Here is a 61,457-nt window from a genome sequence, read left to right on the forward strand (position 1 = left end):
TAAGAGTTATTTCTCTACAACCTCGGCTAGTTGATAGATGTTGACATAAAATTCGATGGTTGCTGCGGCCTGGGACAAATGACCTTTGAAGGCAACATTGGTCTGCTCAAAAAGTTGGCAGCACTTGATGAACCCATTTTTTTATTATTGGCTTCTATAGAACCTCTAATTGAATCTTCGAAAAAGTTCTCATTAGCTCCAGGAAAATGCCTAAGTTCACCTGAAGAAAGGAGATAGTGGACTCAGTAGCAGAAGAACCCTTAATTATCTCCGAAAGAAGTCAGCTACGTCTAGAGGCTCAGTCTCACTACCAGAAGAAAGCACTGGTGTAGATATACCAAATAAGCAGCTATGCCTCGTAGATGTCCATCTCTTCTTCTGACAATGGGAGTGTGGAGGAGCTACTCGTGGAAGGTAGTGTTGAAAAGATTGGTGCAATAGAAGCAGAGGAAGATGCCTCAGCAACATCAATAGTCCTAACCATCAGCAGGTCCAAGGAAAGGGGACTAGAGCAAGGTATTGGTGGAAGTGTCAATGGGCTACCAATGCCATCCCTAGAGGTACTAACTGCAAATGAAGAAGGAGTGGTAGCAGGGGTGCTCTCAAAAGGTAAAGGGGTGACCAGAACTCTGGAAGGTGTGCAAGCAAGCAAAGGTGAGGTGATGGTCGCCAGGGGCCAGTTAAGAAACTCGATAGGATTAGGAGAGGGGGAGGAAAGGATGATTAGTGGCAGATCAAGCCTTAAAGGAATTAAGGAAGAGGCCATAGGGAGTGTAGAAGCAGGGGTTGGAAATATCATTTGCAGAGGCTTTACACTCATTGGAAAATTGAAGTTTACTTCTCCTTTTCCTTTTACGGCCTTCTTCAAATCTGTAGGACGCAATAATGATCTTTCAGTTCTTTGTGGAGATAAAGGAGAAGGCAGTGAAGAAGGTATATATAGGCTAGTTGTTGTTGTATATCAAAAGAAAAGAGATATAAAGACAATGCCAAAAGAATATATCAAAACCAGAGGTATTGTAACAAGACAAGAAGAATTACCAAAAGCTGCAGTAGTAGTAGCTACAGAACTGCGAAAAGTATGATATTCGACAGCTTTATACTTTCTTGTAGCCTCCTGTTGTGCTGCCTCGATAGCAGCAGCCTCTTCTTTTAGAATCTTTTGCTGCCTCTTCTTCTTAGATCATTGGAATACAATGACCTCCTTGGCTTGTTCCTTCTCTACTGCCTTGACAGTGGCTTCATGAGCAAAGTCCATGATAAGCTGGGTAGTAGGAGAAGCTGGTTTTTTCTTTCTTTTTAAAGGAGCCTCATCTTCTTCTTCCTCTGAGGGGACTCTAGGTGCCTCTTCTACAAATTTAAGCTTGATTTGCTCCTTTCTTTTCTGTTGTTTTCCCTTCAGTGCTTCCAGGGTTTGTGCTCTCCGAGGTGAGGCTTATTGTGAGGCTCCTATAGCAATAAAAAGAAGCACTGAGTAGAAGAACAGTGCAAAAAAAGGAAAAGAAAAGACTAGAGAAAGGGCTGAGCATGTACTTTTTTTGATAGCAGCCCTAGCAATTCTAAGTAAAGAGGCTGCAGTAAGAGTGGAGGTAATAGTAATGCCAGCCTCCTTGGATTTTGCTTGCCCACCCTGGGATGGCAGATCTAACTCCTTTAGTAAGTCCAAAATAGGGGTGGCAAGTTGCACCTCCATGTTGGCAGACCACTAGTTTTTAAAGCTCGTCATAGCTTTTCTATAGCCAGTAAAAGGCACAAATTTGAAGCTGGAGGAATCTTTTATGAACTTGGCTACTGCTTCATCCAGCCTGGATTTTGGTACCTTCAAGTTTCTGATGTCAAGGTTAGAATTGGAGAGGCTATAGAGAGGGATGAAAATCCCCTGGCTAAGCTTGATTTGCCTTGCAAATTGAGAGGGGCAGTAGGCCTTAGAAATGCATTTGTAAGCCCTGGGATTTAGGATGCCAATGAAAAGCTCCCTAGGCAACAGAATAGAGGCCTACATCTCCTTGTGAGCAGGCTTGGAACAAGTAGTATCAGCCAAGAAGGCCCCAGGCTGGCCCCATAGTAGCACCGGACGGGTGGAAGAAGGAAAGACAAGCGGATGTTGGTAGGTGATGGAAGAAAGAGAAATAATAAACAAAATAGGAGGGATATAGGGAAACTCTGGCATATTTCTCTCCATAAGTGGTGGATTCCTATACCAAAAATCTTAAACTACGAGAGTGAAGGTCAGTGAAGTAGGCAAAAAGCCAAAGTTTGAGGATCCAAATGGGGCTCCCCTAATTAGGCTCTTTTGGGAGGAAGTAAAAAAAGGAATTTACAAAGCCAATAGAGGATAAAAGAAAAAAGCTCACAGTCGGTCGCAGGACCTTCATTTTTATTCTCAAAGGCTACAAAATCACCATAGGAAGAATTAGAAGAAGGAAAAGAGAAAAAGACCTTAAGGTCTAGATAATTAAGACCAAAGGGAACACCAGCAGGTGAGAGCCCTAAAAGGTGGCACATGTCAAGAATGATGGGGGCCATCATACTACACCGAAATTGGAAAAAGTTGAAGGCAAGGTTCCAAAAATAGAGAGCAGCTGGGATAAGAAAAGGGTCATCAGGAATTACAAACCTAGAAAGACGAAAGGCATCAAGAATACAGAGGTCCTCTAAGTCTTTCTCTCGGGCTCCAACAACTTTGTCGTACTCCAGCTTCCCCAATTGAAGCTCCCTTCGTAGAGGAGGTAGTGGTCCTCCAAATGTGGGTAAAAGAGAGGAAGTGTAGCAGGAGCTTCCATAAAAATGGGGCCAAGAACATATTCCCCTCGAGCGTAGTGGCAAGGGACATATTCTTCCATCAATCACACTTCGGCCTTCTGATGCTTTGTATTTGGCTATCTCATCTTTAATTCATCTCTTCAAGGCCACTGAGTGGCGTAAGTGTTCAATGACTAGTATTTTCGCAGAAGAAGAAACAGCCATTGATGAGGGATTGAAAGGAGAGTGAGGAGAATGAGAAGAGAAGGGTAAGGAGTTGAAGTTAGCAACAATTGGAGTAAGAGTAAAGGCTAGACAAGCAAATAGGTAAGAGCGCGAGAAATTGGGGCTTTATACCTTTTTGTCCAAAATTACCCATTTAACCTAACTGGTTAAATAGGCCGAAGTTATTTGAAATTTTTATTTGACCCATGTGGGATTAAGGTTTTTCTTTTAAAAGTCCTAAAATTACATTTTTGACCTCCTATCAAGAAAATTTCCTTCAAAGCGGCATCTTGTTACCTTACAAGGAAAGAAAATATGCTTCGAAGTGTTTAACTTGGCTTCGAAATGAGTGGTTGGCTTCGCGGCCAGTATTTTGCTAGAGTGTTGAAGCTTACACCTTAATTTGGGTAGAGTTAGGACCTGTTTAACAATTCGAAGGTCTTGAAAGGGCATTCATAGGCTTTCTATCAAGAATATTTCCTTTGAATGAGTATTTTATTGCCTTTCGAGGAAAGTAAGTGTGCTTTTTGAGTGCTTGGCTTGGCTTCGAAGTAAATGGGTACTGTGAGACCAGTATATGCTGAATTGGTACTAAAGTTTTAAAGATTAAAAGACTTGCATATTGGTAGAAGTGAAACCCATGTTTCTATCTTCAAAAGTGTGAAAGTACATTCTTGGACTTTCTACTAAGCAGAACCATTCAAAGGAAGTTGTTATCACTTTGTGAGGAAAACTATGCTTCGCAAACTATGCTCTCATAATTAGCAAATATTAGCAAATACAAGGTCATGGAATTTTGTCCAGCAAAATTCAATAAATACATGTTATTTTTTCTAACCTTTCATCTATCTTATCTAAATTTGGCTTGTCTAATTGGTGAGCCCTTATTTGGTAGAAAAGCTATTGGGCCCTCATTTCAAATTCTGTTTGCTTCAAGGCTTTCTCCACTTCATCCATCTCATCCATCCCATACATATCATCTATATCGGTATCTTCTCCATACTCTAAATCATGGTTCTTGAAATCTTCATACTCTTCAAGAAGATTCTCTGCTTCATATTGGGTTTAAATGCGAACGGCAGAGATCTCCTCCAATGATTCGTTGGTAGCTGAGGCATTTTTGTGCCAGTTAAACAGTAGGGTGAGCTGGTCCAAGAAAGTGTGGAGTTCTGCTTGGGCCATTGGGTTGAGGGTGTGGCTTTGAGAAACAATGTCACAAACCACAGAAAGTTCTTGTAAGGGATGTCATCCTAAAAAACTTCGAAAGATAGGTGGGAAAAGGCAGTAAGCAGGGCCTGGGCTTTGTACTACAGACAAGCAGTTGAAGGAGCTGGAGCTTGATACGGGGCGAAATGCTAACCTTCGAAGAGGGTAAGTTTTAATTCCTGAATCCAGTTAGGATTAGGAGAAATGAGAGGAGTAGTTGGGACCCCTCCAAAGGAAGGATTAGGAGAAATGAGAGGAGTAGTTGGGACCCCTCCAAAGGAAGGTGGAAACTGGGGTTCCTTCACACACTCTAGCCAGTCAGAAGAGCAAAGTTTTGCTTTCTTAGCCAAAAGTGAGGGGCTCAGCCCCAAAGCTTCGATTAGGTGAGGGATCTTCCGCACTATTTTGGTTGGCAGGGTAGAGGTATACCATGCTAAAAGCAAGTTGTCTTCGAGGCAACGAAGGAGTTCAAATGGTACATAAGGATATACCACAAAGCTGCGCGAAGAAGGAGGAACCGAAGTAGGGTCATCAAATTCAACAAGTCTGTGATGAATTCGCTCCGTTGTTTGAGGTTGGGTTGGTATTGGCCAAGTATTCCAACCAGTGGTTCTGGTAGAAGAGGAGGCATCCTCATCCCACACAGAGAGCTTTGAAGCAGATGAAGAGTTTTCAAGATCCATTTGAGCGAGTTTTTGTTCTAAAGGTACATATTCTGCAAAAGCCTCTATAACTTGCATAAATGGAGGAGGGTAGATATGGTTAATAAATGTATGGGAGTTCTTTCGAGGTTGGCCATCATTGTCCGAAACCTCTTTGTATGCTTGATTAATGAAGGAAAACGTTTGATTGGCCATCAAAGATGTATTAATCCCTTCGCTTGCACAGATAATGAAAGTAAGATACAAGCGCGAAAGGAAGTTCAATGTTTTAAACATTACTTAGAAATGGTTATATTTCCAGAACAATGGATTGCCATACACGTCTTAGAACATAGGTAGTAATGCATCGATCCACTAATATTACCAGGTTCTGATTATATTAGTGCGGGGGGTAATGTTGGCGTTATATTTTGTACAAACCAATCACAGCCTGACACGTGGTCCATAAAGGGTAATTTCAGAATCAGTGGAGATCTCCAGTCATCAACAAACACGTGGTAACTTATATCAAAGGTGATGGATCTGCAAGGCATGGGAACAGTCAAGATACATAAGGTGTCGTGGCCAAACGGTTGCTTACAATTTAAATTCAAATTCAGAAGGGAAGCCCAACTGTAAGAGTGGTATAGCGAAAGCAAACTGTTCAAAGCCATGCCCAGTGATCATGGAGATCACTTCAACAGTTATCACCTACTTCGGCAATTATCTGCCACTTCGACAGTTATCCTCAGAGCCTATAAATAGAGGAGGGTGCTGATAATGAAGGGACCCAGAACCAGATCCAAAAATCAGTCTATTTACTTTACATTTTCCAGTCTTTTACTTTCTTGTACTGTACTTCAAATTCCTTTGAGTAATTCTAAATTAGTCTGTTGTTGTAATTCCCTTCAAAGCTGTGAAAGTGAGATTGTACAATTGTAAACTCTTGTTTACTTAATGAAATTTTATTTCTAATACTTGTTTCTCCCTCTTTCTTTTATTTTATGATTAGTTTTCTGAATTTTCTCCTAAAAACAAGTCACCAGTAAAAGTCCTCTTCATTGAGGCTAAAAAAACTTCGAAGTAATCGTCTGATTAATTGGTTGGCATTTAAATACTTCTGTAAGGATTCATTGATCCTTACTGGCACACTCAAAATTACATTTCTAACATTTGAAAGCCAAAACAACCAACAACTACACTAATCATTTTAAAAATAGATGTCAACCATAATTAAATCAAATTTACAAATATTGTATTACCCGATGTATCAATTGTAATGTTTTTTAAATAATCACATTATTGTATTTTGCACGTAATCTTTACATGCATTTGGCTTACATTTGGAGAGTTTAACTGTACCCAAAGTGATTAAGATATGTTTTGCAATTTAAATTCAATTTAATATAAATTTGATTTCTCATGCATGCAATCATTGTAATATCTTTATATATATATATATATATATATATATATATATATATTATAAAGAGCTTATTTTAAATTGCATAATGCATTTAGAGTTATTATTTTTCATAAAACTTTTGAAAAGCATACCAAAAAAAAAAAATTGTATTTATAATGACCAAAAAAAATTAAAAGAAAAATGCTTGGGAGCACTAATTAGTGCTCCCACTAATTAGGTGGCAGTGGGTCCCGCCATTAATGATGTGATGTTTTAGTCTTGGAGTTGTATTTTTTTTTTTTTAATGCATTAGTGCTATTAGTGATGATGTTTTTAGTGGGATGAATCATTGTTGAAATTAAAATAGTATGCTTAGGCTTTATGTACATAAAATTTCTAATGGTAAAAAACAAATGCTTTGAGGGTGATTTTTTTTAAAACAATATTTTTAAATAAAATTGTGGTTTGTTTTTTGCCCTCAGTTTTAGAAAAACTTTTCCAATACTAGAAAGTGTCTTATTTAAAAATAGAGAAAATTTCATTTTACCCTCCAAATTAGAATAACGTTAAGTTTCATGAAAGACATCATAAAAAATTTTATGAAATAATTTAGCATGCTAGGTAATAAAACAAGAAAAATGACTTCCTTAAATGTAAGTATGTTTTAATTTTTGAAGTCTTCTTTTGTAAATAGTATAGACTTAATTTTGTCTTATAGTGTTCTACGATTGATAGGTTGTAGTGTATGTGATTGCACAAGATACAATAAAATACCACAAACTAATCCAAGGGTGGAGAATCGTCATAAAACTTTTTATGATATTTCTTTCATGAACTATATACCTCAATGATCAATTTAACTCCATATTTCTTAAAATTTTAATTTTACACCTAAACTAATTGATTTTAGATCAATTTTACCCCTGCCGTTAACTGCCATTTCTAATCAAATAGAAATTGCTGATGTGGCATCGAAATTTCATTTGAAATTTTATTTTTCCCTCCAAACTATCTCAAAAATAGTAATTAGACCCATAAACTTCATATTGTTTAGGGGGCTTATTTATATTTTGGGAATAGTTTTGGAGGGTAAATGAAATTTCAAATGAAGATGGTAGTTGATGGCAGAAGTAAAATTGATCCAAATTTGAATAGTTTAGGTGTAAAACTGAAATTATAAAAAGTATAAGGGTTAAATTGATCATCAATATACAATTTGGGGGTGAAATAAAATTTCTTCTTAAAAAATATGAGTAACGTATCTATGTATAAGGTCATAATTTGTGCATCATGATCCTCTATGGAGATACCTCCCTCTCCCTATGGTCTGGAGATGTGAGAAGATGGTGCCACCTCATTAATAAGGTATCTTGCGATTGAGATTGCACACCCAAATTGCATAAGACGGCCGGCCGGTTAGATGACCTCCCGAACGACTGGAGTCACCTTTGTCAACCACGACTATCACCCCTTATCTACCGATGTGTCAACTAATAATCGCCCGGACGACTGGAGTCACCCTTGTCAACCACAGCTATTACCCTTGTTTACTAGATAACTAACAGAACGACCACTCGGATGATTGGTCGTGTGACGCCCCAAAAATCGGGAACATCATATAATATATTAACAAATAAATACAGGGCTTATCTAAGGTTACAAGAGTAGGAAATGTCACTAATGAGTCCTTTAGCTAATAAGCAAGCAAGATCCCAAGAAGATCGGAGGAGTCAATATAGCCTCCCTTCTAAGTCCAACCACCTTAGATAGTAAAACTACCTTTTTGACAGATCTTGACAAGGTATTAACAAAAGACCTACATGAGTCGACGAGAAAATAAGGAACAGGTAATATAAAAATTATGTACAGATATATAATAATTATAAAATAATGTTTAAGTACAACAAGCGATTAATCACTTACAATCTCAAAATGTGTTTACAAAACTAGTTCTTAACTCTCATAGGATAGCCATACGTCTTCAAATACTTCAGTTTTGCCTTCGACCGATCTAATATTCTTCAATACCTGGCATGAAACGCCATGAGCTTTGAATGCCTAGTAAACGCACACATACCCTGTCCCTTTTTCCCAATCCAATATACCATCACAATTATAACAAGCAAGTAATGAAGCATGATAACCAGTCAATAATAAAATATTACAAGGTTAGGTGTTAGTGATCTAGAAATCCCCTAAAGAGATTTTATCCTCCCAACCGTAAGAATTGGACACCAGACTATTCGGAACTCTCCCTTTTGCTGCTTTGTTGCAAAACTTACCTCGGATGCCTACCAACGGTTATATACCGCGTAGCGCCAACTACAGGGCCTCAAAAGGGACAACGAAAAAAAAAGATTTTATCACCCTGAATCCAACCTTATCCTTCCAAAAAAAGTTTTATCCTCCTGAATGTCCCATCTAAACCCAACCTTATCTCACCAATCAAACCATCGCAAAGAATCCAAATACGTCTGTTCCATTCTAGGGTTTACGTGATAACTGTTTGTGTAAGACTTAACCTTCAATTAGGGAGCATATCCCATCAATCCATACATAACACATTATCATATCTTCATTATTCAAGTGATCTAAAACCCAATACCACCCCACTTAAGTTTCCCATTGAGCTAAATGTCTTAAAATAAAGTAAGAACAACTTAACAAGATAATAGTATCCACATAAGCATGAACATCATCAATTGAAAAAGATAAGGAACATAACCATAACACATGGAATATCATACCAATACATGATCATGTACAAATAAGCATATTCATTAACACAAGAGCATAAAACACTCATGCAAAACTAAATTTTCAGATTCAATACCATTTAAAGATTAAAATCAAAAGGGCTATTTCAGAATTTTTTTTTTCTGAACTCGACCTTCATATGGTTCATAGAGAATTTAATCTAGTTTTCAGAATATGTTCACGAAATGGAATAGCTTTCTAGATTTTTAGTTGTTTAAGAAACACTCCATCGCTGTCCAGATTCGTCGACCATTACGAAAATTGAATTTTCTCACACACCGCTTACTCTTTTTCGATGAAACCAAATTTCCTTGAAAGATAACTCCTTAAGGAAGATTTTGATGTAAAACCAAGGTCTAAAAGATTTTTTAAAATTTTTCTAGAATTTTTGAAATTTGGCTGTAAAGTAGATTTTTCATGCACAATATTCAAAATAAGAAGATTTGTGAGAAAAGAGGCCAATTAAGGGAAATTTTTCACATATTTTGTGATGAAAACTAAATAATGTATCAATAACTCAGATTTTTAGAGTGATGGTATGCCTTTGGAAATAATGTGAGATATGGGAAGAAAAATGTAGTTTTGAATCTGTTAAGAGAAAATATGAGTAGAAGAAGGATCAAGCGCAATTAATCAACTTTGAACAAAATGAACACCATTACAATACATCTGAAAATATTATTTCAAGACTCTAATAACATGTATTTGAAAAATAAAAATAAAAGAGAGAGTTGTGTTGTGGCTTACTTGAGGCTTGGTTGGTTAGCTAGCAAGACCTTTCCTTTCTTTCCTTTCTTCTACCAAGCTCACCCTCTTCCCCTCAGCCGAATGAAGTGTGTGTGTATGTGTGTTCTCATATGTAAAATGCTAAGGGTGAGGTTTCTTTTATAAGAAAATTGGTGCAAAAGGTCTAAAGTGGCCATTGGTTAGAATTGGATTGGATATTTTAGATTTACTTGGAATCTAATGAAATGGTGAATGATTAGAGGCCTTAATTATACAATTAATCAAGATCTAGTTAGGATTTGGTTAGGAGTGGACTTAAGGTGGAGGCATGGTTCCATGTTTTAGGGGTACTTGCCAACACTTTTCCTTGATTTCATGGATATGGTTTGAAAAAGTTGTAAAATTTTCTATTCCCTATGGTGACTGGCCATGTGCGTTGATTTGAGGAAATTAATTAATTTTTTTTCTTGTTTACAATTGTTGAAAATTGCAAAATATAGTGTATAATATAGGCTTAAAGGTACAAGTGTATATATATATATTAGTACTAGTTTGAGGTCAATTAGCGATTTAGTAAAAATGTGAGGGCTTTGGGTTTAATTCATGTATTGAAACATTTATTTAAGTGCAATATTTAATTTAATTAGGATCTGGAACTTCAATTCGGTTAAAGTTTCTTTATTTGGAATTAAACAGCGAGTCTTGGCAAATATAGTTAGGGAATTAATTCAATTATTATTAGGGCTTTGCAATGATCCCTGAGTGCCCGAGTTCAATTAAGGTTTGCAAGTTTTCGGTTGGCGTCTACAGCTAAAATTGAAAATACATAAAGAATCGAGGGTCTACATTGAAATAGTTCAAAAGTAAGGGTCTAAATAAAATTACAAAGGTCAAGGGCCTCATAGTTGAATAATTAACGTTAGTGTGTAAAAACAATTACTAAGCTATAGGGGTCGATTTGGTTTTGTATAGGTTTATTGGTGATGCGTCTTCGATTTTAGGGTTAAATTTGTGAATAAACGAAGAACTAAGGGCTTTATTATAATAACTCAAAATTTAGGAATTTAATATGATTTACAAAAGTTAGGGGTTTAACAGGTCGAACAACCAGCATGCACATCTCTAGACCATATGGAGATGAAGATATCTCCATATAAGATCCTGATCCCCAATTTGGCATGACTCATTTATAACATAATGCTAAATTATTACAATTAGGATATATTAAATCAAAATAATTATATAAACATTAATTCTACGTGGAATTATTTGTTGCAATTATTTGAAATATAACAATATAGCCCAATGTTTAATGTACAAAATATACATATTAGAAAATATTCGGATTACCACAATTAAATGGAACATAATGGCAATCCCATGTTTCATGTAAAAGAATCATTTGTACCTAGTTTTGTTTGTTTTATTTTACCACTCAAATTATATCTTGATAATCAATTTAAGCCCTCTACATTTTATAATTTCAATTTTATAGCTAAACTATTTGATTTTTGATCAATTTTCCCCTTGCTATTAACTATCGTTTATAATCAAACGGAAGTTGTTGATATGTACCGAAATTTTGGCTGAAATTTTATTTTGCCCCCCAAACTATCTCAAAAATAATATCAATTAGACCCCCAAACTTTATATTGTTTAGGGGTCTAATTGATATTTTAGGAATAATTTAGGAGGTAAAATGAAATCTCAAATGAAGATGGCTGCAAGTATCATCTAATTATAGACAGTAGCGAACGACAGGGGTGAAATTGATCCAAATTAAATAATTTAAGTATAAAATTAAAATTATAAAATGTATAAGGGTTTATTTGATCATCAATATATAGCTTGGGAGGCAAAATCTTGGGCAGCTGAGTCAAGCCATGTGATAGCAAAGTCCTGGCTTGGGTGACATTTTTTGAATTAAAGTATGAATGACTGTGGAAATGGTCTGGTGCACAAGATGATGGAGCATTTATTAGCAGTAAAGAGGTAATGAGCAAGTTTAAAGGAGCTTTTGTGTTGGAAGAGGCTCTTGCATCTCAGTCAATTGAAGAGAACCAAGTCCTTATTAGTAATGTGAGGAGTGTCATTGATGGTCCTTCCGAAGAACAAACAGATCAAGCAAGAGTGGAGATCTACAAGACACCTTCAAATGTTAGTGTGGTTCCACCAACTGGAACTATCAATCCTCAACATGTGCCATCGACTGGAGTGGCAAACCAACAATATCTTGGAGGGCCAATGTCCTTCTATATGAATCCAATTACTCAAGAGAGAATGAAGTAGGTATTTCAAACACCTAATTTTAAAATACAAGAAAATTTACCAAGCATAAGACATATGGAAGAAATTAGGCCTCATGTGTATGCTAAAAACTTTATGGAGATCGAACATTTAGGGAGAATAGAAACCTATTTAATACAGATTTTAATGATAATCAAAATCAAAAGCCTAGAGATAACCCCATTTATGAAAACTGGAACCGAGTGTATGGAAATCAAAATGTCAAATTTGGGAAAAATCCTAACTTTGGGTTTGGAAATAATAGGTATAGAGGGGAAATTGATAATTATCCAAAAAGACAAAGAATGAATGCTGGTTTTTATTAGGAAAATCAAAGGCCAAAAATGTATTTTGAACCATTTGGTGTGGGTCAAAGGCCAAGGAGGTCAGGACCGCCAATGAATAAGAGTGTAAAATCAGCCCACCCTGAAGCTTGACCGCGGCCCACCCCAACCCAGCTAGGCTTGCCCAAGCCCAAGCCTGAGTCCAGCCCATGACCCTAGGCCATGTGTTTTAGGGCCCAAACTGAAGACCGGCCCACCAGCCTGCTCCAAGACCCACCCCACCTGAGAACCCGGATCCTCGGCCACCCTTCCCTGCCGCCCTCCAAAACGACGTCGTTTTGGAGGTTTTTTTTTTTCTTTTTTTTCTTTTTCTTTTCTTCTTCTTCTTTCTTTCTCTTTCAGTTGTTGAGGCCGTCTGCGCTGACCAGGCATCATAGACGAGTTTGAAGGCTTCGTCGGTGTAGGGAAGGTGATTTCGCTAAGGGTTGAGAAGGATCGCGAGTCACCGATGAGGTCACGGGCGGCGAGCAGCTTCTCGGCGATGAGGAGCCACCACTCCGCCTCTGCTCTGCTGCTACTAATCACGGCCGGCGAGGAGCTTCTCGGCGATGAGAGAAGAGAAAGAAAAAAGAAGAAGAAAAGAAAAAAAAAAAAAAAAAAACCTCCAAAATGACGTCGTTTTTTAGGGCGGCAAGGGAAGGCGGCCGAGGATCCGGATTCCCCCACCTGAAACCCAATGTCATTTTTGAACTAGTTTGGTGGAAAAAAATAAAAAATAAATAAATGATCAAACCCGACCCGCCCATCTCGCCTGAGTGCCCGGCTTGGGCTTGGGCCGAGATTTTGCACGAGTGAGCCAATCCGACTTGGCCTGATTTTTGGCGAGAGCCCTTTAGGCCCGAAGGTGGGCCAAGCCATTTTTACACCCTTGGGCTGGATATGTCCTTTGTTCATCAAAATTTGAAGGGCTTTAGATGGGGTCATATGCAAGGGATGGAAGGTTAGATTTTTGAAATGGTCTGGGTTGGTTCTTGAGGTGTTGACGAAAGGTTTATGCTGGGCTCCTAAGGTATTCACTTCTACTGATTTGAGATTGTCATAAGAATTGACACTAGAAGTGGTGAATGGCTTTTGGGATGAGCCTGATTCTCTTTTGTCGAGCAAACCTTGACTTGTGCCATCTTCGATTTGGTTACCCATGTCAAATAAATTTTTGAAGTTGGATAGAGGTATGCAAAGCATATACTTGAGCAAATGTGGTTGTAAATTCCTAACCACTGTTCCAACTTGTTCTCTTTCGTCAGGACGATTGGTCATCCTAGCAGCTTTAGCCCTCCATCTTATCACAAAGTCACTGAAGCTCTCTTATGGCTCTTGTCGGGTCATCTCTAATTCTCACATTGGCACTTCCAATTGAGTGTTATAGGAATATTGGGTGACAAAACCCTTAGCCAGTTCTTCCCATTTCCGCTTGACTTCGTCTTCTGATTTAGTATACTAATTAGCAAGAGCCCCAGTTAAGGTCCACAATGAAATAATCTAAGTTCAGGTGAGCCCCATAGGCCTAAGGATATCAAGAAACAGTCGAACATGAACCATAGGATTCCCAATTCCATTGAACCTGTCAATGTGCGACATTTTGAATTTTTATGGGAGACGGACTGCAACATCAGAATTATCATCAATCTCAGGGATAAGTCGAGCTTGTTGGTCTTCTTGATCACTTTCTCCAATTTGGCTATTTTGCCATTAGTCAAGTTATGTTCTGGGACCTCAAGCTTAACACAATCTTTCTTGGGATGGCCAAGTAAAGGCGACCAAGTTTGGAGTTCGTCCGCATGACCATTATAAGGTGGTTCTTCTTGTCTTGGTAGGGCTTGTGGTAAAGGTGGAAGTAGAGGTGGAGCTGTGGGCAGACCTTGAGCTTGCAACTGATTAACTGTGTTGGTAAGGTTCTCAATAGACCTTTGAAGCGCAACAATCAACTCTATCATTTCTAGATTTTAGGCTATTAGACTTGGCGGATCTGGAGTTGGAAATTGAGATGGACCGAACTTTATGAACTGAGTCAGCTAGGCTTTGCACTATGACTGATTCTCTTTGGGCTAGATCTTGGACTTGGGTCCACTCAACTTGGTGAATCTTTTTCTTTCTCGGTGCACTGGCTACTAAACTCCTAGCAAATGAAAGGCTTCCATCAAATGGTTGTTTATTGTTCAAACTTACCGTATGGAACAAAGTGGTATGCAGGATTATCCAATTAGGTAATAGTTTCACAATAAGAAATTTTGAGAAATTTTTAGAATTCTTACCAAAGTGGTCAACCAAACAATTGCCTTTCCATTCATTATTGCTTACCCACGCAAATATCCCATTTTATTCAAAAGTACATGATCAAATTACAACTTTCATTTATTTTTTTGCAATTTTTTTTCAATTTTTTTTTTCTTTTAAAATATTTTTGAGGAGTTCAAATTTTATTTCAAGGAATCACCTCTTAGCCTTATTCAAAATGGAAGACTTGGTCACCAATTACTTGTCTAACATTTTTCCAATAAAATTAAGATTCCTCCAAAGTCAACAGTCCATAGATTTTTATTCAATTAAAAACACTTTCCATAATTTCGAAACCCTACCCAAATTTTATTTCAAAAATTTTCAAGGAATTTCGGATTTTATTCCAAAAAATTAATCGGACAATCCTCTTCTAATCAAATATCTTTTAGGGAGAACTCAAAATTTTATTCAAAGTGGAAGACTTGGTCATCACTTCCTTATCTAGAGATATAATGTCCAATTCATCATAATTTACAAGGTTTATGCTCAAAAGTGAAGAATCAAAACAAATCCATGCATGCATACCCAAATTGATCACAATTCCTACAATCTTTGCCCAATTCACATACTTAACTGCACATTCTTCTTGAAGTCACATTTAGATGACTTAAGTTCATGAATTTTGAGTTCAATCACTTACTTAAACCCTTCTATTCTCCCAATTCTAGCTAGAACTTGAGTTAATCTTCACAATCTTCCAATCCTTTGAGCCAATCTTTAAGTTTTCCTTCCCTTTCTCTTGAATTCTCACTTCCCTCTCTCTCTAGAGTGTATTACTTCAGAATTTTGAGCTCAAGAATGAGCTTAATCACAATTAGAACACATATGTGACGCCCCAAATTTTTGGAACATCAAGAGAAATTAATAAACAAAATGACTTAATACACCAAAAAATTGACATCTTAATAGGACATTCCAATTCTTGTACATAACCAAAGGTTTAAATAACATTAAATAAAAACTTTAAATTATCCAAATACAACATCAAATGAAATTATAAAGTCCTTAATAGCTAATACTTAAGATAATAAAAGTTATTCGACTCTAGTCATGGTTTCAAGTCAGTCAAGACTCTACATTAGCGTCAACTCCATTTCAGTTTCAATTATTTCCTCGCCAAAACCTGGCGTAAAACGCTAAGGCAACAAAAATATATGCCATGAGTTTTGCAACACAGTAAGAAAACATAACTAACCTATCATTCTTTTTAAGAGAAAAATAACGAGATTATAAACATAAGATAACAATATAATTGTAAACATAAATTACAACCATTAAAATAATTTTAATAAGTTAGGTGACACTCGAAATCTCACCAAAGAGATTTAACTTACTAACTACTAATCATAACAACGGTTAATTTGAAACCCTCCCTGGTCAAATATTCAAGTGTTACCAACCGTAACTACCAGGGATGCCCACGTCCGGAGTTATATACCCAAGTAGTGGCATCTGTGGTTTGCCACAAGGAAACAGTCTGCCAGGAGTACGTAACCTCCCTATCTGGCACCTGCACATCCACCCTTATTTCAAAACCGAATACCGAAAATGGTTCAAATAAGTCCCGTGCCATCTTAGGGTTTCGCGACACGATTTACGTGAGAATTCTCAAAACCAGGGCTCACCCTGAACAACCAGTATTAACCATCAACTCTTAATTTCATACACTCTTTAAAATCAGGACTCACCCTGAACAACTGGTATTAACCATCAACCGTTAATTTTGTACACTTCATTGATCATTTTAATTAATTTTCATACTAATCACTAATAATTACAAATTAGATCACAATCGATATTATACCATTTCAATATAATTTTTAATAGAAAATATCAACACATACGTTCTACAACAATCCATCAATATGTATAAATTATTGTGAACAGTTTAATCAAGTCATGGTGTGATATAATAATTTTAAATACTAAAATAAATCACAACACACATGCATGGACTACTAATTTGCAAGATTCAATTAAATAGACTAGCACAATATTGATTTTTAGTCCTAATAAATGGTTGAAGTAGTAATCTTGATTCTTTATCATTCTACCCAGAATTTTCAGAACATAATTTTCATAGTTAAAACTACAAATAAATTATTTATATAACTCTAAAATTCATGTAACTCTATGGGATATTCAACAAACATGTTATGCTCATTTTTCAAAAAGAATTTCCCAAAAATAAGTTATAAATAATTCGGTAAAATTTCAAGAAATTTCATGACCCAGATTTGTTACATTTTCTTAAAATAATTCCACACTTAAATTTATAAATCAATTCTATAATCTAAAAATTTATTATGAAACTAGACTTTTTTTATTTAGAAAATACCAGATTTGGTTTAATATAGGATTTTTAATGATTTTTCCAATATCCCGTAAAATCTGTCTACAGTTTCAGATCTAATTAAAATTTTGTATAAGCTTTTACAAAACTAGAATAATTGTTTAAAAAAATTCCTCGATGAACTAGTCATTATTCTTAACAACTTTGTAGAAGAAATCATCTCAAAATTTTGAGCATAAAATTGTCTAAAAATTTGTACAAGTTTCTGACAGATTTAAGAGTCATATAATCAAACCAAATAAAATCTTCAATCATCTTTTTAATGGCACAAACTACACATGCAATTCTAATTCCAAAATTATACCATGATTTTAAGGCTACTAATATAAAAGTAACCTTCAAATATTTAATATATAAATCACAAATTTACATAAGTATAAACAAGATTTTATCTAAATTTTTAGCTATTTTAACATATGAACACAAATCTAAAAATTTAACAATTAAAAAGAATGAGAGGGTTAAGAGAGTTTTCGTACTATGTTAGGTTGCTAACGACTTATCATCTAAATTTGATTTATGATTCTGATCGTAAGATATGGCCATCCTGGCTCCATGACTGTCTTGCTGAAATTTCACATCAATCGGACACGATCACACCACTGATCTTCCATTGGATTCTCTTAAAACTTTTAGTTGTCAATCATCATCTTAGACTCAGAATTTGCAAGATCTAACCCCAAAAATGGATTCTACACATCGAAAAACCTAATGGTGGCCATCCCTGAAGTCATAGAACCACTCGATTAACCCAAATGTATTAGGATGCACCATAGCACCACGAGCCAAGAAACGCTGGACAAAATTCAGTTCATCTTCTCCCCCAACAGCCACAGCTTGCCTGAACAGAGACCCAGAAATTTAGTTTCAATGCCACCCATTCAAATACTTGTATTTTCTTCATCGTAACTCCGTTTTACCTTATCTTTATGTCATTAGATTTACCTCACGGCCTAGTTTTTGGTTCACTACTCACACGCCTCATTCCGTCTCTTTTTGCATGCCATCAGATCTCTAAAATTTGACCAAAAATTAGATTTTTTTCCCCCGTCTCGGACTTTTCTCCAAACCATCTTTCGGATTCCATAACTTTTTTAATTCTTAACGGTTTTACTTCATTCTTTCGTCAATCTCTTTAACTTACTTCGTACTTCATCTTACATGACCTATTTTTCTCACTTCTTCCCGGAATAGATGGTTTTGGCATGCCAAAAGTAAGCCGAAAACCAACTTTTAAAATTCAAAATAAACTTATCTAACTTTGTTTCTTTCTCCTCCACCTTCCTTCTTCTTCTCTTCCTTCACCTACAACACGTTGTGAATGGTGGTTCTGGATGATAATGAAATTAGGTGATGGTGGTGGTGGTGGTAGTTCGACGGTGTGACGGTGGTGGAGAAGTTCACGGGTTAGTGGTTCGAGTGGTGATAGTATGGGTTAAGGCCGTGGCTATGAAGGTCAGCAGGAGGAGGAAGAACAGAGATAAAGGAGAAAGAGAGTTTTGAGAATGAGAGGTGGAGAGGCAGAGAGAGAACCGAGAGAGAGAGAGAGAGAGAGAGAGAGATGAAACGGACACACACACACACACAGATGAAACTAGAACAGAAGCAAAAAATGCAGAAATGTGAGGAAAAGTTAGGCTCAATTTATAGAAAAAATGAGGAAGAGTAAAAGAAAATGAAAAGAAATTAAAAGAATGGAATAAAAGAAAATGGAACATTTGGTAGTACTGCATGTCTACCACATTTTCTTTTGATACAGAAAATGACTGCACGTGGAAGGTAGGGAAGCGAGAAAACAAGGGGAGCAAACCCATGGTTTTTTATTGGATTTTAGTATCGAAAATATTACGTTCTAGTGTAATTTGATTATAAAAAAATATAGAGAAAAATATAATAAAAATATCGTAATGTTTAGAAATTAATATTCAGTAATAATATAAAGTCAAAAATATTTTATTTTATTTTATTTTATTTTGAATAAATTTTCAATATAAAAATATACAGACTATTAAATTCAAAATATTGTGAATAATTATTTAAGAAAATTTAAAAATATATATATATATATATATATATTATTATATAAAAATACGGGAGTTTCACAGTAAATTACCAATAGGTCCTAATAGTTGGACTTAATTCCCATCAAGTCTTATTGAAAATAAGTCTTGGTAAAATTGTCGCTAAAAATATTTTTTTTGTGACAATTTTGTATATATGTCGTTAAAAATTAACAATCAGTGACTTTTTTTATCATGATTTTTATAAATTGTCGTTAAAATTTACAATTAGTGACTTTTTTATGACAATTTTTCTCATAGGATCTATTAAACAATAAGTCCACTTATTAGGACCTACACGTAAGTACCCCTATGTATATATGCTTGACTAATCAAAATGGCTAATCAAGGTTTAGTGTTAATTAACTAGGTTCACTTAAATTGAATTAATCTAATTAATTTGATCCGAATTAATTTTTAATCAAATTTTACTGTAAGCTCTTGAAATTACGCTAATTACAATGGTACAGTCAATTTTGGTTTTTACCGTCTCTATGGTCCTCAATTTTAGGTTATTGCAAAATATAGAACAAATATCTCTACGACAAACGGATGTAAATTCAAACACACATATATAACTACATGATTAGCATCCAAAATCACATTAAGCAAATAATTACAAAGATAATTAAAAAATAACAGCATATCACAAAACAGGGTTGTCACAACATTGTGGTTGCCTAAGACCCACACTGGAGGTGCAAAGCAAAGACAAACAGAAAAACTACCGAAAGAGCTAAAAAAAAAAAAAAAAGCAATCTGACACACACCAAACAAAAAGAAACAAAGGAAAGACCCAGACCCACCACCACCTCAAAAATAGATAATGGATACAAAGTGAAACAACACATAAATCAAAGGGACTGAACCACACGAACACTCCACGAAACAACCAGCATCACATAGACCACTTCTCATCAAAATAAAAACAAGCTCCTGAAGAGAAACACCAGCTCTCGTTGAAAACTCTACATCGGCTAAAATCAACCTACAGTTGTCTCAAGTTCAAGTCTTGAAGAACTAAAACAAAAAAAAATAAATAAATAAATGGTTTTAGAGACAAAAATTTAGGAAAAAATTACTTTTTACGAACCAAATATTTTTGTTGCTAAAAGTGTTGTTATTATATTTTTAATAGTGAAAATTAGGCATTAGTGATGAATTATTATCCTTTTGAGATCAAAATTTGTCACAAAATTAATCCTTTTGAGACCAAATTATTTTGTCCGCAAAAGTATATTTATTAGTGACATTTTAAAAATTTTGTTGCTAAAAGTCTTATTTTTTATTTTTTGGGATGACGTTTTAGTGATTATCCTCACGACGATAAAAATTAATTCTTAAATATTTTTTGCAACAAAATTTTTACTTTTAAGAACCAAAAAATTTAATTTCTAAAACTTTTATATGTTAGTAGCGAATATTCATATTCTTAATAGATTATTGTTGCCTTCCCCAATTAATCCTTAGTAGACTGTTGCCTTCTTATTGGATCTCAAGCCAATCATTATTTTTACACCTAAAAATCAAAACATTAACAGGTGTTCATGAGTTACAAGAATAAGGAGGGGTTGTGAAAGTGGTGGGAAGGGGGGTAGCTTGGTGTTAAAGGGAGCGGGGATTGCGTAGAAGGTGGTAGACAATAGTATGAGAGGCAGATGATTGCAATACAACACATACTAGAGGATGTAGATCACAAGGGTGGTGGGAGGGAGTGAAAGGAGAACGACTTGGTGGCTACAAGGAGTGGGAGGTGGCGGACAATGGGAGGGGCAATAAACGAATTAAGATTAGGGTTTTGACATAAAGATTAAACGAAGAAGATGAATTGAAGGGAAATAATGTATTTTTTCATTTCAATTTGAGTTTAACTCTATTTTTTTTCCTAGAAAATTCTCAAAATGAGCACATTTACATCAATTTTCATCAATTTAGACACATACACACACACAAAAAAAAAAAAAAGGTAACATTTGCTAATCAGACAATCCTCTTCTAATTAATCAAACAATCCTCTTCTAATCAAATATCTTTTAGGGGGACTTAAAATTTTATTCAAAGTGGAAGACTTCGTCATCACTTCCTTATCTAGCACTTTTTTACAAAATTTAAATTCCCTCCATAGTTAGTAACACAGATTTTCATCCAATCAAAAAAAAATTATAATTTCCAAATTTCTACTCAGATTTTTTTTCTCTCAAAATTCTCTCCCAAGGAGTCTCGGATTTTATTCCAAGTATTCAATCAAATGATTATCTCATAGTCAAATATCTTTTAGGTGAATTGAAATTTTATTCAAAATGGAAGACTTGGTTACCATTCCCTTATCTATCATTTTTTCATAAAATCGAAATTCCCCCAAAGTCAATAAGTTAAAGGTTTCCATTCAATCAAACACCTTCCATAATTTCTAAGACTCTATCTAAGATGGTGATATTTTTTTTTAGAATTTGTTCCTTCATCATATATTTTCTCGGGAATTTTTTTTAAAATTTCACATTGGAAAGGCAATCATTTCTTAATTGATCATCAAGGTAGGAATTTGAATTCAAAACTCAAATCTTTTAAATTGGGAAACTATTATCCAATTTCATCACCGATTTATGGAATCACAATCACTGCTTAATTGAACCCCAAAATCAAATCACTACTCAAATGGTCCCAAATTTCTAGAATCACAATCAATGCCCCAAATAACCTCGGATTTTATAATCAAACCACGGTCATTTTTACCACTAATTTTTAGAATGAAATCACTTCATTTCCATTCTTGACAAGATACCATATAAGCGCATGATTTGCATTCATTCCTATTTGGGTTAGGGTTTCCCTATCTTAGATTGGAAAAAGAATCTATGGATTCACTAAATCATACAATAAAAGCAACAATACAATCCTAAAAATTTAAGTTTTTTGTCCTATTTTTGGAAGATGCTAAAGCTTTCCATATGCAAGAGTAGGTTTAGTCAACAGGGTATATCAACTATGACTATCAATATACCCTTCATGCAACCTTGGAGTGCAATGTGATAATCAAACGATACTAATAAAAAATTCCTTGATTTTTTTTTTTTCTTTCTTTCTTCTTCCTCCTTAGCTTATTTTTAATTTTATTTTTATTTATACTCTAGCTCACTCTTGTAGCCATCTGTTATATGCAAAGAATGAGAGAGTTGAACTCCATTATATAGAGGGTTTGGGGGGACAAAAGGGACAAATGGCCATACCTAAGCCATGCTTGATTTTCCATCCATTAATGAATCAATCCATCCATCCAAGGTTGTACCATATGGCTGGCCAAGTCATGCTTCAAGGTACAAAAATATATTTTGTATATATTATATATATGGACATCGTGTCGTTTTGGGTAATAGACCCGTTTTCACCCCAAATGTCTTGTCAACTTGCTTTAACAAACTTAGAGTCGTCACTTAATTTTATGGAGAATTAAGAAACATTTAACAATGAAAACTAAGTTAAGGACCAATCCGTCATAATCAAAGAATTCTGGGTTCGGAAACTTAGGTACAAAAGGAGAAGGTCATTGAAGGATAGCACCCCTTTTTGCTCAATCTAAATATTGGCCTTCACTAACTTTCTATTTTATGACTGTAGTGATTAATTATTTCAAGCAATCCGTTATTAGACCATAAAACCTTTACTAATCCTAAAACTAAGATTTAAATAAAATAAATATCAATTATTTTAAATTCAAAGGATAAAGCCGTGTCTTCTAAAAAAAATAGGTTCATAATAAATCATGGCCATAAACTGGAATTCAAATAAACAATATTTATTTAAAATAAAAAATAAAAATAAAAACATACAAAACATCCAATTTCGCACCAAAAAGCACATAGACTTGCTTTATTGAGAACACAATACAACAAACAAGCATATGCTATGAAAATTTAGGAAACTTATCCGGATACCCACTCAAGCATCTTACGTGCAAAGACATAAAATAAACATGATCCTAATATGCAATTAGACGTGCAAAATGCAAACCTAAGCCCGGTTTAATGGCTACTAACATGATTTCATACATAAAGGAGCAACTAATATATAAATAATGCAAACTATGACACATTGATGCTTTAAATTGGGCTACATGTGAGATGATTACATGATTAATTTAACCCTAAGCATGTTGTTTTATTAAACTAAACAAAACATGCAAAACAAAGAGAAAATTGACAAAATAGCTAACCTACATGATGATTATAGCATAATAACACCCTAACTATGATTATATACTGAAAATATAAATTGGCTAATCATGAAGAGAGGGGGGTGGACACCGGTGACCCGGAAGAGAAGACCAAGATTCCAACAGATCCACTACAGGGGTGCAGGATTCATCACGGTTTTTGTAGATAATCTACCGGAATCTATGGTGCCACGAAGTCTATTCAATCTGTTTAGTAACTATGGTGTGGTAAAAGACGTATTCATCCCAAATAAGAGGAGGAAAGCTACTGGTTCAAGATTTGGCTTTGTTCGGTATGACTGTAGTACAGCAGCAAGGGTAGCAGTCCAGAAAGCGGATGGAATATGGTGTGATGATAAGAGTCTGAAAGTGAGATTGGCAGAGTTTGGAAGCGATGATCAGTATCCGAAGAAGGCAGAGGTTAGAAAAGGGAAGAGCGTACAGGCAGAGCTTTGGACGCACGGTAAAGCAACAACAGGGTCCAATGGTCAAAGATCTTACGCTGAGGTAGTACAAGGTACACGTAAGGAGAATACTGTGATAACCATAGATGTACAGGAAGTTGGAAATGGATGGCTTTATGAAAGTTTAGTTATTACGCTCAAATCCTTCTTCTCTTTTAAGGCTTTCAAAGAAGAATGTAGCACAAGAGGCTTGAAGGAGGTTTGTATAAAGGATGTTGGTGGTCGTTTAGCTCTTTTATCTTTCAAGTCAGTGGCACATCTGAAGGATTGGAAGGGTAGATTAGAGGAGTGGATATATGAGTGGTGTGACTCTATGGACGAATGGGAGAAGGGTAAAACCTTTCAACAAGAAAGGTGTGTTTGGCTGGTTTGTCAAGGCATTCCTCTTAATCTCTGGAATGTTGGCACCTTCAAGGTGGTGGGTAACATTTGGGGAGAAGTCGTTCAACTGGATGAAGCCACGAGTTCAAAGACTTCTTTTTTGGGAGGATAAGTGGTTAACTAATCTATGCCTTAAGGAGGAATTTCCCAGACTATATAGGCTGTCAGTGGAAAAGGGCTGTTCACTTTCGCAGATGTATCATAATAGAGGGTCGGCACTTGAGTGGAAATTTCTGTTTAGTAGATCTCTGTTTGCTTGGGAGGAGGAGGAGGAGGTCGCTCGGTTGCAAGGGGTTCTAAGGGGCACACTTGTTCTTACAGACCAAGCAAAGGACTCTTGTTTATGGATGGCAAATCCTTCAGGATCCTACTCAGTGGGTGTGGCTTGGAAGAGGTGGATGTTGTCAAAAGGTCTAGTCGTAAGTGTCACCGATATGTTGTGGAAGAACTCTGCTCCACCTAAGGTAAAATTCTGCAGCTGGTTAGCTTGGAAAGAAAGACTTAAAACTTCTGTGCTTTTGAAAAGGATTGGTGTGTTGAATCCTGAAGCAAACACAGTGTGCTTGCTGTGTAAAACAGAGGAGGAGTCTTTGAATCATCTGTTGCTGTCGTGTCCTGTGGTTTGGAAATTATGGTCAGCCATGGTTAAATGGTGGAATCTGGTCTGGGTGGTTCCAGGTTCAGTAGAGGGTTTGCTGCATTGGTGGACTGGATATAAATTTAAGAAGGAGATCCAACCATTGTGGAAAGTTGTCCCCGTAGCAGTTGTGTGGTCAATCTGGAAAGCTAGGAACGATTGTCTTTTTCACCAAAAGAGTGTTGAAGGTTTTGATTTGGCTGGGTTGGTGAAAGTGAGGATAGCTTTATGGTGCAAGCATAGCTGTGGAGGTTTGCAGTACTCTGTCGAGGACATAATGTTTAATCTCGACAGCATCAAAGTCTGAGTGTGGTTCGCAGGTTTGCAGGTTCTGTGTTTGCTGGTTCTGTGTTTGCTGGTTTGCAGAATTCTGCAATACTGTGTTTTTCCGGTTCCTATGCGCTCCAGTTTTGCAGGTTTTGTTGTGTCGCAGCAATGTCGCTAAGTGCTGGATTGTTATGCTCTGAATTTCGGAGGATTGTATTTCAACAGATCACTGGTTGTGGGCTGCAGTGTAGTTTTGTTATGCTTGTATTTCAACAGGTAGCTCATTGCTGGACTGCTTCTACAGATTGTGGGTCTCAGAAGTCTGAAGTTGGAGTCTGCTACTGGGTAGCTCATTGCTGGACTGCTTCTGTTATGGTCTGCTTAGCTGTGTACTTGCTGGGTGCTTCTGTCTTCTTTCAAGTTTCTTGTTGGGTGTTTCATTGGGACGAATGTCAATGTGGTAGGGCCAATGGGTTGCATGCACATGGGTTGATTGGTAATGGGTTGAAAGCCTATTAGGATCCTACCTGGCTTTTGGTGGCAGCATTTTTTGTCTTTGAAGTAGCACCTTTTGTTTTTCTTTTGTTGGTTCCTCACCAACTGGCGCTTAGAGCTTCGTGTTAGCTCTAAGCTCCTCTTTATTGATGTATCCAATCATACTTTGTTTGTGTCATCAATAAAGATTTATTTGCCGATCAAAAAAAATATACTGAAAATATAAGATTAAAGCTACTAAAATTAAAAGAAATAGAGGACTTACTCGCCGGTTTGCAACAAATCGAAGAACAAACAAGAAAGAGGCGAGAAAAGAAGTTTTACTTGCTTGAAAGCTTCCCTAAGGTTCTAACCTCACTTTGATTCACGCTCTTCAAACCTATTATATACTGAACATATAAGATTAAAAACTACTAAAATTAAAAGAAATAAAGTACTTACTTGCCAGTTTGCAACAAATCAAAGAACAAGCAAGAAAGAGGCAAGAAAAGAGAAGTTTTGCTTGCTTGAAAGCTTCCCTGAGGTTCTAACCTCACTTTGATTCAAGCTCTTCAAACCTCGGATACACTTTGACGTATTAAAGTTGCTATAGGGTTTAGGTTTTTTAGAATTAAGGTTGAGAGTGAGAGGAAGGTAAGTGTTTTCACTCAAAAATTCACCAAACTTTCATAAAAGTCCAACCGCTTGAAAGACAGGGTAGGGGCTATATTTATAGACTTAGGGGATGCTTGGGGAACACCCTAGGTCATCCTAGGGTTCCCCCATCGCATTCTTCTTGCGCCTCCTAAAGAAATCGCACTAAGATATCAAAATTTTGGGCGTCTGTTGGATGTGTGCACGCACAAGGCATGTGCACATGCATGAAAATGCATTTGTGGCTGCCTCTACAAGGATGTGTGCACGCATAAGGCATGTGCTAGCGCACATCCTTGATAATGTTTTGTATTGTGAGCATATCTTTCTCATCTGACATCGGATTGAGGTGAATCAAGTGGAACTAGAAAGATAATTCAAAGAGCTACAATTTTGTGTGAAACAGAAATTTCCAGATTCTAACTCTTTCTAGGTGAAAACAGGTCCTTAATACAAACCAACACACGATAATTTTCGTAAAAAATAGTTTTTTGGCAAAATGGTAATACAACTCCAACAACTTCAAGCATCTCCAATATTGAAATTACGATACCTTTCATCATCGGAAAAACATTTCAAGCGCCTAAGTCTTAATGGTCCGTCAAAATGGGGTGTCTAAAATATATATCATATTTAGTACAATCTCTATAATGACAAAGAAAAATAAAATTTTTATGCTATTTAATAATTCTAGGGTTGAAAATAAACCAAAATAATAAAAGGGGCTAGTTCAAAGTAATAAAATTAAATTTGATATTTTTAATGAAAAATTAATTGAAAGAATTTATTCGGTTCCTATTGGATCAAATTGCAATGTTTGGCGAAACTCAGGGCTAAAATAGAATTAATAAGAAAATTAGGGTTTTAAATAAATTTCTAAAAATTAGGGTCTCTACACAATTAAGACTAATATCATTCCCACATTTACTGGCCATGTGCCGGAAGGAGCAAATTAGCACCTATTATATTTCCACATCTATACGTATCTCAACGGAATTACACAGGCAAACAAATATCATAATCATATTTCATAATTTTGGGTTTCATCAAGCCATCTCCACAATTTACTAGATGCTAACCAGAAAGACACTGAAACCTATTTAGCCCAACAATACACACGCTTTACTGGGCGCCAACTAGAAGAGAACATAACCTATCTCAAGGCCCACGCTTTACCGAGTTCTAGCCAAAAGAAAATGAAACCACCATTAGCTCAACAATACCCACAATTTACTAGGCGCTAAAAGGAAGAAAACTAGAACCTATCTCAATACGCCACGCTTTACCTTGTGCTAACCGAAAGGAAATGCAACATCTATATAGCACTTTCATTTTGGATAACAATATATAGAACAAACACCTTCCACATAACAAGTACATCTCAACTTACTTCCATTCATACACATTCAACTGTTCAAGTACACAATTTCGTAATTTAAGCATCTCTATTATCACATTAGATCTCCATCTCATTACTCAATTACAAATGGAATTTCAATTTACCCTAAGTTAACATATTCTCTACAACAATACCACTTTTCCTGATCGACAATAAAAATTATCCTTATCTAATATTCCAATTAAGCAAAGTTTGAGCATAACTAGTAACAATGTATATAATCATACTTAATGAATTTAGTAATGTATATAGTGTAACATTTCCTTCAATTTATCAATAATCTCAATCCAGTTGTTTAAAATACATGCCCTTAATCTTTAACCTTTTCTTTAATTAATAGTATTCAATTAAACTTTTCCAAAATGGTAAAAACTCCCAATTTCTCCAAATCACAGAATGTCAAGAGAGGGTTTTCTTTGAATAATTAGGACTTTTCCATCTCAAGATTTTTCCGAACACTCCAATACCTTCCAAACTCAAGTTAGATAGAGAAAATGCTAAGAAATACCTAACACAATGTGGAAGGATAAAATATTGGCCCAAGCCCAAATCAATTGGGTGGTCGGCCCAAAATGAAGGAGAGGCCAAAATGAGCTTTCTAAAGAGCCTATTAGAAGTGACTAGTAACAAGCTGGTGTGTGCCTATGAGCGTAAGGGATAGTTAAGCATGTGAATATCATTCTAGAAGAAGAATCCACAGAATGAAAGAAGAGCATCATATTAAGTTTCATCCAATGATGGAAATATCAGACAACAAATACAGAAGTATAGGTCAAGCCTACTAGACAATAAGTCCATCCTATCAACTTGATCCGACGAATATAGTGCTTGGTAAGTGGGCCACTAACATCTGACATAATCTAAGTCATCCATAGGAGGATGATCCAACGATCAAAGGCAAAAGTAACTTGGCCACTTGCCCAACCAGAGCCAGGTACAGGCAAAACCCTCTGATCAAACATTGATGCAACGGATGGGATTCAAGTCAGGAATCCTATAAAAGGTAAAGCGGGTGAAGCAAAGAGGATAGACCAAAGGTAATCCAAGAACCCTCTTTTAAATACAAATCATCTATGGCTAAACAATATTATGAATTGATCGTTGCAGGTTCTCCCAATCTATCCTGGTCGTGGGTGATCACAAACGTTTTGGTTTCTCTTGGTAAAGCAAAGGAGGGGCACATCATCTCACTTTCCCTGTGGAGAAGAATTCTACCTTCCACACACAACACTACCCCTAACTTTTTATAAAACATGTTTTGAAAATTCTACAACATTTCTAAAATTTATGTAATAAAAATACAACATATCTATCTATAACATTATATTGGAGAGAATTAAGAGAATCCCTACCTCTCGGAGAGAAAAGGAGAACCAAGAAGAAAAATCCCAAATTATGAACTCGCCAAAATTTCGATTCGATTGGTCAAAAGATAGCCCTCAAGACGCTCATCGTTTTAGTATAAAGAACTAATATCAAAAACTTGTTAAATTTGTTTGGATTGAAAATTTTGTGAGTTTGGTAGATGTTTTTAGAGAGAAGGGAAAGAAAAGAGAGCTTAGAGAGAGAAAGAGCAAAGAGAAATAAGGGAAAAGAGAAAGGGATCAGTAGAAAAGGGTGTTGGGCATGAAAAACCAAGCAAAAATAAGAAAAGCCGCACCTGCAAACGCCTCTCGCCGCACGTGCGGAACCCCTCCACTACAGGTGCAGTTTACAGTAGTCTAAAACTCACATGTTTCTTTACTTGTCATACGTGCAAGCCCCAAGCCTAGAACCCATTCTTCCTTTACACAAATCCACACATGCGGGCCCACCAACTGTACATGCGGCAGCACCTGCTCAAGCCCAGTACTTCTCGAGGAATTCCACGTTTCTGTTTTTTGTCGTTATGCCCAAAACTTGAAAATTTCCAACTCGTAAAATAATAGGAAAAGCTAGAGACGACGTAGTGCACAAACATTAACACGTCACACACTATATAAGGTCCCGAAGGTAAGTCAATAAGTCCAAAAAGTACCCTCAAGTTGGGCCAACAGCCCAGTACATCACACAAGTTGCGAGGCAAGTTCGGTCCAAGCACATAAACACTCGTCATATTACTATCACACAAACTCTTGAGTTGTTACACATTGACCTTATAGGACCACCTAGGATAAAAGAATCTTGGTGGGATAAAATGCATTCTAGTGGTAGTCAATGACTACTCTAGGTACACATTGGTGTTGGAAATGGTTATAAAATTCTGGATAAAATCAGAATTTTTTCTTAAGTTCGGTCTATTTTTTAGGTGGGCCCCGAGTGTTGATTTACTCGGGTCAAAGTGGTAACGCGTTCTATGCCGCGTTGTGATTCACGTGGTATATTTGGTTGATCAAAACCATTACCGAGTGAATGGGAAATTGAAGCCAAAGTGTGCTCCATGGAAATGGAGTTTTGGTGGAAATTTCTTAAGGTTGTAAATTGGTTTGTCCCACATTGATTTGGTGGGAAGTTTTGAAAGGGTTTATAAGGCTTAGGGTGAGATACTTGGGGTGTGCCCCAAGGGGTACCCAAGTGTTTTAGAGGGAGAGGTTATGGGCTAGACCCATTGGACCTAAAAATCACCACGCGCCGCCGTCCGTCCGGTCAGGCGGGCTAGGCTTGGGCGCGGGTGTGTGGTGTGTCTTCTAATCTTTTTGGGCCAAAAACATTTGAATTTTATTTTATTTTTTATTAAAATAAAATTCAGAATTCAATAAACTGGTTTGGATTTATTGTTTATCCAAACAGGGCCCTTCCCGTTTTCAAACAGAATTAAACTGTTTTGGATTTAGTGCTCATCCAAACAGAGCCCTTCCCGTTTTCAAACAGAATTAAACAGTTTTGGATTTATTGTTCATCCAAACAGAGCCCTTCCCGTTTCTATCTGTTTGAATAAACAGATTCAAATCTGTTTAAATTTGAATCTAACAGGTTTCATACCTGTTCAATTCAAAACGAAAAGCCACCTGAACATCTATAAATAGACTAGCCTCCCATTTGGATTTTACTCAGATTTTTCGTACTCCAGCCTCTGCTAATTATATTCTTCATCTTGCTGCATTTTATTTCCGAAAGAAAGAGTGTAAACACTTAGTGTGTTCGTAAGGCAAACAATTTGTAGTGCTGCTATTGTTTGTGGTAAGATCATTTCATCCTGGGAGATAGACGTCCAAATTCTGAAAGTACCGTGGAGAGGACGAATCTGTCTTAAGGACACAGTGTTAAACACTGGACTTGATCAGAAAAGTTATTCAAATAAATTAACCAAGTAAGTTGTTTAATTTTATTCTGTTTTTATTTGTTTATTTAATCAGATTTTAATTTTGTTTTTGTAACAAAATAAAATCTGTAGTTTTATTTATTTATTTTTATTTCGAGTTTGATTTTTGTAATCAAACATTTTCTCTCATTTTATCTATTTCTTTTATTCTTGTTGTTGTTTTGTACACAACAGAATTTAATCTATTTAAATACAGTGAAGATTGTCCAACAATTGGTTGACTATTTGAGGGAGAAATCTGATCCAACTAGGTGTTTCAAGACCATCAACCAAACAATCCAAAATGAAAAAAGGTTCTCAATCACAAGGGTAAAAAGTGATCATGGCAAAGAATTTGAGAACTCTAAAATTGCCACCAAAAATTATGATGAGATCAAGCACGAGTTTTCATCATCATGAACACCACAACAGAATGGGGTTATTGAAGGAAAGAATAGAACGTTATAAGATATGATTAGGGTCATACTCCATTCAAAGCGAGTTGCAAAATATTTGTGAGATGATGTGATGTTTTGGGTTTCCGAAACCTTATTTCAAAGAATATTTCTTTGGGTTAGGGTTACTAGCATTTTTATGCGTAGGTTGGCATGAAATTTAGACTTAGTGGTCTGTTTGTTTTCTCTTCTTGAGGTTATAAGGAATTTATTGAACCTTATTTGTCATCTTGGCTATTTCCTATTTAAGTTTTGTGTACAGAAACATGGAATTCAAACTTAGAACTGGAATATCAACCCGGGTTGTTCTGTACATGCAGTGGGTTGGGAGTACACGTGCCAAAATGAGTAGATTCAATAGAGTTCTAGAGCAATAGCTCCACACGTGCAGTAGAGAGGAATTTAGCAAGGGTTTAGGCTTTGTATCTTTCCAAAGGTATAGCCAATGGGTTCTGCATGTGCGGCGATATGGGAAAAGCAGAATATGTGGCCTCTTCTTAGCCTTTCCTTCTCTTTCTTTTCCTTATCTTTCACATGCTAGCTCTCTCTCCCTCTTATTTGTATCTCTTTTGTCTCTTTACATCACTCACTCTTTTTCTAATTTCTCTATCTATATATCAAATATTTGATTCAAGAACAAAGGAATCTTGGGCGTGATTTTGCATTTGGTCCAAGAAGGAAGGTTGTAAAACTCGTTGAGGCCAACAATCTACTGGTTTGGAATTTTTTTTTCCTACAAGTTTTATCACTTAGAATTTTCATTTTCTTCTCCTTTTACTTCTCTCTTTTATATGTTATTATGCATCTATTTGTTAGATTTTCTTATGTACATTGTAGTCCATCATGTTAGGGTTTGGTTTTGGAAACACTCAACGTGTTTATATGATATAATGGTTTAGTTCTATAATTGGTGGTACATTGGAGTATGTTTTAGCTGTAATTTGTGTTTGAAACATTTTGGTGAAACCCCCAAAAATTTTAAAAATAATAATTACAGTTTCGTTGGAAATTTTGAAGTATATCGTTGTTGTTGAGATTGTTGTTGAACACATACTTGTGTCATGAAAATGTTATGTGACAACCCCATTACGTAATAAGCTTTTATTTATTTAATTCTGAATGTTAATTATGTGTTTATGTGATTTTGTATGAATATTTGTTCGTTGTTGGAATATCTGTTATGATTTCTATTTTGAATTCGAAATTGAAGGCCTTAATGGCTTCAAAAACCAAAATTGGTAAGTTTAATTAGAATGGCATAATTTTTAGAGCCTATTGAAAAGTTTGATTAAAATTTGATTCAGTTCAGAAAAATTAAGTTTTAATTAAATAATCTTATGTCTTAATTAGTGCTTAAACCTAATTAGCACCCTAATCTAATCCACATGTATATGTATGTTAAGTTAGAGGCTAAACACATTTTTGAGAGCTCAAAATCTGCTGGAAGAGAGCATTTTGGGAGAGCGAGTGAGTCATTCTAGAGAGAGATAAGCTAGTGACTCGAAGATTAGGCAAAGAGATTGAAGAATTGTGAAGTAGAACTCAAATTCTTGCTAAATTGAGCCCAATTGAAGACTTTAGTTATGTGATTAACCCTTAATTCATGAGTTAAGGTCACCAACTATGTGAATTCAAGAAGATTACGTGATTAAATGTAAGGATTGAGCTAGGATTGTTGGAATGAAGCTAACTCATACATGCATGCATGATTTTGAAGATTCTACTATTTTTTAGCATGATTTTATTACCTATACTTGAATTGAGACTTGAACCTTACATGCATTCATAAATTATGATGTTTTGGAACTCAATTCCATGTTTTGGAAGCTGTAAGAAAAGAATTTAAGCCAAGATCATACATGCATGAAGTTTTAAACTTCAATTTTGCAAAATCATAAAGTTTTTTAGCTATGGGTTTAGAATTGGCTTTATACTTAAGTTTTAGAAGAGTTTTCATGGTTTGAGATGCATTATGCATGAATCGACACTTTGAACTTATGTTTTGGAAAACCCAGGATTCGGCCTCATCGCTTGAGCAAATAAGTTACCGCTTGAGCTCACATTTCATGCATCTAGTATTTTTGCAGAGATATTGCATAATGGCTCGAATGACCAAGCGTTTGCTCAAGTGACCTTAGTACATTTACATATTGGCTCTAGAGACCATCGAGCCTAGATTTTGAGCATCCAAAAGTTTTGTAGACCGCTCAAGCGACCAAGTATCCGCTCGAGCGACCACAGTTTGTTTTGCACCTTGGCTCAAGCGAACATCGAGCCTAGATTCAGACCATCTAGTACTTTTGTAAACCATGTGGTCCGCTTGAGCGACCTATGTTGTGCTTGAGCGAAGTGATCTGTTTCAGCATATTTTGAAAAATCATATTATGTCCATATTTGCATCCTTTATACAACTGAAAAATCATAAAATTAGAACTCATTCATAAACCTCTTTACTCTGATATTATTCACCAGCCGTTAGCTCACTCAATTTTATATATGTATGTAGGTGAGCAGCAGGATGTCCAACCCTAGTGAACCAGTCAACTTTACCCAATCTTTGAAGTCTATCAAGGAGCACCTCACAAGAGAGGCTTTTGTTTTCTTTTGTTGGCTGTGTTTGACCATAGTTATACTTAATTTTTTGAATATGTAAAATGATGACTTGTAAATGGTCTTGGACATGTATTATCTATTTGTATATGTATGGATGTGAATTATTAACATGTAAGATGTTTTTGTTTACGCCATGTATGCACAGCTCATTGGACAAAATTTATTATTCTGCTTCCGCTTCTAGTCCAATATAAGTAAATATGTTTTGAATTCTGTCTGAGGTCGTAGGTAATCCCATGGCTACTAGCCAGTTATGATCCAAGCCTCTGGGGGACGGGTTTGGATCATGACACGTTGTTTATCACTCTTAATGAGGAATTAATGAAAACATTAATATAGTCAATTTGGGGTTGAATCGGTCCACCAATGCGCAATGTAGGCTAGATTGATCGTATGTTTTAATTCAAGGCCGACCAACCCTTCAAGATTGACCTTAATTGTTTAAGTTGTGGTTCCTTATGGGACAGTTAAAATTTGAACCTTTTGATATTCAAACTTGATTTAGAAAAAGGTTCAAAACACTTTTAAAGATTGAATATGTGTTTAAAAAAGTGTTTGACTTATCAAAATTCAAAAGGTCAAATCAAGTTTGAAGCAAGAAACTAACTCAATTTTTGAGATAGAATGAGCTATTGAATTGGTGATAAATCCATACGATGTCTCGCTCAAGTTTGTTCTTTTGAATTATTGCTATATACTATTGTTATAGGGCGATAATGCAACATGGGATTAAGTATTATAACCGATCAAAAGAAGGTATCTATAGATGCTCCTCTTTGACTAAGCTCGTGTAATATGCGTCAATATAAGTGAATGTCAAAGTCAAAAGACAAAGTATTTTGGAAAGACTATAACTCTTGATCCAAAAATTAAGAAAATCATGAAGTCCATTCAAAAGGGTGGTCATACTCAAACTTCTATCGAGTTACCTACACACCTATTTGCAATGGATTAGACCATCGTATTTAGCAAGCTCGCTTAGGGTTCGACAAGGAATAACATTTTTGGGTTAATTGCAACAAGACCTCCTCAACTGTTAGTGAATATCAACTTACTTCATTTATTAATGAACCCATACATTTTGACTCCTTCAACTATAAAATATATCACTTTTATCCCCTCTCAACCACCTTTAGAAAAGAGAAATTTGTACAGTTTTTTATAAATGAGGAATGAATATGTTCTAGTTCATAGATGAGATAAGTAATGTAATATTCACCAATAATTGATGGGGTCTTGGTGTAATTAAAATTTATTTATTTGTTTTCATGGACTCAAGTTTGTCTTATGTTTGGAGCAAGTCCTTCGTTATAGTTGGTGCAAGTCCTGCATGTATGTTATACCCCAAAAATTTCACTTATAATTCAATTTTTTAAATTCTCCAACTTGTATACAAGGGGAAAAAATCATTTCACCCCCCTAATTGAAGGCAAATGTTAGTTTTTTTTGGGGGGGTCTAAATTGATGAAAATTGATGTAAATGTGCTCATTTTGAGAATTTTCTAGAAAAAAAAAATAGAGTTAAACTCAAATTGAAATGAGAAAATACATTATTACCCTTCAATTCATCTTCTTCATTTAATCTTTATGTCAAAACCCTAATCTTAATTCATTTATTGTCCCTCCCATTGTCCGCCACCTCCCACATGTATGTAGGTGAGCAAAGGGATGTCCAACCCCAGCCTTAGTGAAAGTGTGCAAGAGTACCAAGTTTTTGAAGTCAACCAAGGTTGTCTTATGTATGAGGCTTTTGATTTTCCTTTTTGTTTTCTTTTGTGGTCATGTGTGATCATGTTGTATATAACCTTGGGTTTTTGTTAAGGTTGTTTTGAATGATCCTTGGCTTATCATATGACAATTTCTGAATGAGTCTGGACATGTATAATTTATCATCATATGATGTGTGAGTTATTATATATGTGTGTGTGTGTGTGTGTGTGTGTGTGTGTGTGTGTGAGAAAGGTTTTTATTTTGCCACATATGCACAACTCACTAGACAATCTTTGTGTTTTTGCTTCTGCTTCTGGTCCCCTAGTGATAAATATGTTTGATTTTCTAACTAAGGTCGTAGGTAATCTCATGATTACTAGCCGGTTATGATCCTAACTTCTAGGGGCAGGTTCAGGTCATGACATGTTTGGTGGGTTTTTTACATTATTGAAGACAGTTTGTATCCTATCTCATGCAACACTTTATTGAGAGAATTGGAATACTATTGGGCCAGTGGAGGTGGTAAGTCAGAATGGTAATTATTACATATTTTGGTTCGCCAGTGAGGAAGATTTTGCGGCGGAAGGAGCTCTTTTGATTGTGGAGTACTGGCGACTGAATCTAATTCTTGATCGTCTACATGTGACCAACTCTACGGTTTAGGTTCGGCTTAATGGGCTTCCGCTAGAATGTTTTACTATTGAAGTTGGCTTCCAACTTGGTCGAGCGCTTGGAGAAGTGTTAAGGGTGGACTATGATGATGCCTCTCCTCACAATCTTTGTTTCCGCCAAATTAGAGTATGGACACCTGTGGATCAGCTGATTATGAGTGGTTTTTTCCTTCAGTGTTAGGATGGCCATGATCGATGGATAGAGTGTATGTAGGAATGCATTTTTAAAATCTGTCACAACTGTGGTATGATTGGTCATACATGTAATCAATGTGATGTCCCTGTAGAGCTGGCACAAGCAGCTATTGATCAGCATTTATCTGAGATTAGTGAGCTTTTACAGTTGTTGATTCTTACACAAGAAAGAGCACCTTTGTGCATGGCAAATGTGAGGACATTTGCTCATCAAAATGATAAGAGGAATTCGGACGTGGTAGGAAGGGATAGGGAGATACAATCAAATCCTATAGGGATGACGGAGGTTAATCTCTCTGTCAGTGCAATGGATGATCATGTTATGGTTCACAATATGGAAGAAACTCAAGGAAATGAAGATACAGTGGTTCTTTGGGTATTCCTTTACATGATCAATGAAATAGTATGGATGAATTTGTTTCTGTTTGGGAAAGGAGTTGGGACATTGGTCTTCATCATACTGAATTGCTTGAGAGACTTAATCGCGAATAGGTTTTGCATGATGGAATAGTTGCCCCAGAGGTTACGCCGGTGAACTCGGAGGCGGTAGGATTTTCGGATAATGCAGGATAGGATAATAGTTTCGTACAACGTTTTCTCATGCAACTAGATCAATCAGCTTTGGAAGGGAATGACGAGTTGTTGACATTGGACCAACCTGATTCAAGGTGAAATCACTGGGCATCAGTGCTTAAGGATAATGGTATTAATGCTAGTAGTTGGCTACAAACTAATGGAATTAATTTAGATAATGTCGTGAGTGCAGGCGGCGGAGTTAGTTTGATGAATTTTTTATTTGACCTCCAAATTAATAATTCAATCGATGATATAGATACTGATGGACAAGTGGAGTGGTGATGTAGTAGAATATAGTTAGGTTAAGTGTATTAAATAGCCTATTAGTTGTAGTCTATAAATAGGAGATGTAATAACCATTTATACTTAGTTTTTGAATAAATAATATACATTGTGATTGGAGTAAAACTTACTTTCTCTCTCTGGCCCTTAGGGTTTTACCCCTAATTGTGGGATTTGTCTTCTCTCTCTCAATTTGATTCTTGATTTGCATTTGGAGTTCATCATTTGGTATCAGAGCCGTTGATTCTGTGCCTAAACTCTTTCAAGTCTAAGTTTAGTTCTCGAAATCTAATCTCTATTTGTAGCAGAGTTGTATTTTACAAATAGTCCTTGGTGATCATACATTGATCCAGGAAACCCTAGACTTGGATTTGTCTTCACAATCTTAAATCACACCTCTTCATCAAGTTGTGGAAGTGAGATTCAATTTCGCACTGACTCTGGCCAGCCAAAATCGAGTTCATCGATGCCTAAGATTCATTTAATCTTTGACTTAGAACACTGACCTGGTTCAAACAATCGCAATCTGACCTGTGTATTTGAATGGAAGCTTAGTTTGAAGCTTTAATCTAATTTGTGTCTGTCAAGAAACCAAGGACTTCATCGCGAAACTGACCCGATTCAACAATCAACCCGAATTCAAGCTTCTGGGACTCGCGATTACAAACTGGACTCCTTCGCGATCTGACCTTGAGTTCTCTCTTGTGACTCACTATTCTTTGAGTCGACTTCGATGAGAACTTTGGATTTCGAGTTCCAAAGGTTGCGGCCTCTAAGTTTGAACGAATTGCAGATCGACTTCGCTAACTGAATTGAAATCAGACTCATATTTGCTATCTTGAAGCGAAATCAGACTCGACTTGAAGCTTCAATTGCAATTTGAAGACCCATCGAGTTCGCATTTGCAATTTGAATTGCAATTGTGACATAGTTTCCGGATTCGAGTTCGCATTCGCAGGGGGTTCTTGAATCCCTTTCATGAGTCAAGTTCGTAGGACATTCCTGGTCTTGCAATTTCAGTTTGTCTCTATAGTTTGCATCGAGTTCGCACAAGTGTTCTCAGTTCGCAAAAGTGTTCTCAGTTCGCAAAAGTGTTCTTAGTTCACAAACCTTGCCTTATCCTAATCTGCGTCCTTGTCTGGTGGTGTTGACATTACAGTTCTTGGTTTCTTCTAGCATCGTGAAAGGGTTTCGAGATTTCAGTGTGAATCTTCGCTGAAGACTTGGTTCTGAATCTTCGCAAGTCTTGATCAAAGAAGACCTTCGTACCACTTGGTTCTTCGACCTTCGGCTCTCTTGACGGTTTCAACATGGATTTGGCTTTACGAATCCGGTTCTTGGCTTGGTTGAACATAGTGAAGTCTGTAGTTGTAGATTGGACACACTCAATCCGACATCAGGACTTGCGGGTTATCTTTGTAGGGTGAATCATTGTGTTCTTGGTGAATCGATTTTTGATCGGATAATGGCTAAGAGAGGAGGCAATAGAGATAAAAATAGGAGACTGTGGTAGAGCATTCGCTGCGAATTTTAGTGAAGAAACCGAGATGAATTTCTCAATTGGAAGGATCAATGATGTTTTCCAAACCAAACTCATAATCAAAGAGATGAGATAAAGCAAATGAGCAGCAAATTATGCCTTGCAAGAGGTACAATGCTATTTTCGAAAGCTTCAAAGAGTTTATTTGAAGTTGCAAGTGTTTTATGCTTCTACATGCCTTTTTTGGACATTGGCTTAAGTTGAGTATGATGATGGAAGTGATGCTAACTTTCCTTGCTCATTTTTAGAGAACTTTGTGGAGGAAAATTGGCATGGACTTCAGTTTTAGTACTACATTCCATCCGTAAACGATGGTCAAACGGAGGTCATGAACCATACCTTTGGCAACTTGTTGCGGTGCCTTGTGGGGGATCACCCCAGGAGTTGGGATGGCATCCTTCCTTTGGCTAAATTTGCTTACAATTCATCTATCAACTGCACCGTAAATACTTCTCTCTTTGAAGTAGTTTATGGGACAAGGCCTTCAAGTGTGGTGGATTTGGTGCCTTCGCCACTCTCAAGGAGAAGAAGTGTTAAGGCAGAGGAAATGACCACATTTATGAAAAGCATTCATTCTCAAGTGAGGGCCCAAATGGAAAGGTCTAATACGAAGTATAAGGCGGATGGTGATGTGCATAGACGAAGAGTGGTGTTTGAAGTAGAGGATCTTGTGTGGGTGGTATTGAGCAAAGAGAGATATCCCTATGGCACCTACACTAAGTTGAGTGACAAGAAGGTGGGACCTTGTGAGGTGTTGAGCAAGATTAATGACAATGCTTATAAAGTCAAGCTACCGCCTCATTTAGGCATCTTCAATACCTTTAACGTCCAATACCTTGTACCCTACTTTCCGGATGCCTCTTCCATTGATGATACCTCTACCTTTATAGACTAGTTCCTTGAAAAGTTACCATCTTGTACTTTGGTTTTTGTGTCTTTCATTTCTAGTATTGGTTGTATTTTGTTGTCTTCACTTGAGGACAAGTCTTTTCTTAAGAGGGGGAGTATGATGTAGTGTCATGTGCATAGCATGTGTTAGATAGTGTATCCTATAAATAGATGAGTATCACATCATTTGTAACTAACTTGGATATATTGAAATGAATTGAGAATTTCTCTCTAATATCTTTCTCTAAGTTCCTCTCTCTCTAGTTCTTGATTGACCCTTTCATCATTTACGATGGAAGTGATGCTAACTTTTCGGTTGTGTCCAAGGGACAAAAGGAATAATGCATTGTACTATTCTCACTCTTGATTAGCTTCAAATACATGGTTCTTAAATAGTGAATGCATAGTCAATCCCTTTATCTTTTGTCTTATTCTTCACCGTGGCTTTGGAAACTATCCTTTTGCTAGTCTGTTGGTCTCATTCCAATTGAATGAGTATGTCTCTGCACCAGTGTGCCAATTAGAGACGAAGGCTCAAGAAAATGGAGGTTTGTTAAGCTTTAGCAAGAGTGTATGGAGGGCATGATAGGGGGTTATCAGTCTGCACCTATGGTTGTTTAGCTAAGGATGTAGTTACCTGTATTCAAGGAATGATGAATTGAGAGAGCTATGTTTGTGTTGAGCATGGAGATGCAGCGCCTATTCCTCGCCTCAGATTCAATGCATGGGGTTAGATTGAGCACACTCCGTCACTACTTAAACTTGAGGACGAGTTTCTTAAAAGAGGAAGAGTCTGATGTAGTAGAATATAGTTAGGTTAAGTGTATTGAATAGCCTATTAATTGTAGTCTATAAATAGAAGATGTAATATCCATTTGTACTTAGTTTTTGAATAAAGAATATACATTGTGATTGGAGTAGAACTTGGTTTCTCTCTCTGGCCCCTAGGGGTTTTACCCCTAATTGGGGCATTTGTCTTCTCTCTCTCAATTTGATTCTTGATTTGTATTTGGAGTTCATCAATTGGGTTCTAAACATAGAGGTGCAGAATGGGCTTTTGCTTGGGACTAACTATCAACAAGATATGGAGTCTCAATTAATGGATTTGGACCTCAGTCTGGGAAGGTTGAATGGGTCTATAGTGATTCATGATTCTACCAATTTACAGCGGCCCATTGTGTAGAAATTAAGCCCAAAAAGACCTAATGACAAGAGTAAATCCCAAGCAACTGAAATACAAGGGATTGAAGAATCATTTGATGATGATAGGCTGCCCTTGTCATTGTTTGATACTCATTTTAGGGCTACACAACAAGGGGAGGGCAGTTCACAGCAATTGAGGTCTTTAGAAAGGTCTTGGGTGTGCAGGTGCTAAAGAAAGGAAAAGGTTTAGGAAGGGGTTTTATGAGGGTGTTGACAAGTTTACAAATTAGGGAAAATAGCGAGCCAAGGAAAAAGTATTGCTCTGAGAGCATCTCCAATGCGTGAGGCAAATGGAGAGAATTAGGCATTTTGCCTATTGAAGCTGCATTTCTAGGGCTGCAACGCATAAGGCAAATGGTGAGGCATTTTGCCCATTCTCGTTTTGGCTCTCCACAAGTAGCCAGCCTCCATTGCTAGGCAAAGTGTGTTCCCCCCAGGTGACTCTCTTGCTCTTTCTCTTTCTTTCTCCCTTTCCTGCTCTTCTCCGTCAACGATCTCTCTCAACCCACCTCCTGCACTACGAAACCCTTTTCCTTCTGCTTGATCTCGTTGCGATTCAGGAAGATTCAAGAGGTCTGGGCATTGAATTTCAAGGTCCGAACACTTTGAACCCTAAATCAATACCTTTGCTTCACCTTGATTTCTTTCTTTGTTTCCTGGTATGTTTGTCCTCAATTGCGTTTTGTTTGATTTTTCATTCTCTTCCTCTTACTATAATGATTGTACAAAGCACATGAAAGTTTGTTGATGATTGTTTTTAATTGTTCTGAATTTGTTCTAAATTTATAATTTATTCTGAATTTACTATTCTGAATTTATTCTGAATTCATTCTCTCCCTCGTCATTTGTTTTGAATTTATAATTGTTTTTACTTCAAGATTTTGATCAATTATAACTGAAGGAAAATTCAAGTTTTGTTCTGGAATTTTTGAGAGAGAGAGAGAGAAAGAATGGATTTATGGGTTGTTGCAGCAGCAGCTGGAGCAGACTTAATAGAATGGATTTTGATCAATAGTCCATGCTTGATGAATCTAATTATGCATAAATAGAATTAATATGCAGACTTAATAAGCTCAATCAATATGTGCACAAGCATGGGTTAATATGCAGACTTAATATCATATGGGTTGTTCTATTTTATTTTATTTTTCCCTTTTAGTTTCAATATTGTGTTGTATCAATTGCAGCTTTAGCTATTTATGCATTGTGTGTGTATATATGTGTGTGTGTGTGTGTGTATGCATGTTGTATACATGAGTGGATCTTATTTTGTTCTCGGTAATGACAAATGAATTTCATGGGTCTAATCTGTGGAATTGTTTCATATTGTGGATGGATATGGGATTATTTTCTTGAATGATGTGGAAAATGAGCATTAATCTAGATGTTTGTGGTTTTTTGTGTTTGAGGTCAGTTGATTGGGTGTAAATGATTTTTCTCTTTTGTGTTTGTTGTTCCTTGTTATTATGGCACAATTTGATTACATGAGATGTATTCTGTTCCAAATTGATATGCAATTTAGATTGAATGTACATGTACCAAACATATCCCCTTGGTTGTTTTTGGGTTGTAAACATTGTTTTGTGTCAAAGCTTAGATAGTCACAATTTACTCTTTTGGGTTGTAAACATTGTTTTTGGGTTGTAAACGTTCTGTTGCAAAATTTTGTTTCATATTTAAAGGAAAAAAAAGGTTTATAGATTATTGTACATTCTTAGATTATAGTTATTACACTTTAAGAAAATTTTGCATTGTTTGATCATAAAAATAAGCACCCAAAAATATATTTTTTTCACTATTAATTCAGCAAAATCTTCTAATGGGAAATTGTGAGTATGAAGTGCACCAACTAGAAAAACATTTCACAGGTGCTGTAGTTAACACTTGCTCATTATAACAGTTATTGAAAATGCCTTAATTCATTTCGTGACTTTATTTTTTTTGCTTAGGGATTATACTCTATTATTTCTACTATGAAAATGAAAGATTATGAATCTCAGAATAATAAATGCTTGTGGAAAGACCAGCAGGAAGGAAGGCCGCAAAGAAAAAAAAAGCTAAAGATCTTGGAAATAATGTTACAGAGTTGCCTTTTGTGAAGCTCTTAGAAGAGATAAAGGTAAAGAATGACATAACAAATGAGAAGAAAATAGAGATATTTGAGAAATCTTATCTTCAAGAGGAACGGAGGATTGAAATGAGGAAAGGAGAGAGAAACGAAGGCTTGCATTGGAGAAACGGAGAGAAGAAGAGAGAATCATGTCAATGGATACAAGTATGATGCCTCCATTGCAAGCACAATATATTCGCCAACGTCAGATGCAAATCCTTGAAAAAAGGAATTAATTGTTTCTATTTAGCTTTGAAATTATGTTTTTATTTAATTTAAGTTTGACTGTGTTTTATTTTGGGGTTTGCTGGCACATTTATTTTTGATCTGCAAAATTTTAGTGCTTTGACTTGGATTTAGAGTTGGGTTTGTTTCAAATTTTGCTGGTTGAAATCTGAAATGGAGAAAGACTTGTTGGGTTTGAATTCTTGTTGGAATTTAGTGCTTTGACTTGGATTTAGTGCTATTAATTTTGCTTGATGTGTTGTATATTGTGCTAGAGTTGTGGACTGGGTATTCTTTAAATTTAAAGCATGTGCTCTTCTAAGTTAGTTTAGACTTGCTGTGTTTGTTGAGGCTGAGGCCAATTTGTGGTAGGAAAATAAAATTGAAAAAATAAATGGGGTATTGTAAATCAATATTCTAATTAACAAGTGTTTCTACAGAAAATTTATATAGCTAATTATGGTTACTTCAATTTTTGTTCTTTATATTTTGGATGTCCATTCAAGTCCTGGATTTCAAAATTAATGAGAGATGTAAAGAAAGATTAAGAATTCTCCATATTCAACTTAATGGGATCTTTCATTCACTTATTCTTTTGTTCTTTTTATGGCCAATAATAAGTTTGATTGTATTCCAAAAATAAGTTAGGGATTTATTGACAGAAAAAATTTATTCTAAGTATCACTAAAGATCATAGATTAAAAATAAATCACTAGTGATATATTATTGAAAGCACATAAAGTAGTACAAATATTTTTGAAAACACACCCACTAAAGCATATAAGCTAGTACAAAAATCAATAAGAACCAACTAGTACTTCTCACAAGGAGTCTCCATGTAGTGTCCACAAGTGTTCAACCAAGTCCTGTTTGAGTTTGGAGTGAGTTCCTCTATCTCTGATGCGATGATGGTTTTGAATGAATTCACAAAGTTCTGGTGTATGCTCATGAGACATTGGTGGAAGACTTTCACTAGTTGTATCATAATTAAAGTCTAATCCATTGGCATCCCTCTCATCTTCAACAATCATGTTATGCATTATTATGCATGCCATCATAATATCTTCCATTATTTCCATTTTCCAAAAACGTGCAGGTCCTCGCACAATCGAGAAACGTGCTTGGAGCACACCAAATACTCGTTCAACATCCTTCTTTGTCGATTCTTGAGCTTTTGCAAAATATATTTGCTTATTCCCTTGTGGAGATGAGATTGTTTTGACAAATGTTGCCCATTGCAGATATATACCATCGGCAAGATAGTATCCCATTGTATAATCATTTCCATTGATTAAGTAATTTACTGGAGGAGCACGACCTTCAGTAAGGAGTGAAAATACAAAAGAACGATCTAATACATTGATGTCATTATGAGATCCGAGCATCCCAAAAAAGGGATGCAATATCCATAAATCTTGAGAAGCCACAGCCTCTAAAATAATAGTTGGTTCATGGATGTGACCAGAATACATACCTTTTCGTGCAATAGGACAATTTTTCCACTTCCAATGCATACAATCAATTCTCCCTAACATACTAGGAAACCCGTGATTGCTTCTTATCGCTAATAATCTTGAAATATCATCGTTGTTAGGGCTCCTGAAGTGTAATAACCCCGACCTATGATTAATGTTAATCCATGATTTCTTATGCCTAATAAGTTATTAAGGTCAAATTTGGAATTAATTACATGGGTGTGTTGCTTTAAATGCATTTTTATCTGTTTAACGTAGGAAAATCTGTTCATGATTTTGTTTTGGTTTGCGAATTGAAGGTCGTATCGGCATCCGATACAAAAATTGATTTGATTTATGTGTTATTTGGAATTTTTAGAACCTTATGGCAAGTTTAATTAAAATTCGGTTCGGAGGGATAGAATTAGATTAATTTAATGCCATTTGATTAACTTTGATTATTTACCACCAAATGAGCCATATTTGACCCCACTAGTTCAACTTTACACCTCATTTTTCCTTAATTTGATGCTCAAAAACGTGAGAGAAGGAGAGAGTAGGAAGATTTGGTCCTAGGCTTGAGAATTGAACTCAAATAAAAGGAATTGCTAGAAAAGAAAAATGAACTTTGGAGATTTGATCATATAGCTCAAGAATTTAGCACCTAGGACCCAATTGAGCATCTAAGGTAAGAAGCCAAGTCTCTAGTCTTGAAATTGAGTTAATTCATCCATGAATTCAAGTAAATAGAGCTATGAGATGTAAGAATCAAGCTTAAGAAGTAGAAAGGAAGATCAATTCATGCATGCATGTACATTTCATTACATTTAGAGCATGTTTGCTAGGAATTCTTTCATGCATGTCATAAATTGAGCTTAGTTGTGGGAATTCATCATGTTTTACATCCTCTCATTTCATTTGATCATGATTTAGAAGCTTGAAGCTCAATCATTTCATGCATGTCATGTTTTTGGAGAATTCATGAAGTTTAAGTTGAATTTGAGAACAATTGGCAAGCTATTGGGCTATGATTTCTTGAAATAATCCTTAAGTCATGATGTTTAATGGGTTTCTAAGTGTTTCCTCAAGTTTTGGCCCAAAAAAATCAAGTTTGAGGGCTTCAAGTTTGAGTTTTGAGCTTGGGGATCAAATTTGGAAATTCCATAATTTGCATCCACGCTCAAGCGTAGGAGTTCACGATCGAGCGTAGCGAGCACTCTGAGTGCATGCACTTCCGCTCGAGCGACATGAATTCCGCTCGAGCGTGAAATGCATGTACCCAGAAGTTCATATGTTTTGCAGCACACTCGAGCGACAAAAGTCAAGCTCGAGCGAGGGTCTGAGTCTCACACTCAAGCGTGGATCAAGCGTTCATCGAGCTTGAAATTCAAGCAACCAGTACTTTTTCGAAGTTTGCAGTCCGCTCAAGCGAAGGAAGTCATGCTCGAGCGAACCCTCACTTTTTGTATGTCCGTTCGAGCGAGGAAAGCCATACTCGTGCGTGGACCCTGTTTTCCGCAAGATTTGAAAAATGTTTTCAAGTACATTTTAGCATCCTCATTCCATCCTAGGCACTCCTAAGCCATGTTAAGACTTCATAATGAGGTTAAAGACTAGAAACACATTAAGAACAAATGAAGTAGGTTAGATACAATCCAAGCTTGTGTTTCAATATATGAATCTGCCATGTTATGTAGGTCACGCGCCTCAAGATAGGTGAATTGCCCACTTTGCTGTTCGTTTGGAGCTATCAGTTATCTGTGAGTAATAACTTTGTAAAGTTATGTTCAATGTTATATATTTTCTGAACATTGTGATATGAAATAATTAGTTTTCTAAAATGCTACGCTATGTTTGAAATGAATGAATGATTGTCCAAGATTCTGAAATGCATCTGTGGCATCCTTAGCATCATATGATATGAGTCCCCTTTATGGGTCATCAGAAACGTCTTTGTGCACATAAGTCATCAGAAAGCCTTCACAGCAGTCCCTTATGGGTCATCAGATTTGTTAATACTAATGGATGTGCCACGTACTGTGGTATGATATACACATTCGAGCTTTGAATACAAATGTAACTATATGATTCTATTTTGTTATGACTTTCGAACGCAAACAAGACTCAGTTTCTGTATGGGCATCATTCAATAGAATCTTTACTCTGTTATTATTCACTGGGCTTTCGCTCACTATTTATATTATGTATGTAAGTGAGCAGGCACGTGACCAGGTCCAGAGTTGGCGACCTACGTTACAGTTCTTGTCAGCCAACCTTTGTGCTTTCTGAGGAGGTTCCGGATGAAGTCAAGTTTAGTGGCTGTTTTTGTATTTGTACCAGACTATGTCAATTTGTTTGTATTTGGGCTAGATTACTGACAATATGTTCATGGCGTGATGTGTAAATACTATATCTTATGTCGTCACTCGTACGTTTATAAACGTTTTAAGTTATCTGTCCCATATATGTCTCCACAGCTCATTGGACTATGTATGTTTCTATATTTGCTTCCGCAGCCCCTACTTATAAGTTAATCAGTAAGAGGCCTTTGGTAATCCAAGGATAACTGGCCAGTTGCGATACTAAACTCATAGGGGCGGGTTTGGGTCGTGACATCAAGTACCTCTCAGAAAGCATTGCAACCACCGCCTTAACAAAGTGTTTTAGACTCTTTATGGTGGTGCTTTCACCAATTCTCACATAATCATCCACCAAATCTGCTGCTACTCCATAAGCGAGCATCCTCATAGCAGCTGTCATTTTTTGAAGGGAAGACAAACCAATGATTCCAACAGCATCTGTTTTCTGGACAAAATATGGATCATATGCTTCCACCGTAGATAGAATATGAAGAAAGAGAGATCGATTCATCCGGAATCTCCTCCTGAATAAATGGGCAGGATATATAGTTGTTTCTGAGAAGTAGTCTCGATAAAGTCTCTCATGGCCTTGAACTCGATCGCGATAAATAACTGCATGGCCATCAATGGAACCACTACGTCTTCTCGAACATCTTTCTCTATTGAGTCGTTCTTCTTCCATTGTAACTATTGTTATTAGCTGCAATTCGTCATCACCGTCAAAGTCGTTAAGAATCATTTTCATGGTATTGCGAGCCATGGTAATTAAAAAATGAATGAAGTTGAGAAATATAGTTCAAATTGGTAAAAATGAAAAAGTAAACCTTTTCATAAACAAAAATATATGACCGTTAGGAATATGTCCATTAGAGAATATTACCGTTTGAAAATATGACCGTTGAGAGAATATTACTGTTTGAAAAAATGACCGTTGAGAAAATATTACCGTTTGAAAATATTTTTTTTATAAATAATTTAATTATATATTTTAAATAAATAAATATTTACAAATGCCACGTCAATATATGCAATATCTCATAAAAAAGAAAATGGCCATTGATGTTGATTGGGAAGATTTTATTATTGAGACCCTTCTCATTCATTGGGTGGTGGAGGAGGAGGAGGAAATAGAGAAGGGGCACTACAATAACTTACTAGACTTGCATGTCTTTAACTCTGGAAGTGTGTAATTAGCTTCATCATGGTTGGAATTGTGGCTTGAATCTACTCAACTGCATAGGTCATTGCACTATTAGAGAGAAGTTTTGTATTTTTTACTCCTCCAGCAGGAGGGAATCTATTTTTGTTACCCATTTTTGCAAAATTAATACAAGGTATCAAATTTTTTTGTTATAGAATTTTGGTTTCCACATATTTATGTGACATATGAGCTTGTTCCTTGAATTTATCCAGTTTCACAATGTGAAGAGCTTGAAAACTCCATGCCTTTTTCTTTTTCATCAAGGAGTGTGCGGCAGGGATCCATTGAGATTGATTCAAATTGGACATGTATAGGGTTCGCTACTGATAGATCTACCCATTCTTTTTGCTTGAAGTGTTATATATTCTGTACATATATCTCTTGTTTGTAATACTCTGTTTTTAGTTATCTTTTCTTTCTCTCCTTGTATTTATTTATTTGCCTTTTTTTTTTTATAAACATCAAATGCTAAGTGATACTTTGGGAAATTTTTTCAGCAGTAATTTGATTCAAGTGATCACTTCAGCCCAAAGAAAAATTGCTACTAAAAAAGTGCTTGTTTGCTTGCGGGGGGGTGCTTGGAGATAATGGGGGTAAGTGGATTGGTGCGTCCCTTTTTTCATTTAAAAAGTACAAAATAGAATGCCTCATTAGACCGATGCTAATGTAGTGAAATAGGGAAAGGAAGGAAAAATTAAATACTTTACTCTGAATTTTTTTGGGTGACCCTTTTACAAAATCATACCATTTCAAATTATCTTCATAAATCTGTTTGAAGCTCAAATTTCAATCTAATATTGATGGCACCTCATAGTTAATAATTTGACACACGATAACTTAACTTTGAGAACTGTAACTATCAGTCATTAAGCAGCTAAGGCCATGTTAAAAACATAGAGGCAACAGTTATTGGCCCTTTTGTTGATATTTGTCGTTGTAGGGTCGAGCAGCTTGCAATAAATTTGAAAGCTATTCTTCCTGACTGAATAACAGGGAGATCATATCTGGTCTAGTAAAAACATTTCAATCTTTGAAGCTGCTGACTTTCATTGTGCTTGTGGTTGGATAAGAAAGAGAGAGAGAGATTGCCATTTGTCAAGAGTTGCATAAGGTTTTTTTGATATATTAAGATGAAGCTGCTTCTTATTTTATTTTTGTAGAAAAAAAAAAAACTGTAAAGGGGCTTTCAATGATGTTTGGAGGAGTTCAAAAATAAGATTATTGCAATTGCAAATTGCCACAAAGTTTGGAGGAGATCAAAATTAAGATTGTACTAATTTCAAAATTACAACAGAAAAATGATTGGATTTATTTCTTTTTGGTTAGTTATTTCTGACTACCACTTTTTCTACTCAAATTTTTTTTTTTTTGGTTGTGTCAAAAATATATTTAAGCTCCACAATCTGTGCGACTGCCTATTATGTGGACTTCATCTTTCTCTTTACTATTAGATAGTTTTATTAACACCTAGGTTTTAATCAATGATGGCTTAATAAGTGGGATGATATATTTACAAATTGATGTTAATGTCTACCTCTGAAAATGTCTGCCCAAGCATTCAGCATTGGGTGTTGTGATTCGAACTAAAAAGACAAAATGTTTACACAGGCAATTGCAGACAGGTTAAGAGGTGATTTCATCATGTTTGGGTGCTTTTATTAAATTCAATTGCTGCTTTATGTACACAGGCTTCTTCATTGCAGATTTTTTTGTTTAGTACTTTGTGTCGTCAGACGAGACTGTGCAACCACTGAAAAAAGGAGACAAGAGATGCACCTTGCAGCAACAAATACCTCCAACAATATCAATATGCACAAAATTTGGTTAGAGTAAATGGAAGAAATATAACTGGAACAAGGTATGGGCAATATAGACCCCATATAACTTTCAATTTATTCTATTGTCTTCCTTGAACAGATGGAACCACTCCTTTGTGAATTATTGCATATCACTCCCTTGCTGATATCATGGACCCTCATCCATCAGAGAACTTTTCCAAATGCCAAAATTCTATCTTGATTTGATGATCTGGACAAATAGGCTTACCTTCAATTGATTGAAAAGTTCTCGAGTCACAAAAAATGAAGAAGATAAAAATGCAGGACCGGCCCTGGCCTATGGCTAGTAAGGTTTGTGTCTTAGACCCAAAAAATTTGGTCCAAACTAGGGCCCCCAAATTTAATAAAGTGTTGTCGGCCCAAATTATTTTTGTTGTTTTAGAGCCAATTTAAAGGGCCCCAATATATTCTGTTAGGTCCATATTTATTTATCAATGAGAATTTACCAATAAGTCCCATATACAAAGTTCAAGACTCATCTAATCCTCAAACAAAATACTTGCACCAATTAGTCCTATATATTTTTAATTTTTATCAAAAAATCTTTTTTTTTTTTTAAATTTACAGACACTGTTACATCTTACTACCATCGGACTTCCATCAAACGGTCACCAGAGACTCATCGGAATGTTCAATATCACTGGGAAGTCGCCGGAGAATCGCCAGAAGTTCACCGGAGTGTTAAGAGCGTTAATGAAAGTCGTCGGAATGTTCAGAACGTTCAATGGACGTTAAGAACATCATTGCAGACTCGCCGGAATGTCTAAAATATTGCCCAAAAAAAAATGGAGAAATTAGAGCGAAAAAACATAGCAAAATGTACTAAATATTGATAAATTAAAAGAGAAAAAAAATAGAACGACAAAAAACAGTAACAATGGGAAAAACATATGCTATTTTTTAATTTTTGTAAGATTTAAGCAAATAATCTCCAATATTGATCAAACTGAAAAGTAAGTTTTGAAACAGTAAAATGTTACAGTTTCAAAGCAAAAATCTATTAAGCATTTATCCTTATTAATCAAACTGAAAAACATATTATGAAACTATAAAATTTTACAGTTCTAAAGAATGTTATGAAACTGCAAAATTTTACAGTTTTATACCATGATTCATTCCAATACCAAAAAAATTTGAAACTGCAAAATTTTACAGTTTTAAACCATGATTCATTCTAGCACTAAAAAAAATTAAAACTGCAAAATTTTACAATTTTTACCGCCTGTAACTAAAACTCGAAAACAACTTGTTCAGAATTTGAAAATTTTCTCCATTAGAACATAAAAGAGAAGTGTATAGCAAAGAAAATGTAGAAAAAAATAAGAGATCGAAGGAGAAAGGCGGATATAGAGAGAGGATTGTACTCTGGTAACTATTTTTTGTTTAGATCTAGCCAAATCTGATGTAGATCTAAGTAGATCTACTCATCTTCTTCGTTGGAAACATATCTTCTTTACCGTCAGTGAGGGTGAAGTAAGGAGTCGGCGGTCAGTGGTTGCCAATGAATCCCAATCGATGGTAGTCGTCGGTCGCCGGTGACTATATATCGGAAAAAGAAAGAGAAGAAGCAAGATATGGTCACCCGTCAACGATTGTCAGAAATCACAAATAGCAAGAGAGGCAGAGAAGAAGAATAATGTTACCAAAAAGACAACCTAAGAGGGGGTGAATTAGGTTTTTACAATTAAAATTAATAATACCCTAATAAAAATTATGACTAGCACAATAGATAAATATAATTAATGAAATAAAAATAATTAAAACAATTGTCTTAACAACTATGTCAGTTAATGATTTTAGCATAGTAAAAATGTGAAATATAACTATGGCAATTTAACATAAAATAAAGAGACAAGGGAGAAAGAGGCAAACAAATTTATAGTGGTTCGGCTTCAACTCGGCCTACGTCCACTCCTCAAGCTTCACTTGAGATTTTCCACTATCTTCTAACTTTATAGGGGTGCTAGCAACCTCTTTATAAATGGAGCAATCCTCCATGGATTTTACACAGACTTCACAAGTCTAAACCCTTGCAAATCTTAGGTGATTCACAATCACTCTCAATATTTCAAGAACACAGTGTTTGCAACACTTTTACAAGATGAAATGGTATTTTTGTTTTCAAAGAAAGCTTACAATAAATATCTCTCAAAGATAGATATATAAAATGAAGCTTTGATTTTTTTGTAAATCTCACACAGGAAAGATGGGCTTAAAGCTTAAGGTTCAGTGTATAATTTCTGAGAATAGATGTGAGTGATTATAGGTCAAAGAATATTTTCAAGTTTTTTGTAACTTGTTTATATTAGAGATTTTGGTATATATAATGAAAATTATAGCCGTTTATAGCCGTTGTAGTCATTTGAATTTATAGCCGTTTATAGCCGTTGTACTTCCATCATTACCAATTTGAATATCTTCCACTCCATCATTACAAATCTGAATATCTTTCACTTGAACCTTTTGAACCTTTTGGCCTTTCGAACCTTTATAGCCGTTTATAACCGTTGTATTTTCATCATTACTAATTTGGATATCTTTCACTTGAACCTTTTGAACCTTTTGGCCTGCTGTTGTGCTAGGCTGTTTGAACCTTTGTTTTGGGCTGTTTGAACTCCTGATTTAATCAAATATTTAATACATTCTAAAAACATTTAGGATAAAGGTTTAGAAGAGAAATAATGGGACAAAATAAATTTTGATTCTATTTTTCTCTATCAAATAAATCATCAAAATAAATTTTGATTCTATTTTTCTCTTTCAAATAAATCATTAAAATAAATTTTGATTAAAATATAATTAAATAAATCATCAAAATAAATTTTGGATTCTATTTCTCTCTTTCGAATAAATCATTAAAATAAATTTTTATTATATTTTTCTCTTTCAAATAAATCATCAAAATAAATTTTGATTCTATTTTTCTCTTCCAAATAAATTAAAACATAATTAAATAAATCATCAAAATAAATAAGTCTAACAATTTCCCCCTTTTTGATGATGGCACACAATGATGTTTTGATTTGATTTGGGAGTAAGAAAGACTCCCCCTCAAGTCATGCTCCCTGAATTCATTTCTAAATATATAGGTTAGCGTTACTCCCCCTCAAGTCATGCTCCCTGAATTCATTTCTAAATATATAGGTTAGCACATGTGTAATAAATAAGCTTTAATTGGAGACATGCTATGAAACTAAGATAACATCAGATTAATTTGAAAATAATACCAAAATACATAACATCATAACATCATAATAAGTTTTCTCCCCCTATGACATTATCAAAAGGAAATCATGGGTCAGAATCTGGAGGATAAGGAGGAACATGATAGTGATAAATGGCATCTATACAATTCAAAACACATATATACATATATATACGATTCACGCGCGTCTCTTTTTTCTGTCGAAAATCGCGTCTTTCTCTTTTTTCGCAAAACACGGTTGCCACGCGGCCTGACTTTTGCTTCATTGGCCAACAAAAGCAGCTCTCCTTGATTGCCGCTCGTCTTAGCTATCTCACCCTCCTTGTCTTCTTCTCTTCAGCCTCTTCTCTTAATCACACACTCTTCCATTTTCTTCTTCACCATTCTTTTCTATCTCTTCTTCACCACTCTCTTCTGTTTCTTCTTCCGCATCGAGAAACAAAAAAAAAAGAAATTGAACGAAGGAGGCCAAACCTCAGTTTGTTCTCTTCTATTTCTCTACAACTCATTTTTTTTACACCTCTCACCTCTAAACCAAGGCTTCTTCATCCCGTCCCCTCACTCTATTTCCGGACCTGAACAATCCCATAAGCTGTGCTAGACCGAGTGCCCTTACTTCTACTCTTCCTGTCATTTCTCTTCCAAACATTCCTATGATGTCGATTAAGCAAATCATGGTAGCTCAATCTGACATAGAAGCCAATCATTTCACACTGACGTCCTGTATGGAGACGGTGACGGCAATCACAAAATTGGCTCACCGCTTGCAGAACAGGACGAGTGAGTTCCATGAGGTCAATGCCCAACTCTCTCTGCTCCAGCGCATGTACAAGGATGTGCGAGTAGAAATAGGCGCACTGAAGGTAGAAAATAAAGAGCTTAAATGTAAGACCACCTCCATGGCCTGATTTGGAGCAACGTTGTTCTTGGCCTTTGATTGTCAGTGGGGAGTCATCGCTCTCGACGAAAGCACGGGGGCAGGGGCATCAAGGGTCGCCCAAGGTGATAAAAAGAAAAAAAAAACGATGGAAGAGACGAGTAAGTAAGATCGGCGTATGGTCGGAAAAAAATACAAGGTTTTTTTTTTATGTTTATTTTGATCGGCGTGTGGCCGTAAAAAAAATGAAGGGTGTTTTTTTTTTTTTTGGTTTTTTTATGTAAATATTTGTATTTTGATTTGTTATTGTGTTTATGTTTAAGTACTGAAAAATGAAATTAAAAAGCAGAGAAAAAAATAAGAAAATTAAGCCCAAACAAAAAATAATAATAAGAGACCAAATTGTTAATGAGTATATGAGAAGCATTTGAGCATGATCGAATTCTCAATTTCTTAGCAAAAGCATCAAGACTATAATAGACATAACAATGCATAGATCAAATGAGGTTACCAAGCAAGAGCATAAATATGGAGCTAAAGTTCAAGTCACTCTTCCTTGAGGAAAAAGATCTTCCTCTTACATTATCAACAACTGATCAGCTCAAGAGCTATGTTGTAAGAATTAAGATACCAAAAACATAGAGATACCAAAATAATCAGAGATACTAAAATAATCAAGTCTCTTTTTCTCCCCTGATGACATTTTCAACAAAATCAAGCACAATGAGGGAGTATGGTACAGCATATAGGATGAAAGAATGTAAGTCTCATTATAGCACAAATAATCATCCATATCAAGGTAGCTCTATGATACCAAAAAAATGATAGCACATAATGATCATACAATTAAAGCACATACCATTTGGCAATAATGGGCAAAAAAAATAGTAACATGTGAAGGTGCAAGCCCATAAGTTTGATATCAAAAACAGAATAAAAACTGAAGGGATTTTTAAAAAATAATCAAGTTTAAACTCTTCCCCTTGTTTCATTTGGCAAAATCAATAGGAGATATGATAAATGAAAGCTCATAATTGAAATATTCTCCTCAATAATATCAAATAGGATGCCAAATATTACTAATAAGGATGCCAAAATGATACCAACATGCAATCTACCAAGGATACCAATATGCAATCTAAAAGATTTAACAATCATAGCTCAAGCATTACGTAGAATACCAAATATTGCTCATATTAGATTAAACTCAATATAATCTCATGGAGCTAATGTAAATCCAAAATATGAAGCATGTTCAAGGTATAGCAATCCCTCATGAATTTCAATATGTAATACACATTTTAAGCATAGGCATGATTTTTGACAAAAGCATCATCAAAGAGTATACATTGCAAATCATATAAAGCATAATAAATCTTTTTCATATCAAAGTAATAACAGTATTAGCTCAAAGGATATAAGATAGAATTTTTATCTCAAAAGCTTAAGAGAGTATATGAGGCATACGTTAGGTTCAAGAGATGGAAGCTTTTCAATCTTCAATTTTCTTTCATGAAGAGTTCATCTCAAAAGGGTTTAACAAGTATATTAGCAAAATGATTTCTCCCCCTAAGTTGGTGCTACCCTTTTCTAATGTGATTTGTGTAAATATAACATTCATAGAACAATCACTGTTACTCAATAAAAATACAGCACAAATCACTTCTTATCACAAACTGAAAATGTGAAAAATAATTCAATGATCAAACAAGAGTTTGGAATGCTATTTTTCAGAATTTTCAAGTTATAGCACATAGCATAATATGCATAAGAAAATAGTGTTATGCTCTTTGTTTTATTAAAAAATGATGCAACAATCTCATTTAATCACATAACATTATCAAGAGGCATTTTCATCAATTCAATCCACATACTCAAGTGTGATAAAAAATTTTACTTAATGTGGAACACAACATGAATGCTATAAACAATTAATTCAACAATTTATCAATCAAAAGCATTTCATGAGATGTATGCCAATATAATCCATATTCAAAAGATATTCAATAGGACAGATGCAATATCTCTACAAACGTATGATACTTCTTTTCATTTAGACATTGTTGATGGATCATAATCAACGAATTTCATAACTCATTCAAATATTCCAATATAAAGCATATAAGCATGAAATTTTCATATTGAGCATATTCTTGAAATCATAAATGTACAATTCAAAATATAAATAGTATATATCTCAAAAACACGCTATGACATCAAAATTGATTCTACAAAGATATGACTCAAAAAGGAATTAACATATTAGTATGAAGTCATATATAAGATGTGAAAAGTATGCTCACAAAAAATATTTATTACTTCTTATCTCTTTTTCATAGCCATGGATGACATGATATAAAATGTTAATGAATACATGAATCATTCATATTCTAATAGGCATTCATCAAAATAATATAATTCTCATTTTTGAGTTCAATGATGGTTTGAAAGAAACTGGTAGAACATGACTTAGCAAACTTAGTACAATTAGGTTACATGGAAGCAATGATTAGACACAATCTATTGTACACAAATCACACCTTAAAGAATATAGAACTTTAAGCTTAAAGGTGTGTTAGGAGTTATACCATCATTTACCTCTTTGGAATCTTCACACATACATTACCTCTATTGTTCATCTTGGTGATTTTCATTTCATCATTCTTCTTCTTCTTGTAGGGGCTGATTTTGCTCTTTAGATTGAACACTCTTGTTGTGCATTTCCTCTCGAAGTTCTTGGTGTTCTTTGAGATTCCACTTACAAAACATCTTAATTTCTTTTTTGGTACTCATACTTTCTTGGGTCCATAGGGATTAGTCTCAAGAACATTTAATCACATAAAAGATTTAGAAGGATCAAAACCAATGCCTACTTTGTCAAAAACACATTTTTTATTTCCAAGAAACTTGTTGAGGTTTTCTTTTCTTTTTACAAAATTTTCAAGAGTTTTGTTTAAATCCTCAACATTGTTTTTCAAAATGTTTTTCTCATTGGCAATAGACGTAAAGTCATTTTTCAAAATAGCATTTTTCATTTCCACATCATTTGAAAGAGAAGTAACTAATTTCTTTAATTTAGAATTCTCAACGCAAACATTTCTAAATATGTTATGTAATTCATTGAAAGCGCTTTCAAGTTCTACATAATTAGAAATTACCTCATCTTGAGTGAATTCTTCTTCTCCAAGAGTCATGAGACACAGGTTGGCTACTCCATCATTTTCTCCCCAAATGGCTTCCTTTTTGCTGTTATCTATCATTGAAAGTTCATGAGCCATGAGTGAGCTTAGGAGTTCTTCAATGTCTAATTTTGTTAGGTCTTTTGCTTCTTGGATAGCTGTAACCTTAGCTTTCCATTCATTTGGCAAAGACTTAAGTATTTTTCTCACAAGCGCACCATTAGTATAAGATTTACCAAGAGATTTTAGAGCATTAATAATATTGGAAAATTTGTAAAGCATCTTAGAAATATATTCAAATGATTCCATAGTAAAGAGTTCATAATTATGAATAAGCATGTCAATCCGAGACTCTTTTATTTGGCTAATTCCTTCATAGGTGATTTCAAGTTTATCCCAAATCTCTTTAGCAGTAATACACTCAGAAATTCTATTATACTAATTTGCATCTAGTCCACACACAAGAATAAGCTTGGCTTTAGCATTAGCTTGAAGGGGTTTATAATCACGCTCATCAAATTCATCCTCAAGTTTAGGCACACTGATATGGTCTACTATCTTGGTAGAGATTTTAGGACCTTTAGTGATAATGAGCTAAAAAGCATAATTGGTAGCTTGAAGATACAAAATCATTTTTTCTTTCCAATGAATGTAATTACTACCATCAAAGAGAGATGGCCTATTACTAGCTTGTCCTACAGTAGAGTAAGTAGAATACATGGTTGTTATGGATAAAAAACTCAAGATTGTTAAATCTAAACAAGAGTCCCAGGCTCTGATACCAATTGTTACCCAAAAGACAACAAGAGTCACATCATTTAAAATCTCTAGCATTACTCTATTGTAAATTTCAAAAATCCCTTAGATTGTGTTTAAGTCATAGATTTAGATTAAAAAAATAATAAAAAATATATATATAAAATATAATTATATTTTATCTTTTATGATAGAAACACTCTTATTCTCAATTATTTGGAGGCGGCTTTGAAATATTAGGGTAACGATCTAACTATGATGGTGACTTTTCCAAGCAGGGTATGTGGTGTTTCTTTGTGGGAAGTAGATACAATGAGCACCAGAGTACATGGTCCAAGTGAGGCACAATTTTTTTAGTTCTCTTTTTGTTTTTTTTTTTTTTTTTGTTTTTTTTTTTGGGTAAAATAAAGATTCTTGATTATTCAGATCTTAATCCAATTGTTTGAACTGGTTGATATATATCCAATCATCCTTCGTGGTAATTCAGAGTTACTGGCAAAGAGAAGGAAAAATAGATTCATCAATCAACTCCTTTTAAAAGTAACTAATGCACCATTCAAACGTTTTGATTAAAATATCCACAAATAGTATTTTTTTGTGTACATTATTAAAGTTTCTTATAGCTTCTTTTTTTAATATAATATATATATATATATATATATATATATATATATATATCATATTAGGGTGTCCAATGCAATTTATTACTGTAGGTAAATTGAGAAAAAAAATTAAGTATCTAAAAGTTAGGAGAATGATACTTTGAATTTATACTTTTTAATTATCAATTTTTAACATGAAAAAAAACTACACATGGGAAGGGTAAGGGACAATAGGGAACAAATATTGGGTGTGAAGAGAGTCTCTATTTGTACGCGTTTTTTGTCTTTAAGCCTCGTTTGAGAATAAATTATTTTTATAATTTTTAAATTTTTTTACAAAAAAAATAGAGAGTGATGTGACAATTTATAGTAACTTTTTAAGTAAAACTAAAGTTGCCAAACAAGGCCTTCATACGCTTACTAAATTGTGATTTTTTTTATTACAAATATATCATTAAGCAAAGTTACCAGTAAGGATAAAATTTATTTTACTACAAAAAAGATACTCTTGTTTGGGAATGAAGTTTTTTGGTTTTTTTTTTGGTTTTTTTTCCTTAAAAGATAAATTGGTTAAAAAATCAAAAATAAATAAATCTAAACAAAATATCACATCAAATCTCATAATCATTTCACTTTTTCTCTCACAAACATCACATCTAACTACAAAAAAATCTAACTATCTTCCCAAACACAAAAAAAAAACTTTCCAATAATATCTTACAACTAAAAAAACCTATAAAAAAACTGACTTCCCAAACAACCACATAGTCTCTTTTGATAAATTCAACTTGTTTTAGTAATACAATTATTGTACTTTAAAAAAATTAATTTTTCAAAATTACCATTTGATAATACATTTTTTTGAGAATATCAATTGTCATAATTATACTTTTAGTATTGTTAGTAATAAATTTTAAAAAATGCATAATAGAAATTTTATATTATTTTAGTTCTTGATTTTTAAAAAATGACTAATATTTTGAGATAATAAAAAATTAATATTTTGAAACGGAAGGAATAAATATTTCACCCACCCTCCACATCAACTACCACCACCCCTTTTCTCCACCCTACTACCGTCCTTCTCTCACTACCCAAAACCGCCATAACCTATTTCTTTCCTCACTCTTTTGGCTTGGCATTGCCCCCACCACCTCCACTATAAGAACACGAAGGATTATTTACAGTAAACAATAATTGTTGGTATTTTTTTAATAATAAAAAATTAAATTATATACGATAAATAGTGAAAATAAAATAATTTTATTTTTAATTCTTAAAGAAAATATAAGACTATTAAATAGATTACAATATTAGAACATATTATAAAATAGATTCACATGGACATACAAAAATAATATGTAAGAAATAGATTAAATCTAAAAGTTTGAAAAATAAAAGATAAGATATACAAATCGAAATCTGTGGTATTCACAGTTTTTTTAAAACAGATTTGTCGCCTCACCAATGAATAGTTTCAGCGGCAATTGAAACTAACTAATGCAAAAGCACCTCCTAAGTAGTTTCAGCGAATTAATAATGACAGTACTCTCTCATTAACAAGAACCAAAAAAAGGGAGCTAACAAAAAGGAGAGAGAAAATTTTTCTTTGATGTGAGAAACATCTCCAATTTCATCTCAAAAACCACCATTTTCCATCTCAAAAAACTTCTCCAAAAAGAAATTGCTAAGTTAGAGGGGAAAGTGCTCTATTTATACAAGTAGGTGAATCCTAAACATGAAAACTATCATCATAAGGACCATCAAATGCCATTAACCAATGCCATCAACTCTAGCCATTAGGGCTAGAGTTACAAATGTTGAAAACCTCTCTTGCATTATATATAAAAATAAATATATAATGTTATTTGAATAATCCAACTAGATTGGTCGTAAAACAGATACGGATGTTGGGTCACAACCCAATTCAAACCCAATCTCAAACAAATGCACATGGGAGGTCCAAAAGATGCAAATGAAAGGCCGTGAGGATATAAGTGTCACTTGCACCCCTCCATGTGTTGTTTATTTTTTTTCCTTCTCCCACCTACCTGTAATACTCCCTTTATTTAATTATACACAAAAATTACAAATCATTCTAAAATTATTTTTAAAACTTATAACTAAATAAATTTTTAATTTTTAAACCTCTTTTCAATGAAGGGACCTTCTTAGGCCTTATCTGTTGAATATCTCAAAATTGTTTGTCCAACAAACTTGATTTGTTTGTTCGGCACTCGTTTACAAACAAAGCTCAACCGCAATAAGGGGAAAAAAATCATAAAATCATCATTTATGTTGAAAATTATACCTACTCTCGTAGACATCCATCCTTTCAAAACCTTAGAACTTTAAGGTTGGAAGATTTGAGAAGAGATTTGAAAATTAAATAAATAAATAAATAAAAAGATGAAATGTAAATAAAATAATCTTACATTTCACTTAATTTCACACATTTTTTTCTTTTTAAATTCCTTTTCAAATTCTTCAACCAATCACATGCTAAATCAATCACCCCACCATCGTCCTCCTTCATAGTGGTAGATGGGATTAGGGGTGGGCGCGAGTCGGTTGCGGTCACGGAACTTCCAATCCGTCATTCGTCCGCCAGATTGGCGGATTGGAGAAAATCAATCCGCATCCGTCCACCAATTCGGCGGATGTAGATTGAGCGGATTGGCGGATTGGCGGTTTAGCGGATGGATGCAAATCGGTTTGGCGGTTTAAAA

General features: G+C 35.2%; 1 protein-coding gene and 2 long non-coding RNA genes across 4 annotated transcripts; 1 reads left to right on the forward strand and 2 right to left on the reverse strand.

Annotated features, from left to right (window-relative positions):
- Positions 1–7,367: 7,367 nt before the first annotated feature.
- On the reverse strand, positions 7,368–29,106 carry LOC145822789 (uncharacterized). Of its 2 annotated transcripts, none has more exons than XR_014364492.1 (3): positions 28,861–29,106; positions 25,742–25,855; positions 7,368–8,247 (listed from the first exon to the last, which is right to left on the reverse strand). It is a non-coding gene; the product is annotated as an uncharacterized LOC145822789 (long non-coding RNA). The 2 variants fall into 2 exon arrangements; XR_014364491.1 differs by lacking the exon at positions 7,368–8,247 and adding an exon at positions 11,368–12,004.
- A 2,714-nt stretch (positions 29,107–31,820) lies between these two features.
- Positions 31,821–34,022, forward strand: LOC114323675 (uncharacterized). Its single transcript, XR_003651299.2, has 2 exons — positions 31,821–31,958; positions 33,750–34,022. It is a non-coding gene; the product is annotated as an uncharacterized LOC114323675 (long non-coding RNA).
- Positions 34,023–44,077: 10,055 nt separating this feature from the next.
- LOC145821849 (uncharacterized) lies at positions 44,078–47,830 on the reverse strand. Its single transcript, XM_082918423.1, has 2 exons — positions 47,334–47,830; positions 44,078–44,855 (listed from the first exon to the last, which is right to left on the reverse strand). Exons 1-2 carry the CDS (start codon positions 47,828–47,830, stop codon positions 44,078–44,080), a joined length of 1,275 nt encoding a protein of 424 aa, XP_082774549.1.
- Between the last annotated feature and the right edge of the window lie 13,627 nt (positions 47,831–61,457).

This window comes from Camellia sinensis, chromosome 3 (genome assembly GCF_055761805.1).
Source record: "Camellia sinensis isolate YWXY chromosome 3, ASM5576180v1, whole genome shotgun sequence".
Classification (NCBI taxonomy): domain Eukaryota; kingdom Viridiplantae; phylum Streptophyta; class Magnoliopsida; order Ericales; family Theaceae; genus Camellia; species Camellia sinensis.

Coding starts and splice junctions, on each gene's coding strand:
- LOC145821849 (XM_082918423.1), bottom strand. CDS start 47,830: ATGGCTCGCAATACCATGAAAATGATTCTTAACGACTTTGACGGTGAT. Junction 44,856..47,333: donor GTTGCAATGCTTTCTGAGAG/GTACTTGATGTC, acceptor ATTACACTTCAG/GAGCCCTAACAACGATGATA.